At 35.7% G+C, this 51959-nt stretch overlaps 2 protein-coding genes across 3 annotated transcripts; one reads left to right on the forward strand and one right to left on the reverse strand.

The window, feature by feature from the left end:
* Window positions 1-7860: 7860 nt before the first annotated feature.
* On the reverse strand, window positions 7861-20356 carry LOC125666814 (esterase OVCA2-like). Its single transcript, XM_048900109.2, has 8 exons — window positions 20148-20356; window positions 18664-18686; window positions 17197-17267; window positions 15615-15686; window positions 14712-14830; window positions 10950-11031; window positions 9734-9874; window positions 7861-8780 (listed from the first exon to the last, which is right to left on the reverse strand). The coding sequence occupies exons 1-8, from the start codon at window positions 20154-20156 to the stop codon at window positions 8626-8628; spliced, it is 672 nt and encodes a 223-aa protein (XP_048756066.2). The 5' UTR covers window positions 20157-20356; the 3' UTR covers window positions 7861-8625.
* A 17-nt stretch (window positions 20357-20373) lies between these two features.
* On the forward strand, window positions 20374-46115 carry LOC125666813 (prostatic acid phosphatase-like). 2 transcript variants are annotated; one of them, XM_048900108.2, is made up of 12 exons: window positions 20396-20528; window positions 20629-20675; window positions 23725-23820; window positions 24243-24338; window positions 31813-31962; window positions 32291-32389; window positions 34253-34339; window positions 36148-36280; window positions 37022-37104; window positions 38880-39078; window positions 40663-40785; window positions 43011-46115. In XM_048900108.2, the coding sequence occupies exons 1-12, from the start codon at window positions 20510-20512 to the stop codon at window positions 43148-43150; spliced, it is 1272 nt and encodes a 423-aa protein (XP_048756065.2). In that variant the 5' UTR covers window positions 20396-20509; the 3' UTR covers window positions 43151-46115. The 2 variants fall into 2 exon arrangements, with proteins under 2 accessions (XP_048756064.2, XP_048756065.2); XM_048900107.2 differs by having other exon boundaries at window positions 20374-20675.
* Window positions 46116-51959: the final 5844 nt, after the last annotated feature.

Raw genomic sequence — 51959 nt, forward strand, 5'->3', positions numbered from 1 at the left:
ATGTTTGAGTGTTGCGAAAAAGAAAACAGAGAGTGCCATTTCTAGACTATTAATATTCAAAAAGGTGTGAATATTTCTTCCTGATGACTTTAGAATGCAACAGCAAATATCCATGATGCTTCGACATATATTTTGTTTCATTGATGAGAGCGAGGCTATATAATAAAACGTGCAACTGTTTTGGTGTTTCGATCCCTACGTCATCATGTAAAACTTATACAGTACCAATTTTGATGCACCAGATACACATTTCCACAAATAATGTCTCTTCTGTAATGCTCAAGCCAAAGTATTGGAAATCCGAAATAACAATAAAGTTGTAAGAACTAAAACAAATCAAAGTACTGAAAGTACTGAAAAGCGCTAAGCTGACTTCATGAATTCTGTATGTAATGTTAATGAGCAGGAACAACAATAAAAAAAGGTTTATGCATTATTCTTTATTTTTTCATAACTAAGTAGTACATTTTCTGTAAGAAAATAACAAATATGGATTGGAAGCAATGTCCTGAAACTTTTCAACACGTTGAAATATAAATTTTATATGATGTTGTTAAAACAATGGTCACTATGATAATTTTGATCCCACACTAAACTAAAACCCTGTCCTTGGATCATGAAATTTACAATTTTGGTAAAGGACACCTGTTCTTATTAAATATCTATAATCAGAATTTAGTATCAATAGCATTACCAGGGGTGCCGCTGTGGTGGTCCAGAGGTAAAGTGTTCGCTCTGTATGCGGGCGGTCGGGGTTCGAATCCCGGCCGCGACAGACCTAGTTCGTTAAACAGGTAGTGACAGTTCCATCACCAAACTCTCGGCATCAGGTGTGAATGTCACGGGTCCTCGGAGATGGCCTTTAAAACGGATGTCCCGTGTCACATTGGGTGTGGCACACTAAAGAACCCTCACTGCTCAATGGCCGTAAGCGCCGAGCATAGGCCTAAATTTGAAGTCCTTCACCGGTCTCCTTGGTGACGTCTCCATATGAATTAAAAATCATTGAGAAGAACGTTAAACAAGATACAATCAATCAATAGCATTTAAGGCTATGTTATTCAAATATTTGACAAATGAACACTTTATACCCTGTTTAGCTCCCACCCATCTTCCCAAGGCAAGGGTTTCTGATCCGCTCTGCTCCGGTCCCTGGATCATTAAATGCTCTACATGACTATGCATTTTTTTTCTTAAAGATGTGATGTTATAGAGAAGAACATTTTTGGTAGAAAATGTGAAAACAGTTGTAATGGTAGTTTTCGGTATAAAGTGTTCAATTGTTATTACGCAACTAACTTACTGTTGTGTTCCAATTAAATAGTGTATGAAATATTTTTAGAATACAACTGAAATGAAACAAATCAATAGTTTGATACATATATGTAAGTCACTTATAATAGAAAGGAACAAACAAACTGGACAAAAAAGAAAATTACACATAACCACATACACTAACAAATGCCACATGTCAAAACACACCAATAATGCAGGATTATGAAACGCTTTACATCCATTTCCATTACCTTACCAGAAATCATTTAAATACACACATAAACATGCATCTGTATGACTTGTACTACAAAATCCAGTGCATAATTATCTGTAAATAGCAATCAAACCATGAAAGTGGAATTATTTTTTGTAATCAATAATGAAGTTATTTTCAATTCAAAATCAGGTTGGGGAGAATTTGAATCCAAATAAGTCCGATAAATACATGTATAACTGAAAACAAAATTTAGGAAGTTATTTAGAAAAGATGTTCATCATACATGTGCAATATTACTTTGAAACTGAATACTGCGTCATCAACAAGAGTGGAGATAGCTCATTTTTAACATGAAAGTTAGTGCAAGAGGATATTTTAATTCAAATATGATGATGAATTAGACTAACATATAAGCATGGATTTACATTTAGCAATTGTAGTGATTGTTTGTTATACGTAAATCTAAAAAAAAAAAAAAAAAAAAAAAAAGCCAAGAGTTTGTACACAGATACATTAAACGCTGTATTCATCAACTTGTGTGTATTACACTTCTTGTGTAAAAGCTCATATTCATATTGCAAAGGATACTCATCCGTTTGTCTGAATGAGACATAATACACATTGCTATTGTTTTAATTTTATAAAACAGTTCTTTATATGAAAATGCTAATAACGTTAGCAAAAAACCATCAGATTCGAAGCTTGTGTAGGAGTTCTAATATGAAGGAAAAAAACCGTAAGAGAAGTGACTCGCAATAAATATGCAAAATTTACAACATGTAAATGTAGCTAAATGAGAACCCCAAACTAGGCACTGAAAAGTTACAAAAGTAATTTTCAAACGGTAATGTTCAAACCGCTGTTAGAAATAATGAAGAGGCATCTCATCAAAAAACTAAATGCATCTTTTTTATATGAAAAGATCGTTCAGCGAAAACAAAATGTGGGGACAGGGAACAACGACAGTACATCCATGCCCCTCCCCCTTCTTCATCATTTGTACGTTCGGAAATACATGTAGCATATGCATGTCATTGTCAATTGTTTGTTTGAAGTACAAAGAAATTCAAAACACGATTACTTTTCGTTGTATGAAGCGTGCTGTGGACCGCAAGCCATTTCACATTCATGCTGGACACAATGGCAATGTTTATCTAACACTTGTTCTAAACATATGTATGTCAGTATACAGCCCTCGTAAAATTCCACGCGGTGTTTTGAATACTTGAAACCGGGGTATTGTCTTCCATAATATAATATAATATAATATAATGTTGTACCTTTTATCTTTTCCTTGCCCCAAGACTATTATTTTTAGTCTCATTTTTGAAACTAAATCACGAAATCAAATTTGATTGTGTTGACGATGATTCTGAAGAATATCTTGGTCGTTTAGAAATAATAAAGTAAGCTTAAGTTACACCGTTGCATCCTCTAAATTTCTGCATGACCGACTTACATATATGATCGGGGAAGGTGTAAGCAGTTACGCAATATCATCCTTCTGAGACACCGATCTCTGTCCTTCGCTGTCAAAGCATAATCGTGCACAAATTCTTTCTCGTTCACAATGGACGCGGATCAGTTTGTTTTTTACTGTGTTACACACATTTTTGCTGCGTCGGACAAAAATTTTACTGAGTCGGAACAGCAGCCAAAACACACGTGGAAAACCCTCCTGATTCGTGTATAGCTTAATGACCTGGCTTCTAATTATAGATTGCACCATGCAAATTGATTTTCCTGGCCTCTAAGCGCCATGCAAATGTAACAATGCAAAGGCACCCTAGCTAAAACGGTTTCATATACATATTCTTATTCAATTTTAGATTTTGAATCACTTTAATTATTACAGACGAAGATTCAAATGGGAATTTTAACTGAAGAATGACCTGCATCTGTGTCTCACTTTCCCCAAGAATGAGAACAAAAATATCACCCTTTTTATACATATTTTATTCCCTGTTCAACGAACTGTATTTCCGTGGGGAAATGCAACTGCAGATATGAATGTTATCCCCGTGCTAGATCGGTTGCAAAATTACGACTACTTTAAACACGACTTGACTACAGCGATGCATAAATTCGCCTATAGGTGGCGATAAACCGGAAACATGATGACGAAAGCAAAATCCAACTGGCGGCAATAAGCACTTAAGCTACGCTTAGCGCTTAAAAACAGAGTGCCAAAGACTGGAGTCAAACTGCGCGCATGAATACCGTGTATATTGCATACGAATTTGGTGTGGGCCTCTTCACATTCTCATTTTTTTTTAAAATAACGCATGGCCCAGAAATGTCCCCCAATAATCCTACACATTCAAAAGTTAATTCTAAATTAAAGAAAACTAAATTCAAATAATGAACATTATATAAACAGATATGTTTGTTTTACAGAATGATAGAAAAATGTATAGTGGTATTCTAATGATTTTTTAAATACAGCATCGCTTGATTAGCAATATGGACGAGTTTATTGCTGATTAGAGGGGTTTAGGATTGAGATACTCCATCTCTGCGTAAGTAAATAAATGAAGAACTAATTTAAACAATATTTTATTCAAAATAAATGGGATTGGGCAGCAGGCACGGTATATATTTCAGCCCTCTCCCTAAAGATGAAGAACTATAGACTAGTGATCAGTCATCCAAAAATTACTTTGTTTAACGCCACTCTGATTCCACGCACATGTACTCTAAAATTGAAATAAATAATATGTGGAGTTCCTCATTGACAATATCTTCGTGGTCTTTGGTGTTCAGGTCTTCCTACAGTCTGCTGGAATCCCCATGGGCACGAATTGTGCTCCTTGTTAGCTGACCCGTTTTTTTGTATTCCTATGAAGCAGAATTTATTCGAAAACTTCTACGTGAGAAAAATATCTTGCTTTGGCCTTCAATTCAACATTTAGATATACCGACGACGTATTATCTATTAACAATACTCATTTTCATTCATATGTCGATTCGATATATCCCAGTGAACTCATTATAAAAGTCGTCCACTTCTGCTTCATACTTAGATATTTTAATGAAAGTAGATATTAACGGCAAACTAACAACTCAACTTTATGACAAACAGGATGATTTCAGCTTCTCCATCATCAACTTCCCATATTTATGTAGCAATATTCCATTATCACCTGCATGTGGTGTTTATATTTCTCAACTGATTCGATACGCACGCGCTTGTTCTGCCCGTATGGTCAGTTTTTAAATCGAAGCAGGCTAATGACAAACAAGTTGATGGTGCAGGGGTTTCACCAGTCTCGTTTAAAGTCAGCATTTCGCAAATTATATGGTCGTTATAACGATCTAGTTTGCCAATACAATCTATCATTGGGTCAAATACTGTTTGACGTTTCATACCGATTGTTAGGCCGTTTTTGGCACACTGATTTTCGCTAAGCATAACTCCGTTTACCTGATCAAGATATAGGGCCCACGGCGTGTGTGACCAGTCAATAGGGGATGCTTACTCCTCCTAGGTACCTGATCCCACCTCTGATATACATATCCAGGGGTCCGTGTTTGCACAACTCTTTATTTTGTATTGCTTATAGGAGTTTTGAGATTGATCACTGTTCGTTATCTTCATCTTACTATCTCTGCATAGTGTAAACAAATCAATAACCATTTCAAACTAAATTTACTGGAGAAATAAATCAGTATCCAAAAAAAAAAAAAAAAAAAAAAAACGCAAGCGGGATTACTTTGATATATATTTTTTTTCTTTTAGATGTTTGAAAAAAAGTTTCGCTCACAGGAGCACATTCTGTTCTTTGCAATATGATGGCGAAAATTCTGTTCCCCATGAACGTGACCCACACAATGTGGAAGGTTTATATACAGAATAGGGCGTGTCCTAAAATATTCTTTCTCAAAAACATTATTTTCACAATTCGGCCATAACCGCCGAACATAAGACTAATTTTGAAGCCCTTCATCGGTCTTGGTGACGTATCCATATGAGTGAAAGATTCTCGAGAGGGACGTTAAACAATATACAATCCAGTCCCTGTTTTCTCTGGTGTATCATTCATCCTTAACTTTGGTAAGTTGTGGCGAAATATCATCTGTTTTTGAAGAGTGTTTGTTTTACGTCCCGTTGAGAATTCTTCTCTCATATTGAGACGTCATCAGCTGTAGGTTAATTACCACAAAACTAGACCTAGCTATGTGTAGTGCTCAGGGCCATATGGATGAGAGTTCTTTAACGTGCCACCACCTGTCGTGACCTTCGTTTTTGAGGTCATATCCCACAGACTCGTGATTCTTACTTCTAAATGCCGAGCGTGTACGTCTTAGGTTTGACGCGGCCGTGATATTAGCGGGACTGGAACCCATGACCTCTCATTTACGAAGCGAATGCTCTACCATTGCGCTACCCCAACCGGTATATGAAGACCGCCGCGGTGGTCTAGAGGTAGAGCGTTCGCCCTGCATGCGGGAAGTCGGACTTCGAATCCCGGCTGCGACAGACCCAAGTCGTTAAAACAGGTAATGATAGTTCCGTCACCAAATGCTTGGCATCAGGTGTGAATATCACGGGTCCTCGGAGCAATCGGAACTCCTCGAATGTCCCGTGCACGCAACATAAATCTCGGATGTAATACGATGGCATCCATGAGCGAATTTGATGCATTGTCAATTGTGACGTCACAGCAATGCATCAAATTCGCTCATGGATGTCATCGTATTACATCCGAGATCTATGTCGAGTGCGCGAGACATTCGAGGAGTTCCGATTGGTCCTCGGAGATGACATAAAACATGGATGTCCCGTGTCACAGTAGGTGTGGCACGCTAAAGAACCCTCACTGATCAATAGCTGTAAGCGCCCAACCTTCACCGATATTGGTGACGTCTCCATACAAGTGAAAAATTCTCGAGAGGGACGTTAAACAATATAAAATCAATCAATCATATGAAGAGTGTGAGAACTACTGTACTGTTACACGTGTAGAATTATCTCCCCTGAACTTTTTACTGAGGAAGTTTCAATCATATACCGGTAGTGAAAATACAATACATAATTGTTTTAAATGAAGTGCTGTTTTACTCTTGGACATTTGAAGAAAATGAATCCAGAAAGCCAAGGACAATTTATTTTCAGTTTAATTGATTGATTGTTTTCCGCCACACTCAACAATTTTTCAGTTATATAGTTTCGCCCAATTTTATTGGTGGAAGCGAGAACCCAGATACCATGTACCTGGGAAGAGACCACCGACCTTCCGAAAGTAAACTGGGAATTTTTCTCACTTACCGGCGCGAGCGGGATTCGAACCCGCGCTGACAGAGGTGAGAGGCCGTGTGATTTTAGATTGATTGCTATTAAAAATGCATATTTTGACTAAATGAAGTAAATTTGAAAGTTTCAATTTCAAAATATTGTTGTAAATATCCTCCACTTTTCAATCCATATCAAATTTCTCTGCTTAAGAGGAGTTGCCTAGACAAGGTACATGCATAAAATAAATCCAAGTCCAAGGGCCCTAACTCCTTCAAAAATAGTGGTGCATCATTCCCCTTGTAATATGCACATCTCCACATTGTGATATCTCTTTGTACCAAGTTTCATCAAAATACCCCAAAGGATTTAAGAGGAGTTGCAAAGACAAAGTATTTTGAATAGAAAAAAACCAAGTCCAAAAGCCGTAACTTCTTTTAAAAACATCGGACAACATTCCCTTTGCAGTATGCACACCTCCACATTGTGATCTTTCTTTGTACCAATATTCATTAAAATCCCACAGAGGGCTTAGGACAAGTTGCGAAGACAAAGTATTTGAATAAAAAAATTAAGTCCAAGGGCCAAAACTCCTTTAAAAACATTGGACAGCATTCCCCTACAATATGCACAGCTCCACATTGTGATCTTTCTTTGTACCAAGTTTCATCAAAATCTGCCGAAAGGTTTAGGAGTTGAGAAGACAAGGTACTTGCATAAAATAAATCTAAGTCCAAGGGACCTAACTCCTTCAAAAATAGTGGTGCATCATTCCCCTTGTAATATGCACATCTCCACATTGTGATATCTCTTTGTACCAAGTTTCATCTAAATCCCCTAAAAGGTTTAGGAGGAGTTGCGAAGGCAAAGTATTTTGAATAGAAAAAAACCAAGTCCAAGAGCCATAACTCCTTTTAAAAACATCGGACAACATTCCCCTTGTAGTATGCACACTTTCACATTGTGATCTTTCATTCTACCCAAATTCATTATAACTAAGGTCCCCCAAAGGATTTAGTAGGAGTTGCAAAGACAAAGTGAAAGGGACAGACAGACAGACGACAGCGGTATAGCATAATACTCCTGCATTTTGTGCAAGCGTATAAAAAATATTTGCAATTTTGGAGAAAAAACATGATTTTCAAAAATTTATTTCGATAAATAATACAGAAGACACTGGCTAATATTAAATTTGAACTCGGGATCTGGAGGTTGGTAACCCAATACGTTATCCACCGAGCTTCGTAAATATACAAACAAATTGATGGAATCATATAAGTAATTTCACAAAACATTTGAATCACCATCATGTAATGTAGTGTCATAAGATGTATAAATCTTAATGTAATGTTCAAGCTACCTTAAATGTACATTCTCTTAAGGTGGTTCACTACACCCTGTAATAGTTTCTCAAATCAGTACAAATTGATTTAATCATAAAAGATATGATGATATATAATAAGTATATATGCCAAAAAGGCAGAAAATATGCAAATTTGGGTAAAAACATGATTTTCAAAAAAAAATTATTTCAACACATGAACAAAAGACTCTGGGGGATTTGAACTCGAAATCTACGGTTCAGCAGCCCAATGCTTTAACCACTGAGCTACGATGATAGACAAACAAATCAATCGATACAAATAATTCCACAAAACATTTAAATCGCCATCTTGTGACATAGTGTCATAAAAAGTATAAGCTGTAGTGTAGTGAGCTACCTTAAATTACATCCGTCAAATAATGGTAGCATCAGTAGGGGACATGTATTGTTAATGCAATACTCTCAGATTGCTTCATCATCTAGCATGTACAACTTTTTATTTTTAACTAGGATCACTCTGTTGTGGTTCTTTATTCATAGTCAATGAATACAAGTACAATATAAATTACATCTAAGTCATATTTTCTGTTGGTCTTTTTTCCTGTCTAAGTATGGTTGGAGAAATTCTAGATAGACTTTTTTCTGAGGCCCGGACACGGGTATAAAATGTCCGCCAGAATGCTGTAAGGTTTTGGGATCTACGAAATACTGCAGCAATTCTTCACTCATCTCTGTCAATAAGAATTGGAATAAAATTACTAAGTTTCCCCTACCTTTAATCAAAAATTTTGATCTGAAGTCTATGTCCAACTTATATGTGCATACCACTGCCAGAATTTTTTTCTTGCTACACAATCTGTGGTATTTAATAGAATTTTCAATGTAGTATTGTTGATTTGATCAGTAATAAAATCAACAAGAGTCACTGTAATTGTTTGAATAGCAAAATAACAATGGAGAAGACATGCAACTGTGATATTATTTATGTATTTTAAAATTAAACAAATGCAGACCACCAAACTTTGTCAAACAATTTAAAGGGGTGCATGCAGATTTATCAATACCCCTTAACTTTACATCCAATGATCTGATCAGGCTTTACCAGAATGATATACAGCTTGGACAGTAAGGAACCTCATAATCAAAGATAGTTTGTAGAGTGAGGATCTCATAATTACACTTTTTCCTTAAATATCCAAGTTTTATGGGGTAAATCAAAATTATAGTTCAAATCACCATGCCAAAATGACCACCAAAAAAAAAAAAAAAAAAAAAACTTCGAAAAAATTAATTTCTTGTTATATTCAGTTTATTTAACATGAGGTTAATGGTAACAATGTTGAAAGAAAATACTTAAATGAAAGAAAAACAACTCTTGCTAAGAAAAAGGTATTGAACTAACAGATGCACTATAAAAATTCAGTCAACTTGCAAGAAGGTCAGTATCAAATTCCTAAAAAGTTCTGAAAAACTGTCAATGACTTACACACAGGTCAATTTATACGCGAGTATACATGTGTGTGTGTGTATAGATATATATATATATATACATATATACACACACACACACGTTAGTTAAAGGGTGACAACTATTCAAATCTCGAGAGACAAACAGTGAACAGATGCCCTTTTCACCAGATAGTGTTGCATCCTTTCTCTTTAAATGTTAATAATCAGGTGTTACCTCTTGGTATGACTTTGTCTGTGTCTCCGAACACGTGTAAGGACGGTGTTGCTATGGGTTTCTCATATAAACTCTCGTGTGGCTTCTGCCTACTTTTAAATCCAGCAACAAGTATCACAAAATCGAACTGGAATGGACTCTCTACAAATAGCAAAATCAGTCCCTCTACTCAGTCCACATTTAGATCCTTAAGATGTGATGGCAAAATAGATTCAGGTAGGAAGACCAATATGAACAGCAACTAATGACAAAAACATTTTAAAAACACGACATTGCAATATAATTTTTTTTTTAGATGTATGTAAATTTTCATTTCTGGGACTGGAGCACAATTTTAAACAAGAGATATTTGTAAAACACATATCCCCCCCCCCCCCCCCCCCCCCCCCGGTGCAAAATTGAAAAGGGCTATACACACACATCATTTAATTGATAGTAGTATCATTAATTCAAAATATTGAACAGACAATATCTTCCTATGTCAAGAGTGAATTGACTATGTGACCTAAAATCAATAGGGGTCATCTACTCCTTATACTGTACCAGTGTACCAAGTTTGGTGTCAATCAAGTAAATAATTCTTAAAATATAGGAGACAAAATATTATTATGTCCAGTTCAACCATTGACCTTTGACCATGTGACCTCAAAATCAATAGGGGTCATCTTCTCTTGAAGATGTACCAGGGTACCAAATTTGATGTCTGTCAAGCAAAGGGTTCTCAAGATATTGAGCAGAGAGTATTTTCCAATGTCCAGTTTGACCCTTGACTTTTGACCATGTGACCTCAAAATCAATAGGGGTCATCTTCTCCTGAAGATGTACCAGTATACCAATTTTGATGTCTGTCAAGCAAAGGGTTCTCAAGATATTGAGCAGTTTGTCCCCATAAGTTTGCTATAAATGAGCTTTACTGATGCTGGTCCCCATCAGTTTGCTATAAATGAGCTTTACTGATGCTGGTCCCCATTAGTTTGCTATAAATGAGCTTTACTGATGCTGGTCCCCATCAGTTTGCTATAAATGAGCTTTACTGAAGATGCTGGTCCCCATTAGTTTGCTATAAATGAGCTTTACTGATGCTGGTCCCCATTAGTTTGCTATAAATGAGCTTTACTGATGCTGGTCCCCATTAGTTTGCTATAGTTTGCTATAAATGAACTTTACAGATGCTGGTCCCCATTAGTTTGCTGCAGTAGACTCATAATAATCACACCTGGATCTTGTTCCTTAAGTCCACATATTAAGGACATCATGGCAGCCCCTTGACTAAATGCCAATATACCATCAAATGGACCCTGCCAAAGATGATAAAAAAAATGAAGTTCAAAAGTGCAATCAGCTTTTTATCTCAGAATATATTTAAACTCACAAATGGTTTGTCAGTACAGTGCAATAAACCTTTACTGTTTAATACATGTGATGTGCAAATGATCTTTCAACATAATACAAAAGCCTAATAATATTGATTAAAACAAGAGGCCCATGGGCCACATTGCTCACCTGAGTCACCTTGGCACTGCCATTGTTCAGTTGTTGTAATCTTAAAAAGATTTTTTTTAATCAATCTTTATTCCCATGAAATATTTCGACCCCATATTGTGGCCCCAACCTAGCCCCAAAGGATCACAACATAACTGAAAATAAATTCACATAACACAGAGATGCCTCAACACCATTATGATTAACATGATCTTGCTGCTTTGGATAAGTTCATTGCTCATGGTATGACATAAAGGTCTCTACAGCCCAGTAGTAAAGTACTTTGTTACTTGCTTGAAAATACGAATGTATATTTAATTGCTGTGATAAAATATAGAAATTCATTTCAAAATTAAGGATTATCTCCCCTCATGCATAGCTCTTATCCTTCGACGTATTTGGCTCCAGTCCAATTTTTGGCACTCTGTTTTTCCCTAAAATAGCTCTAACAAGTATGTTGTTATTTCGGATTTCAAAAATTTCGGTTGAACATCACTGAAGAAACATTATTTGTCGAAATCCTCATCTGGTGCATCAAAATTGGTACCGTATAAGTTTTACATAAAGACATTGCCATAAGAAATCTATATACAGAATATGAAAGGTCTATCTTGAATAGTTCAGGAGATATCAAAAATGCAAGAATTTTATTAAAAGTAGGTCAAACTTCCAGGTCAATATCACAAGGTCAAGCTTTAAAAAAAAAAAACAAGAGATGTTTGTAAAACACATACATATGCCTCTCCCCCCATGGTGCAAAATTGAAAAGGGTTATACACACACATCATCACAAAGTTTGATATCTGTCAAGCAAAGGGTTCTCAAGATATTGAGCAGACAGTATATTCCAATGTCCAGTTTGACCCTTGACCTTTAAACATGTGACCTCAAAATCAATAGGAGTCATCTTCTCTTGAAGATATACCAGTGTACCAAGTTTGATGTTTGTGAAGTAAAGGGTTCTCAAGATATTGAATGGACAGTATATTCCTATGTCCAGTTTGACCTAGCTGCAATAATGTAGCCCTATCCAATTTTTTTTTATTCTGACGTTTTCGGGATAGGGCTACAATTCCATAGGATCTCCGTAATGGTGCAAAATAATTTTATGAATAACCGATAATAAACTCTGTGTATTAGTCCCAAATGTTGTTTACACCAAAAGGAGTACTAACTTTGTGCTCGGGCATGTCTAATAAAGGTGTTTTTCATTAAATATAATGTACAGCATGCAAAATTCTTCGTCTGCTCCGCCATGCTTGTTATCGCGAGATCTCGTAGGTGGATCTAATGAAAAACCTAAACATTGACAATCAGCGCGAAAATGTAGTTACTCGAGCCACTTCGACAAAGAAAGGAAAATCATATTGTTGCAGAAAGAATTTACACTCTGCTGTTCGGTTTTTAACTTGATATTAAATTCAAACCTTTTCAATACCGACGAAATAGCTTTCGCCTCCATACTTGTCCATTGATGTAAATACTACCTTATATGGCATATGCAAATGACTTGACAATCGGAAGTTGAAACTTCAGTACATCAAACATGGCGCACAAATATGAATCGAGAAATTGGAATTTATCGAAATTGTTGAAAACGGTATAATAGAGCCTCACAAATCTTAAGTTGCAAGTTGTAAATTTATATATTGACTAAGAAACATAGAATATCATTTTATTTACGTAAAGAAAGTCAGGAAATGTTTAGAATGAGCGCAAATGTTGCGGGAGTGAATCACTCCCGCACTTGCACCATTACGGAGATCCTAAGGAGTTGTAGCCCTCTCCCTAAAAAAAAAAAAAAAAAAAAATCAGAGAGGGCTACATTATTGCAGCTAAGTTTGACCATGTGACCTCAAAATCAATAGGGGTCATATTCTTCTAAAGATATACCAGTGTACCAAGTTTGATGTCTGTCAAGCTAAGGGTTCTCTAGACATAGAGTGGTCAGTATATATATTCCTATGTCCAGTTTGACCCTTGACCTTTGACTGTGACCTCAAAATCTATAGGGGTCATCTACTCCTTAGGATGTACCAGTGTATTAAGTTTGATGTCTGTCAAGCAAAGGGTTCTCAATATAATGAGTAGACAGTATATTCCTATGTCCAGAGTAGATTGACCCTTGACCTTTGGACCTGAAAAACGATAGGGGTCCTCTTCTACTCATAACCAACCCACACATGAAATATCATTATCATCAAGAGAATGGTCAAACTGATTAAAATAAGATCTTTGATCCGCTCCGTTATTGTTATGTCGCTACATCTTACTTTAATCAGATTGGAGAATGGTTCTCAAGATATTGAGCGGACAACATGTGGTCTACAGACCGACCGACCTAACGACACGTGCAAACCAATATGCCCCTCTTCTTTGAAGGGGGGGGGGGCATAATAATAAGGTATTGCTATAAAGAACCTATATACAAAATATGAGAGCCCTACCTTAAATAGTTCAGGAGATATTGAATAGGTCAGTAATTATTTTTAAAAGATCAAAAGATCAAACACCAATGTGTACAAGGTCTTGCCATAAAGAATCTTTATACAAAATATGAAAACCCCATCTAAAATAGTTCTGAATATACTTAATAGGTTATGTTTTCTTCAATTAGGTCAAATTCCAAGTTCAAGGTCACAAGGTCAAAGATCGTGATAGAAAATTAAAGGTCTTGCCATAAGAAATATATACACAAAATATAAAAGATCTACCTATAAAAATAGTTCAGGATATATTGTATAGATAAATTTTTTATTAAAAGTAGGTCAAACTTCCAGGTCAAGGTCACAAGATCACACACCATTGCATCACATAAAAGGTCTTTCGGTAAATAGTGTATATATAAAATATGAAAGCCCTAGCTTAAATAGATCAAGAGATTTTTAAAAAGATTTTTCTTATATATCGGCATATAACACTTCTGATCTCCCCATTATGGCCACATCCTACCCCTGAGGGCCATGATTTTTACAAACTTGAATTTGCACTATGTCAGGAAGCTTTCATGTAAATGTAAACTTCTTTGGCCCACTGGTTCTCGAGAAGATTTTCTCTATATATTTGTATGTAAAAATTTGATCCCCTATTGTGGTGCCATCCTACCCCCGGGGGGGTTATGATCTTAACAAACTTGAATCTCCATTATATAAGGAAGCTTTCATGTAAAATTCAGCTCTCCAAGCCCAGTGGTTCTTGCGAAGAAGGTTTTTAAATGAACCCATCCTATTTTTGTGATTATCTCCCCTTTGAGAAGCATGGTCCTTCATTTGAACAAACTTAAATCCCCTTCACCCAAGGATGCTTTGTGCCATGTTTGATTTAAATTGGCCATGTGGTTTTGGAGAACAAGATGAAAATGTGAAAAGTTTATGCTGACGCCGCCGACAGACAATGGCCAAATTTTTATCAGAGCCTTTGGTTCAGTTAAGCTAAAAAGTACGTTGTATTACTATACTAGTTAAAATACTAAGTAAAAATGAAGTAATTTACCCACCTGTTCTACAAGGGCCTGTTTAATGACTTGTACTGATTCGTGGTATCCTTTACAACAGTCGGTGAAATCCTGAGCTACGTACTTATCATCTGAAGACGAGAACCACCAACCTCTCTGGTCTACAATGGTAAAATCATGTCTACAAATGTTCATAATATATCATGTCTACAAATGTTCATAATACCATGACTACAAATGTTCACAATACCATGTCTACAAATGTTCATAATACCATGTCTACAAATGTTCATAATACCATGTCTACAAATGTTCACAATACCATGTCTACAAATGTTCATAATATCATGTCTACAAATGTTCATAATACCATGTCTACAAATGTTCACAATACCATGTCTACAAATGTTCATAATATCATGTCTACATCTGCAATATCATTACAATGCAACACTAGAAAATTTCTCACTTTCAGTTCAAGTTAACCTAATCAATTAAGGTGGATTGATCCTTGTGTGATGTCATAGGTTTTGCAAAAATCTTTTATATTGATATATTTAAATCAAACTCTGCGCACGATAAAATATATCTTTCAGAGGAAATTTATTCACTAGATAAAATTTTAAAAAATGGTAAACTAATGATAGTGGAAAAGTTTATATTTTCCATAGATAATCAATTAATTATATCAACAACAAAAACAACAACATGTTATCAAGGGCAATATCCTCTGCTATATATCTATTATACAAGTAACCATTAATGTTTTCCCTAAAATCCACAATTATTTTATACAAGCAGTTTTTCTAAACATAGAATTCTGAGTTCAAGTCATACTGCCAATAAACCAACGTATATGCCAAAAAAAAAATAAAATATGGTAGTCGTAATTTAAGTCAAAACTGAGTTTGTAGCATGAATCCTTCAGCATGCTGTGACACTTACCAGCATTATTGGTGGCTCCCTCTTCCTCACTGCTCTCCAGTGGGGGGACAAGATTTGGAGCTGAAATGAAGACTGAACAAAAAAAACAACATTAACATCTGAAAACTCATCTTCAGTATGAATACACAATATATCAAGCACATGCACACTACAAAATACTGATGTTCTAAATTTGTTCATGATTGTAGACAAGATTCAGATTTATAACAGCAATTCTGGGTACTTAAGGGCAAATAATGCATAAAATAATAAACATGAAAGAAAAAATCCAAATAAGAAGAATCAATACGACATGAAAAAAAAAGAAAAATAAACTTCAATACCCAAGTTTGTAGCTGTTGGGCATTATACACAGTAATTGTTTGTAGGTCACATGAAATGGAACATTTACAAGTATATAAGATAATACGGTAAAACCCATAATCACAGAATTTATCATGAAACCACCCATACACACAATAATGAATTATTGACCTGTGTATACTTGTAATGAACTTATTCAAATTATTATTGTTTTACTTTTATTTGGTTTTTTTCAATTTATGCTGATCATGAAATATTTCTCATTTTTTGAAAATATTGAGTAAAACTTGGCTGAGATCAGCTTGATTAATTGTAGATGATCTAAATCAATACGTAAATTTAATTTTGTTTGTAATGTAAAACTTATACGGTACCAATGTTGATGCACCAGATGCGCATTTCGACAAATTATGTCTCTTCAGTGATGCTAAACCGAAATGTTTGAAATCCGAAATAACAATGACGTTTTAGAGCTATTATAGGCAAAAACAGTGTGCCAAAAAAGTGGAGTCAAATTCGTTCAAGGATAAGAGCTATGCGTGAGGGAGATAATCCTTAATTTTGAAATGAATTTCTAAATTTTATAACAGCAATTAAATATACATCCGTATTTTCATTTAAGTTGATTATAGCTGAGCAACAAACTTCATTTTATAATACCATAACTTTCCTGTGGGGATCCAGGTTAGAATAGGTCTTCAGTAACCCTTGCTTGTCGTAAGAGGTGTCTAAATGGGGCGGTCCTTCGAATGAGACCGCAAAAACTGAGATCCTGTGTCACAGCAAATGTGGCAATCAATCAATACCATAACTTAATTTTTTTTTAAAAATTCATCCTAAAACTTGATTACAAGTAAACCCAGTATGATTGATTGAATATTGTTTAATGTCCGTCTCGAGAATTTTTCATTCATATGGAGACGTCAACATTGCCATTGAAGGTTAAATTTTTTTTAGGCCTATGCTTGGCACTTACAGCCTAAATTTAAGCATGGAGGGATCTCTATCATGCCACACCTGCTGTGACACAGGGCCTCAGTTTTTGTGGTCTCATCCGAAGGACCACCCTATTTAGTCACCTTTTACAACAAGCAAGGGGTACTAAAGGACCTATTCTAACCCGGATCCTTGCAGGATTAGATATGTATGAAGAATCAAATTATAATTAAAGACTCTAATGAATATAGCAACAGAGTTTCTTCTTGACCAATTACGATATAGTTTTTGGTGCAAATTAGTACGTTTAAAAAAAAACCCAAAAAACAATTTAAGTACTAACCCAAGTCTGCGATTTTCTTCACAACCTTCCTAAAGGCTCCTGTCCGCTCCCTGAAGCTCTGGTTATTCTGTCTAAATAATTACATCTATGTTAGAATGAATTCAGTATCGTTTAAATCAGTTAATGCACAATTGTAGAATAAATTGCCACTGAAACTTTGAGAGCTTGAAGAACATGGAGCATTCCGCAAGAACCTAAATACACTCTTGTTCAAGCGTGAATATGCCCTGTGAATGTAAAATTCAGTGTAATATCAAGGATTCCATGTGCAAGCTCTTGCAAACTGAATTTTGATCCAGCATACGAATACCTGTATGCCAATTGTATCTTGTCAACTCAAAGTCAACCACTTCGTCATTTTACTACCATGTTTTATTTTAATTCTTTCTATTCTTTTATCATTTTCTTTATACATGTAGGTCTTGCAGGTCTTTTATTAGTACATTATCAATGATTGTTAGCAAAAACATTGTACAGCGCATAGAACCTATAGGTAATTTTGTGCTTTATAAATGAATATAATAATAATAATAATGCTATCACAGATAAAATAAGTTTCTAAATCAAAAATATCGAAAGCTCACTGATAGAGATTCAGTGGTTCAATCACGTTTGTTTTTATTTGTGACCTTAGTAAAACTATAAGCAAGTCAAAGTGAGACAAACTCAACGACAAGGAAGTTACTTTGTTCTATAATATTATGTAATTTATTGCCGATTCGGAACTCATTTAGAAATTGAAAGAACACATCAATTAATTGATAAACAGGAAAACTAATATTTGCATGGTTAGATTGTGCTTGAATTTCAAACCAGGTTTTTTTGAAAGGTTTTGATTTCAAGGGCCAGGGCCTTTCCAATTGGAAAAAATAGTGACATTTGCTTGAAATTGGAAAAAAAATTTCATACAAAGAAATAGGGAAAACCCCAATTCAGAGTGCTTTAAGGTATAATTGGGCTCCTTCTGACTTACAATTTGGTCAAAGCTTATCTCATTCAAATAAGTAGAGGCCAAAAAATTAGGTTTACTCAAGACTTTTGAAGCAAAAATTGTAATCTGTGGGCCTGTGAAGAAGATTTTTGAATGATTTGGCAACCCTGCTTGCTGTTTTCATTGTTTGGGAATTTCAAAACAAAAATTGGGAAAAATACCTGCTGTATAGCATTGGGAACGGGGCCTTATTTCGGCCCCCTACAGGCCCTAAAAAAAATCCCTGCAAACTGATGTATGATATAATAATGAAAAATGTGAAAATACTCAGACAGGAAACATTCTACTTTATGAAAATATTCTGTGACAAAAAATTTTTGTTTAATTTCAAACTGATGTTATATGATTATAATGAAAAATTACGTATTCAATCTGTAATATGAAAGCAGTCCACCCCATCCCCTCTTTGTGTATGTTCAAATATATGTATTAATCTGATATCTAACAATATCTGATATCTAATAATGAATATCTACCTGTATCCATGAATGCACAATATCTGTCAAATAAACAAAAGATAATGAATTACACAAAATCAGCTAATTCTGAAAACATTTAACACTATAATTAAAATGTTAACAAATGTATAACCTTAATGTATAATTTGTAATGTGGTCATGCATTCAGTACAGATCAGGTTCAACATTCACACAGAAAAATTTACTAATTTAACTTTATGGTTGATTGGATGTATATTGTTTAACGTCCTGCGCGTGTTGTTTGTGAATTTCCCAACAGCGAATTATGAAGGACTGCTCCGAGATTCGGTGAAGGAATCGGTCCAAATATCCAGTCGAACCGAATCTCAGCCGAGATTATGTCCCCCTGTGCTTGCCTCTCATCCTGTTCCCTCCTCACAGGAGCATCCCTTTAACATTCCCTCTTAGTCTGACGTAAAGTGTCCAGATTAACCGAAACTCCCAGGGCTTGCATGCGGGTCCCGTTAAAGGTCCTAGTTCCAATTGAAAATTAACTGTTTTTTCCCAAAATTCTCATTGAAAACCCAAATTATCAGCTCCCAAGCATAGTAAATATCTGCATGTGTTGTTATGTAAATTCTGCAGCATCTTGAGAATGGGTTATCTAATACGATGTATAAAGTTCACTTATCTATTTAATGAAATGACATATCTGTAAAGCCCCCACCCACCCCCATTTTATTTACAGAATACTGTTAACTTGTTTTCATAACCAACATAAATATTGGGGATTATGTACTACCTTTAATTACAATATATATATGACTGCATTTTCGATCGGACCTGTTGCCCTCAGCCTACAGCTTAGCTTCGGGCAAAAGATCCCCTCAAGGGTCAAACAAAACAGCTGTTGTCCTCGAACCCCGTCAATAACTGTATAATGTTGATCAGGTAAACAGAGTTATCCATAGTCAAAATCAGTGTTCTAAGAGTGGCCTAACAATCGGTATGAAATTACAGTACATGTTAGACAGCATGTGACCCAATGATAGGTTGTATAGGCAAACCAGATCATTATAACAACCATAAAATTTGCAAAATGCTGAATTTAAACGAGACTGTTGAAACCTTGTACCATCAACTTATTTGTCAGTAGCCTCCCTTGATTTAAAAACTGATCATACGCAGAACAAGCTCTTGCACATCGAATCAGTTGAGAGATATAAACAGTATATGTTCAGGTAATAATGGAACATTGCTACATAAATATGAGTGTTTATTACCACAGCAAATTCTACTGGAAAACATTGACCAAGTTGACGCGCGGGCGTGCCGAATACAATTATATTTAATAGCCCCATAAGGCACTGCATGCCACTTGACAGGAAGAACTTCACCTCTTCATCAACTTGTCATTCCTCACAGAACCTCTAAAAATTACCCTTCCCCCAGGCCTTTCCTTCTGTGCATGCTCTCACATCACCCCTAGGCGTCCTATCCCTAAAAAGATACCCCACGCCTTCTATCAATTTTGAACTCACCTTTAACATGTTCTTGTTTTCAAAATCGAAAGTAAAACATGAAATTCGGAATGAAAACGTATGAATATCCGTATTATTTATTATTCTTATGAAAAACCTTATATTTCATATTTCAACCCTTGTATTACGGTTTGTTTATCTGATGACAAACACTTCATTTTTATCTATTAAGAAAAATATCGTTTCCCTCTCTGATGAACGACACAAATTTTCCTGTTTCCGGTTAAAATTTAATGGGAAATTGTAATTTCCGGTGTCACAATTTGTTAGATAGATAGATGGATCGGGAGTAACAGGTGGTTGGTGCGCGGCTGTGAGGATGACAAGTCAATAGAAGCAGATTTATATGCTCAGTGGATCGAATGAAAAAGCTTTATCCTGGTTGATAAGTTTAGATCTCTCTGAAAAATGAAATGGAAAATTTTCCTTCTTTTATGTCCGTGGAAGTTGTCGGTTTTAATTAGTTGTTTACTTCAAATAGAACATCCAACGAATGCCGAAAGATCTACTCTCCGTTTAGTTCAAATTGTAAGTATGAAGGATTTAGAATTCATATTCAACTTAAAGAATCCAATAGTTTATTTGTTCCTTATAAACTGAAGAGCTAAAATTAGCACTTGACGTGTAATCAGTAATGAGAAACATTATCATGATTATCATTATGGGAAAGAGGACAGACCGCGAAAGTTTTTTTTTTTCTTTCACAGGACAATTGGTCATTTTATCAGACCACACCAAGTATAATAATGATAATAATGATTGGCGCTTATCCAGCGTATACTGCTCAAAGCGCTTTACAATAATCAATGTACATTATTACCCCGGCAGACCTTATATCAATCTAGAACTTTCTCAGCCTCCTAGGAAGCATACAGTGCAAGCTGCCATTACAAACGCTAGAGCACTAACATTCTAACAATATCTTTCACTGTCTATAGCCAGGTACCCCTTTTACACTTGGGTGGAGTGAGGAAATTCATGTAAAGTGCCTTTCCCAAGGATACAACGTCAGCCCTGCCGCGGCCAGGACTCGAACCCACGACCTTTCGGTCGAGAGTCTGACAGTCTAACCACTAGGCCACTGACGCTATCATCAGTATCACCAAAGTAGTATTTCACTAATAACCCCCCTCCCCCAACCCAAATGATATATATCAGGTTGGAAACACTTACCCTGTAGCGAGATCTTCTATACATGAGGGGGATAATCGCGTTTTTGCGAGAATATCTTGCTATAAGGAAGCGTTCCTAACCTGTTTAATAAATTTTACTTTATATCAACATCAGGTTACTTAGGGAGTTGTATACCAGTGATTTTTTAAGGCCTATTTTGGGTCCGAATTTCGGCCCTTTCCCCTCCTAAAAATTGCCAATTTTTTCCCAATTTAGCTTGCATTTTCCCCAATAATAGAATTATGAAAGGAAAACGTATTTGAAAAAAATAAACATTCGACGTGAATTATATACATAAGACTTACGAAGAGTTATGGGAATGATGATTTGGATAGAATAATTAAAATTTTTAGAAAGTTGAAGAAAATTAGATTAAAATAAAGATATTATAATGTTTGATATGATTTTATGACTTATTTACAATAAAATTTATTTTCCCAATTTGACTGAAATGTCGACAATTTTTCCCAATTCGAAAGCCACAGGACCCTTGTTGAAAATGTAGAAAAATCACTGTATACAAAACATTAACATGTTATTCCTAGTACATTGTACATGTATAATCATCTTCGCTTATTTTTACATTGTTTTCACCCTTCAAAGTTGAATGCCTTGTTATTACACTAAAATATAAACCTATACCAGACATGGCACATATATAGTGTAACAGGAAGGGAGAAAATGTAACGAACCAAACCGGGATTTGAACCCGGGCCCCTTGAATATCTAGTCAGGTGCTTTACCAACTTAGCTATCTGGCCACCGGCGATCGAACCTGACTGACCGCTAATCTCCTCCCTCCTTAGATACACATTTGAAGACATCAAACCCAGGATCTTTATTTCCTGGCAGGCATTTTCACCTATCAGGTTCAGAGGCTGGTCTATGCCCAGGTGTGTAGCTACGTTTACGTCAAAATGCCCGGGCGTACACATAAAAAAAAAAAAAAAAAAACCCTATTAAATGCTACAAACATAGGTGAAAAATAAGTATCTGCGGTACATTAGTCTCCCCCGGACCCCCTACCAGGGCCCTGCCCTGGACCCGCTGGGGACCTTGAGCGGCCCCCAGACCCCTCGCCGTACAATAGGCTTACACATTAATTAACTCAGGCTACGCCACTGATGCCAGGCACCAAATGTATGCAGAAAATGCAACCAACCAGACTGGGATTCGAACCCAGGCTCCTTGACTCTTGGCTGTCTGGCCACCGATGATCGAACCTGGCTGACCGCTACACTAGTTTATTGTGATCCAGTTGATCAAACTTTGATAAATAGACTTACCAGTTAGACTCAGGCCCTGGAATTAGATCAGTCTGAATTTTTATCTTAAGGTTCTTTATGGATTTTATTTTTATAAATTAGGTCTGGTTTTAAATACATTGAGTCCAACCTGTGTTTAATTATTTTTACATGAAATAGTGACCGAAAACATGCAGGCAGCTGGCTGTTGTCAGGGGTGAATTTGACACAAACAATAATACAGTTTAGTCTACAAAGCCCACCTGCATCTTAATAATGATTCAGAATTTTCCAAAAATAATTCATGATTGTAGGTATGCTCTAGCAATGGGTCCGTGTTTTCCCAACTATCTATTTTGTATTGCTTATAGGAGTTATGAGATTGATCACTGTTCGTTATCTTCACCCTTCATATACATGCATAATATGACCTCTGTATCAGCTTCAATTCACTAGAATCCTTGAAAAGATTTGATTTAATGTCTTTCTACTTAACTAGCGGAATGTGCAATTCAGGCTTAAATGCCACTATTTAGGAGGTTATGTTTTTGGTTGTGTGCATTTGTGTTTAATTTGTATTTGATCTGCGGACAAGGTGACATGACAACTACATAGTGAGCTTGTATTAATTTGAATTTTTACAGAAAGATAATCAACTCAGATTTGATGACTGACATTAGATTTTTAAGGAGATGAGACAGAATTCAATGTAAATTTTTACTTGAGATTTTGAGGAGATAAGCCAAAATTAATGTTAAATTTTGACATGAAATTTTAAGGAGATAAGCCGACATCAAATGTAAAATTTTGACATAAGATTTTAAGGAGGTAAGCCAAAATTAAATGTAAAACTTTGACATGAGATTTTAAGGAGATAAGCCAAAATTGAATGTAAAAATTTTGACTTGAGATTTTGAGGAGTTAAGCCCAAATTAAATGTAAAATTTTGACATGCGATTTTAAGGAGATAAGCCCAAATTGAATGTAAAATTTTGACATGCGATTTTAAGGAGATAAGCCCATTTTGACATGAGATTTTAAGGAGATAAGCCCAAATTAAATGTAAAATTTTGAATTGAGATTTTAACACGTTTAAGGAGGTGAGGTTGGAGTGAGGGTATAGTCTTAATGTTTATGTACTAAGTGTATACTGTTATTAGTTGTTTAGACATGGAGATCGAAGCGCGACACATAGATACCCACTGGACCCCATCAAGGAGACTGACTGGCCCCAGGGATATGGACAACTAACAAAGGTAATTAAGTCAAGGTTGTATGATGTAAATGTCAAGTGTCTATGAAACCATCTGTAGTACAAACATACAATGTGGATTTCTGCCTTCTATTCTATACAATTTTGGTGTCAGAACCCTGATTTTAGAAATGTGTGTATTATGAAAGCATATATTAAGTTTTTGTCACAAACATAAATCTGCAGTCAAGCATTAGACAATAGTTTTTCTTTTATTTGATTCTCTATAAGGTTTGAACATGTGTATTATACATATATCCCAAATTGTGAAGTAATATTTTGCTTGTAATTGCTTGTAGGAGTTATGAGATTGATCACTGTTCGTTATCTTCACCTTGCATGTAACTGTAATTTTGCTTTCATCATTTCATACATGTATTAGCTAAAGTCAAATTTGTTTTGGTTAATATTAACCTTCATTCACAGCTTGGGATGGCCCAGGAGTACAAACTGGGGCAGTCCATGCGAAACCTGTACGTAGGAAAGTTAAACTTCCTGTCGCCGAACTACAACAGAAGCAAGGTAAGCTGTGTAATTTTCATCAGGACAAGATCAAAAGATCAATGTCAGATAAATATCTAAATTCAAATAGTTAGTGAATTGGGGGATACAATCTCCTGTAAGTTTCTGTCATCTGACATCAATAACACTTCAGTGGAAAAAGAAAACAAGAGGCCCATGGGCCACATCGCTCACCTGAGTCACCTTGGCCCATATCTGAAGACTTTCCATATATATTTGCATGTAAAACCTTAGTCCCTATTATGGCCCAAACTACCCTTTGCAAACTTGAATCTACACTATGTCAGAAAGCTTTCATGTAAATGTCAACTTCTTTGGCCCAATGGTTCTTGAGAAGAAGATTTTTAAAGCTTTTTCCTATATTTGTATGTAAAACTTTGACCCTCCCCCACTTGTGGCCCCATCCTACCCCACGGGGGCCACGATTTGAACAAACTTGAATCTGCACTATGTCAGAAAGTTTTCTTGTAAATATCAGCTTTTCTGACTCTGTGGTTATTGAGAAAAAGATTTTAACTATATATTTGTATGTAAAACTTTGATCCCCCCTTGGGGCCCCATCCTACCCCCGGGGGCCATGATTTGAACAAACTTGAATCTGCACTATGTCAGAAAGTTTTCATGTAAAAATCAGCTTTTCTGGCTCAGTGGTTCTTGAGAAGAAGATTTTTAAAATTTTTCCCTATATATTTGTGTGTAAAACTTTGATCCCCTCCTTGGGGCCCCATCTTATCCCTGGGGGCCATGATTTGAACAAACTTAAATCTGCACTATGTCAGAAAGTGTTCATGTAAAAATCAGCTTTTCTGGCTCAGTGGTTCTTGAGAAGATTTTTAAAGATTTTTCTTACATATTTGTATGTAAAACCCTGATCCCCTATTGTGGCCCCATCCAACCCCCGGGGCCCATGATTTGAACAAACTTGAATCTGCATTATGTCAGGAAGCTTTCATGTAAATCTCAGCTTTTCTGGCTCAGTGGTTCTTGAGAAGAAGATTTTTAAAGTTTTTCCCTATATATTTGTATGTAAAACTTTGATCCCCCCTTGTGGCCCCATCCTACCACCGGGGGCCATGATTTGAACAAACTTGAATCTGCACTATGTCAGAAAGTTTTCATGTAAAAATCAGCTTTTCTGGCTCAGTGGTTCTTGAGAAGAAGATTTTTAAAAATTTTCCCTATATATTTGTGTGTAAAACTTTGATCCCCTCCTTGGGGCCCCATCTTATCCCTGGGGGCCATGATTTGAACAAACTTGAATCTGCACTATGTCAGAAAGTTTTCATGTAAAAATCAGCTTTTCTGGCTCAGTGGTTCTTGAGAAGATTTTTAAAGATTTTTCTTACATATTTGTATGTAAAACCCTGATCCCCTATTGTGGCCCCCATCCAACCCCCGGGGCCCATGATTTGAACAAACTTGAATCTGCATTATGTCAGGAAGCTTTCATGTAAATCTCAGCTTTTCTGGCTCAGTGGTTCTTGAGAAGAAGATTTTTAAAGTTTTTCCCTATATATTTGTATGTAAAACTTTGATCACCCCCTTGTGGCCCCATCCTACCCCCGTGGGCCATGATTTGAACAAACTTGAACCTGCAATATGTCAGGAAGCTTTCAGGTAAATTTCAGCTCTTCTGGCCCAGTGGTTCTTGAGAAGAAGATTTTTAAATGACCCCACCCTATTTTTGCATTTTTGTGATTATCTCCCCTTTGAAAGGGACATGGCCCTTCATTTGAACAAACTTGAAAGCCCTTCACCCAAGGATGCTTTTGGCCATGTTTGGTTGAAATTGGCCCAGTGGTTCTGGAGAAGAAGTCGAAAATGTGAAAAGTTTAACAGACAGATGGACAGACAGACAGACAACGGACAAAAAGCGATCAGAAAAGCTCACTTGAGCTTTCAGCTCAGATGAGCTAAAAAGACAAGCGACTGTTAGAAACTAAAAATAATATTACATTTTAATGAACATTTAATGATTTTAATGTACACTTTCAGTAGAAAACAATAAAAAAAGGTACAGTGTTATTTATAATTGTATGTTTTTACTTGTTAATTGATTAGTTTCAACATTCATCATATTTAGTTTTGTGGGGGGGAGGATCTTGGTGAAAACTATGTAAATTTAGTTTTTTGTCAGTCATTGAACTTTTGATCCCACCCCTTACATTTGTAAAATTAATGTGAAGTGTGTTGAATTATTGGTACATTCAAATTAAATTTTTGTGATAAAGATTTATAAAATTTTTGTCTCAATCGCATAATCATTGGGTCATTGTAAGATAGTCTAATGTAAATTTTAAAAATAATGAAATAGGTGTCATGTGATTTCAATTAATGGACCTCGAAACTCTGCCCACCATTCATACACCATCTGTTTAAATATCCCCCAGTACTACAATATCTGTATAAATGTCCCCAGTAATACAATATCTCTGTCAATGTCCCCAGTAATACAATATCTGTGTCAATGTCCCCCAGTAATACAATATCTGTATAAATGTCCCCAGTAATACAATATCTGTCAATGTCCCCCAGTAATACAATATCTGTATAAATGTCCCCAGTAATACAATATCTCTGTCAATGTCCCCAGTAATACAATATCTGTGTCAATGTCCCCCAGTAATACAATATCTGTGTCAATGTCCCCCAGTAATACAATATCTGTATAAATGTCCCCCAGTAATACAATATCTGTATAAATGTCCCCCAGTAATACAATATCTGTATAAATGTCCCCAGTAATACAATATCTGTGTCAATGTCCCCAGTAATACAATATCTGTGTCAATGTACCCAGTAATACAATATCTGTGTCAATGTCGCCCAGTAATACAATATCTGTCAATGTCCCCAGTAATACAATATCTGTGTCAATGTCCCCCAGTAATACAATATCTGTCAATGTCTCCAGTAATACAATATCTGTATAAATGTCGCCCAGTAATACAATATCTGTGTCAATGTCCCCCAGTAATACAATATCTGTGTCAATGTCCCCCAGTAATACAATATCTGTATAAATGTCCCCAGTAATACAATATCTGTGTCAATGTCCCCAGTAATACAATATCTGTATAAATGTCCCCCAGTAATACAATATCTGTATCAATGTCCCCCAGTAATACAATATCCGTGTCAATGTCCCCCAGTAATACAATATCTGTATAAATGTCCCCAGTAATAAAATATCTGTATCAATGTCCCCAGTAATACAATATCTGTGTAAATGTCCCCAGTAATACAATATCTGTATAAATGTCCCCCAGTAATACAATATCTGTGTCAATGTCCTCAGTAATACAATATCTGTATAAATGTCCCCAGTAATACAATATCTGTCAATGTCCCCAGTAATACAATATCTGTCAATGTCCCCCAGTAATACAATATCTGTATCAATGTCCCCAGTAATACAATATCTGTGTCAATGTCGCCCAGTAATACAATATCTGTATCAATGTCCCCAGTAATACAATATCTGTATCAATGTCCCCCAGTAATACAATATCTGTATAAATGTCCCCAGTAATACAATATCTGTATAAATGTCCCCAGTAATACAATATCTGTGTCAATGTCCCCCAGTAATACAATATCTGTCAATGTCTCCAGTAATACAATATCTGTATAAATGTCCCCAGTAATACAATATCTGTGTCAATGTCCCCCAGTAATACAATATCTGTATCAATGTCCCCAGTAATACAATATCTGTATCAATGTCCCCCAGTAATACAATATCTGTATAAATGTCCCCAGTAATACAATATCTGTATAAATGTCCCCAGTAATACAATGTCTGTGTCAATGTCCCCCAGTAATACAATATCTGTCAATGTCTCCAGTAATACAATATCTGTATAAATGTCCCCAGTAATACAATATCTGTGTCAATGTCCCCCAGTAATACAATATCTGTGTCAATGTCGCCCAGTAATACAATATCTGTGTCAATGTCCCCAGTAATACAATATCTGTCAATGTCCCCCAGTAATACAATATCTGTGTCAATGTCCCCAGTAATACAATATCTGTCAATGTCCCCCAGTAATACAATATCTGTCAATGTCCCCAGTAATACAATATCTGTGTCAATGTCCCCAGTAATACAATATCTGTGTCAATGTCCCCAGTAATACAATATCTGTATAAATGTCCCCCAGTAATACAATATCTGTGTCAATGTCCCCCAGTAATACAATATCTGTATAAATGTCCCCAGTAATACAATATCTGTATAAATGTCCCCAGTAATACAATATCTGTCAATGTCCCCAGTAATACAATATCTGTGTCGATGTCACCCAGTAATACAATATCTGTATCAATGTCGCCCAGTAATACAATATCTGTGTCGATGTCGCCCAGTAATACAATATCTGTATCAATGTCCCCAGTAATACAATATCTGTATAAATGTCCCCCAGTAATACAATATCTGTATCAATGTCCCCAGTAATAAAATATCTGTATAAATGTCCCCAGTAATACAATATCTGTGTCAATGTCCCCCAGTAATACAATATCTGTGTCAATGTCCCCCAGTAATACAATATCTGTGTCAATGTCGCCCAGTAATACAATATCTGTATCAATGTCTCCAGTAATACAATATCTGTATAAATGTCCCCCATTAATACAATATCTGTATCAATGTCTCCAGTAATACAATATCTGTCAATGTCCCCAGTAATACAATATCTGTGTCGATGTCGCCCAGTAATACAATATCTGTGTCAATGTCCCCAGTAATACAATATCTGTCAATGTCCCCCAGTAATACAATATCTGTGTCAATGTCCCCAGTAATACAATATCTGTCAATGTCCCCCAGTAATACAATATCTGTCAATGTCCCCAGTAATACAATATCTGTGTCAATGTCCCCAGTAATACAATATCTGTATAAATGTCCCCAGTAATACAATATCTGTGTCAATGTCGCCCAGTAATACAATATCTGTGTCGATGTCGCCCAGTAATACAATATCTGTATCAATGTCCCCCAGTAATACAATATCTGTGTCAATGTCCCCAGTAATACAATATCTGTATAAATGTCCCCAGTAATATAATATATGTTATTCATCAAAGACTTGTGGTAATAGTTACTGTAGATAACAGTTTACATTACAGTATACAGTTTGGATTACTGTAAACAGTGTAGGTTACCTTGCACAGTGTAGAACATTTTTTACTGTGTAGATTACATTGTTAAGAGTGTATATTATAGTGTTCAACGTAGATTATAGTGTTCAACATAGATTTAAGTGTACAGTGTAGATTATAGTGTACAGTGTAGATTATAGTGTATAGTGTAGATTATAGTGTACAGTGTAGATTATACTGTATAGTGTAGATTATACTGTATAGTGTAGATTATACTGTATAGTGTAGATATAGTGCACAGTGTAGATTATAGTGTACAGTGTAGATATAGTGTACAGTGTAGATTATAGTGTACAGTGTAGATTATAGTGTATAGTGTAGATATAGTATACAGTGTAGATTATAGTGTAGATTATAGTGTACAGTGTAGATTGTAGTGTACAGTGTAGATTATAGTGTACAGTGTAGATTATAGATTATAGTGTACAGTGTAGATTATAGAGTATAGTGTAGATTATAGTGTACAGTGTAGATTATAGTGTACAGTGTAGATTATAGTGTACAGTGTAGATTATAGTGCACAGTGTAGATTATAGTGTACATTGTAGATTATAGTGTATGGTGTAGATTATAGTGTACAGTGTAGATTATAGTGTAGATTATAGTGTACAGTGTAGATTATAGTGTACAGTGTAGATTATAGTGTATGGTGTAGATTATAGTGTACAGTGTAGATTATAGTGTACAATGTAGATTATAGTGTATGGTGTAGATTATAGTGTACAGTGTAGATTATAGTGTAGATTATAGTGTACAGTGTAGATTATAGTGTACAATGTAGATTATAGTGTATGGTGTAGATTATAGTGTACAGTGTAGATTATAGTGTAGATTATAGAGTATAGTGTAGATTATAGTGTACACTGTAGATTATAGTGTAGATTATAGTGTATAGTGTAGATTATAGTGTACAGTGTAAATTATAGTGTACAGTGTAGATTATAGTGTACAGTGTAGATTATAGTGTATAGTGTAGATTATAGTGTACAGTGTAGATTATAGTGTAGATTTAAGTGTACAGTGTAGATTATAGTGTATAGTGTAGATTATAGTGTACAGTGTAGATATAGTGTACAGTGTAGATTATAGTGTACGGTGTAGATTATAGTGTACAGTGTAGATTATAGTGTACAGTGTAGATTATAGTGTATAGTGTAGATTATAGTGTACAATGTAGATATAGTATACAGTGTAGATTATAGTGTATAGTGTAGATTATGGATTATAGTGTATAATGTAGATTATAGTGTATAGTGTAGATTATAGTGTATAGTGTAGATTATAGTGTATAGTGTAGATTATAGTGTATAGTGTAGATTATAGATTATAGTGTAGATTATAGTGTACAGTGTAGATTATAGTGTATAGTGTAGATTATAGAGTACAGTGTAGATTATAGTGTATAGTGTAGATTATAGTGTAGATTATAGTGTACAGTGTAGATTATAGTGTATAGTGTAGATTATAGATTATAGTGTAGATTATAGTGTACAGTGTAGATTATAGTGTATAGTGTAGATTATAGATTATAGTGTAGATTATAGTGTACAGTGTAGATTATAGTGTATAGTGTAGATTATAGAGTACAGTGTAGATTATAGTGTATAGTGTAGATTATAGTGTATAGTGTAGATTATAGTGTATAGTGTAGATTATAGTGTACAGTGTAGATTATAGAGTACAGTATAGATTATAGTGTACAGTGTAGATTATAGAGTACAGTATAGATTATAGTGTACAGTGTAGATTATAGTGTACAGTGTAGATTATAGTGTATAGTGTAGATTATAGTGTACAGTATAGATTATAGTGTACAGGGAAGATTATAGTGTACAGTGTAGATTTAAGTGTACAGTTTAGATTATAGTGTACAGTGTAGATTATAGTGTACACTGTAGATTATAGTGTATAGTGTAGATTATAGTGTACAGTGTAGATTAAAGTGTACAGTGTAGATATAGTGTATAGTGTAGATTATAGAGTACAGTGTAGATTATTGTGTATAGTGTAGATTATAGATTATAGTGTACAGTGTAGATTATAGTGTACAGTGTAGATATAGTGTACAGTGTAGATTATAGTGTACAGTGTAGATTATAGTGTACAGTGTAGATTATAGTGTACAGTGTAGATTATAGATTATAGTGTAGATTATAGTGTACAGTGTAGATTATAGTGTACAATGTAGATTATAGTGTATAGTGTAGATTATAGTGTATAGTGTAGATTATAGTGTAGATTATAGTGTATAGTGTAGATTGTAGTGTACAGTGTAGATTTCATTGTGACCTATATTTTACAGGTCTTTATGAGAAGCACAGACATGGACAGAACTCTGATGAGTGCGTACTGTGTGTTAGCAGGACTCTACCCTGCAGAGAACATGTCACTGGAATGGAACAATACATGGCAGCCTATTCCTGTTCATACTGTACCACTGACAGAGGACTATGTATGAATTCTGTTATATTGTTTCTATTATTAAATGAGAGAATCTAATGCGATGAATTCTGTTAAATTCAATTAAGAAATGATAGAATCTAATGCGATGAATTCTGTTAAATTCGATTAAGAAATGATAGAATCTAATGCGATGTATGTAACCTCACTTTCAGTTCTGTTACCATAACCTTGAACATGATGTACACTCATTTTATGCACTAACTGTATAATTTTGAGATTTGTTGATGTTTTATGTAGAATGTTATTATTGTATCCATGGGCGTGTTAACTTTACAACAACATCCAGATTGATCAATTTTGACACATTTTCTAAACAGCTGCTGAGCTCCCACGCCATTTGTCCATTGCTGGGCACACTGCACCAGGAATTTATTTCAAACAATCAGCAAATCAAGGATCTTTTCAGAGAAAATCAGGTACAAATTTATCACATGTCTGTAGAGAAAATCAGGTATGGATTTATCACATGTCTGTAGAGAAACTCCGGTACGGATTTATCACATGTCTGTAGAGAAAATCAGGTAAGGATTTATCACATGTCTGTAGAGAAAATCATGTAAGGATTTATCACATGTCTGTAGAGAAACTCGGGTACGGATTTATCACATGTCTGTAGAGAAAATGAGGTACGGATTTATCACATGTCTGTAGAGAAAATGAGGTACGGATTTATCACATGTCTGTAGAGAAAATCAGGTACAGATTTATCACATGTCTGTAGAGAAATTCAGGTACAGATTTATCACATGTCTGTAAAGAAACTCAGGTACGGATTTATCACATGTCTGTAGAGAAACTCAGGTACAGATTTATCACATGTCTGTAGAGAAAATCAGATACAGATTTATCGCATGTCTGTAGAGAAACTGAGATACGTATTTATCACATGTCTGTAGAGAAAATCAGATACAGATTTATCACATGTCTGTAGAGAAAATCAGGTATGAATTTATCGCATGTCTGTAGAGAAAATCAGATACAGATTTGTCGCATGTCTGTAGAGAAACTCAGGTATGAATTTATCGCATGTCTGTAGAGAAAATGAGGTACGGATTTATCACATGTCTGTAGAGAAACTCAGGTACAGATTTATCACATGTCTGTAGAGAAAATGAGGTACGGATTTATCACATGTCTGTAGAGAAAATCAGATACAGATTTATCACATGTCTGTAGAGAAACTCAGGTACGGATTTATCACATGTCTGTAGAGAAAATCAGATACGGATTTATCACATGTCTGTAGAGAAAATCAGGTACAGATTTATCACATGTCTGTAGAGAAAATCAGGTACGGATTTATCACATGTCTGTAGAGAAACTCAGGTACAGATTTATCACATGTCTGTAGAGAAACTCAGGTACAGATTTATCACATGTCTGTTGAGAAACTTGGGTACGGATTTATCACATGTCTGTGTAGACCACTGAGAGAAACCAAAGTTGACAATATGAGAGCTGATTACTGTAAAACAATGACCACTACATTCCTCCCACCTTAAATGTCTTCACACTTCAAGACATCAACGCAGGATTTTAATCCCCTGGCAGGCATTTTCACCTGTCAGTTCCAGGGGCTGGTCATTGCACCAAATGTAACAGGAAGGGAGAAAATGCAACGGACCAGACCGGGTTCAAATCCTGGTCTGGTCTGTTGCATTTCTCCCTTCCTGTTACAGTTATAGCGAACCTCCAGGACCAGTGAAAAACAGTTTGTCATAACTAAACTTCATTATACAGTAAAACACCATTTACACGGTTATAGTGAACCTCCAGGACCAGTGAAAAATAGTTCGTTATAACCAAACTTCATTATACAGTAAAACACAGTTATAGCAAACCTCCATGAAATAACAATACTGTAGATTTCTAAATGTACATGAGGAACTTATTATTGCATAATAAATTACTCGCTCTTATTTCTGTATTGCTGCAATACACGACTCTTGATCAACACACTACTTGTGAATTCATTGTTCTCGCGATTTGATGTCTATGAGTCATTTTGCAATAATCAAGTACTCGCATAAAATAATGAATATACAGAATACATATATACATGACATTCTCATGCAGAATGGAATTCTGAAAAAACCAGATCTGTAAAGATATATTGGGGGAAATCCTGACTGTTCCTGCTTAAAGATTCTTTGACTTTTGAGCATTAACAAATCCCGAGATTTCCGGACTCCAAGATCAGTACATGGTCAAGATTTGACAAGACTTGAATTAAACGTAATATTTTATGTATAGTTATTGGTATCTGTTTTGTTTTGTAGTGGTTGATACATCACGTAGCTAAAAATGCGGGACTTCCACCCACTCTAAACAATCTCTTTGACGTACAGGACCCACTCTTCTGTGAGGTAATGAGATGAACCTCTGTATTTAGTCGAAGTTCCTTATAAGTCTCAAGTTCATATCACACACTTTAATATTGAATGTGATGTTAATAGATCTGTGAGACTGTTTAAGTACTATCAGAGTGTTAGATTCTATTGAGAAGGTAGTTCTCTTTCAAACGTTTACCCGAGAAGTAAAAGTGGGTGAATCGGAACTGGTGTTGAATAACTACTGTAACCTGGAGTGTGGAGGGACTGGAGAGAATTAACACAATGACATGAATTCATGAATTAACACAATTCATATACACAATAATTGTGAATGTGTTTAATGATTTCTGTTAGCTGCTGAAATAGATAGGGGCCTCTCATTAGACAACAGTGGATTGTGTGTTGAATTAGACTGAGTCTAATTATAATCTGATTTATATTAAATTACGCTATGAAATTTATACATCATGCTGTTTATTTCATTCAGAACCATACTTTGAAATAGAAGAACTTGCTTTGCATAAATATGGTGCAATGTGTCAACACATAAATATTTAAAAATGTCCTTTTAAAAAGCAATTAGACTAATTTTAAGATTTCTTCCTTTTCAAACACATCATTTAATAAATTTTATTCCATTTTGTAAAGAGATTACAGACATATAACAATATTTAAAGAATCATATTTATATATACAGAACATCACAACTTTGTCAAGATGCCAAATTTTTCATATATCATTTTTCATGAATATAATTCTAGTAAAATGAATTATCATGAAACTTCTTTATATTGATTAGGACAGGATTTAGATCACAGAAATTAAAACACGGTGAAGGAGAGAATTTTTCACCAATAAAATTTGTCATAGATGAATGAAAATTTGTTAGTTTATTAATGTGATTTTTATTGTGTACTACATGCATCATTAATAATTAATGTAGTCAAACATTCTACAAACTTGTAGTAATTAAAAATCTCTGGGGTTCTCTATGTAGAAGGACCCTCTCAAGTAACACTGAAGACGCCATTGTTGATTTCCCTCCATTGAAACGTACAATATAAATACCATTGAACCCCGATATATGTTAAAAAGGTATTCGACAGTCAGTATGATAACTATAATTATGATGATACATAAACTTACATTTTGTGTGCAGTGTGTCAATATACATCGTCGCAAGCCACGCCTATTGTCTCCATTAACACTACGTCAAATGGTAGGTTAGTACCGGACTCAGAAACCGTGGCTAGCGATGATAGTCAAAATAGTATATAGTCCCGAGTTTTGACACATAATGAGCCTGTGCAATATGTGTCAAAACACTGCCTACAATTTTGGCATAGTGCACGTAAAATGTAGCATTGATAGGTTTAAATGAATATAATTCAAGCTTGCATGTCTCATGTATGAGGCCAAAATAAAATATGCACATGTTTCCTTTTATAAAAATTTTATTATACCGGTAGAAGGCCAATCTTTAAAGCTTACAAAAAGCGTGAAACGATTACATGAATCGAAAGAGGGATGAGATAGACTGGGAATTCATACATTTCAGAGAAATTATTGCCACCAAAAAAAAAATCATGAAAAAAAGGGGGGGGGTAGTAATATCCATACTTCAGGTGCCTGTGGTTTAAATCGGAGAAACTCTTTAACATGGAAAAAAAAATTATTGTTTTGAAAATTTTGGATTTTTATTAACATGTATATATATTATCAATAAAATATTTAGTGTCGGCAGCAAAAATGTAGGTAGGGTTGGGAAACCAGAAACACACAAATATATTTTATTTTGGCCTGATCATAATCATGACACTATGAATTTGCTGCATTTGTAGAATACGCATAACATGATCAACACGACATCTGGATGGTTGGCAGCCAATGGGACGTTCCAGCACATAATGGCACTGAGGGACATTCCTGTGGGTCTCACTTTTCCCACCCCCAAGATAGCTAGACTCCGATCCGGTAAATACTGACTCACCTCGGGTTTTACAGAACGTTTTAAGCATTAATGGGGAAAAACTGCTTTGACATTGTATTTTTAACTAGTGAGCAAAATCAGCAATGAAAATCAGCATTACTAGCGGTGATAGGCAACCGGTGTGTAGTTATCTGCCGTACTGTATTTAAATAATTGAACATTTTCGACTTATCCAAATTAATACTTATGTCTACTTGGGCAATTTTTATTAAAATTGTCATGTAGCATTACTGGGGTAAAAGGAACAAAAATTGTGAAATTTATTATATCGGGTTACCCTTAGGGGCTAACAGTTAGGGTCAAAATCTTTTTTTAAAATGCAAATTTTATAGAATTTCTTCTTTACTCATGGACAAAGTCTTGCATAGCTGTCCTCTCATTCCACTTTGCATCTAGGTACAATGTAACAGCATTGCAAAAAAAGATAGGAGTTATAATGATTTATTTTGATGTTATGACATGATATGACTTATTAATTATTTAAGGAGGTATTATAGTGATGCAAATTGATGTCATGACATGTTACGAGTTATTATTTAAGGAGGTACATGTATAGTGATGTATTTTGATGTTAAATGACATGATATGAGTTATCAATTATTTAAGGAGGTATAGTGATGTATTTTGATGTTAAATGACATGATATGAGTTATCAATTATTTAAGGAGGTATAGTGATGTATTTTGATGTTATAATAAACGTGATATGACTTATTTTTGTTGCAGGTGTTCTCCTCACAGAAATTGTGTCCAATATGAAAGCGAAATTAAATAATAAACTGGAAAAAGAAATGCTCCTTTATTCCGCAGTGAGTACTACTAAATCATTATCTAAGTACAGAAGAATTTCTGTTTTCCAAACACATGCACTGATATGTTGAATGTGATATTCAACATATCAGTGCATGTGTTCAGAAAGTGAGGCTGTATTCTCACCCATTCTCACTGTATTTATAAATAATGTAAATAATTATAATAGCCCTAGTATGTCAAACACATTCGTAATTTCCCATGCCCCGGCTATTTCATCATAACAGTCTTGAATACTAAATTTACTTGGTTGATGCCCTGCCTATTTCCATTCTGCTATAAAACACGGCTGTTCCTTCCTTTGACAGACACCCATATTATGCAGGGGGAATTTGTTGTCAGAAATTCACACCTTGCAAACTGCAGCCAATCTTGATAATTTTGTGTTACATACACTTTAGCTATCTTTTTGATTTAATATTAACAACACCTATAATTTAATAATAATAATGATAAATCTATGCTTTGATTAAGCATTTTAAACATTAAAAATGGAAAAGTAAAATCTGAAAATTTTCAGCCCAAATTGTGTCCATGCCCCTTTAAAGTAAAATAACATTTTATGTACCTTATATTTTAATTTACCGGTATAGTGAATGCATGAATATTTCCTGTTTCTATATATCCATTTTCTGTTGGGGGGGGGGGGGGGGGGGGGGGGGGGGGGGAGGTTGATACTCTAGCAATTTTTAAACCATATACCAAATTAAGAGAAATTATAATAAACAATTAAATTCTCTGAAAATCCTTTTTATTGGTATAATGTTTATTTTGAACATCACCGGAAATATTTTAATATTTGATTGATTCATCAATTTTTTTTTAAAGCAACATTTTCAATAAAGATAATATACTAGATGATCATTTGATTAGACAACTTCTGATTTTTTTCTCCGAGTCTGTTTTTATCCATTACATAGTGTGCCCCGCAGGATTGTTAGTCTTGTTTTTATCCATTAGTGTGCCCCACCTTTCTTTTGGTACTAAGGCTTTTGACCTAATGACCTTGACCTTGGACTGTGACTTACTATTCAAACTTTAACCTGGGCTCTATCTTTTGAACTGCAGAAGGTCAGGCTTTGATATTTCACATATACTGTAGATGCCTCATGACTAGGCCTTTCATTTGGTACCAAGACTATTGACCTCTTGACTTTTACTTTAAATCTTTACCTACTTTTCAAAAACTTTTGATCCATTAGACTTTAATATTTCAACAATAATTTATTACGAAGCATTATCAACACTAAATTCTGAGTTAACACTTAAAAAAACTTTTCAGAAATTGTTGGGAATTATATTGTCATTTCAAAGAGTGTTTCACTAATCACCTGAATAATTTGTATAAATCAATGTTTAGTAGAGCCATGCTTCCTGGCGAGCTATGTTGTGTTCTTACAACTCATATTGTTAACTTTGCAGTTTGAATACCACCGCATCCCGTGGGGATCCAGGTTAGAATAGGTCCTCAGTATCTCCTTGCTTGTCGTAAGAGGCGACTAAATAGGGTGGTCCTTCGGATGAGACCTCGAAAACCGAAGTCCCTTGTCACAGCAGGTGTGGCACAATAAAGATCCCTCCCTGCTCAATGGCCATAAACGCCGAGCATAGGCCTAAATTTTGCAGCCCTTCACCGGCAATGGTGATGTCTCCATAAGAACAAAATATTCTCTCGAGAGACAAAACAATATTCAATAATCATAAATATCATCGCCATGCTTACCGACTGGGACCGTGTATTCATGTTGCAGTATGTAATTTTATTGTTATATAGCACGATGACACTGTAGCTGGGTTGCTGTCAGCGCTGAAGTACTTCAGGTACCCAGAATTCCCTGCAGTACAACCACAATATTCGACCTCTGTTGCCATAGAACTCCACGAAGACAGTCCATCAAATTTTGTGGTGCAAGTTTACCTCAGAAATGAAACCAACTCTTCCAATCTTCACCAATACCCAATTTCTATTCAAGGTAAGTTGGAACGAATGACAAAGGACCAAGTTAGTGTTGAAAGGCCCAGTCTTTCTTCAAGTTGAAGGATATATTTGTCTTTCCTTAAGGAGGTACTCTACATTGTCATAATGGCTGACTTCCTTTTAGAAGATGGATGAAAATATAAATATAAGCAATATTTGTATATTCATTTAAAAAAATTCTCGCCTAGCTGAGTAGCACAGTCGGTTAGCATGTCGACTGCTGAACTGTAGATCGTGTGTTCAAGTCCAGCAGGGGTTTTAAATTTTTCTCAGATTGCTTTCAACTAAAACTGCGTTTTTTGACTAAATAAAGTAAATTTGAAAGTTTTCATTTTCAAAATATTGTTGTACATATCCTCCACTTTTCATCCATATCAAATTTCTCTGGTGTAGCATATACCTCCTTAAATGATTCAATCTAATTATTGTAATTGACAACATGTAGATGGATGCCTGGCAAGATTCAGAAAATGATGTTTCTCACACACTATCAGATGCTGTTTTCATTCCTGTTTTCAGCTCACCTGAGCCAAAGGCTCAAATGAAACCACAAATTTGATCAAAATATGTCTGTTGTCTCTTGCAGCGCCAGCATCGCGGGTTTGTAAACTTTTCACAATTTTGTCTTATTCTCCAAAACAGTTTGGCCAATTTCAACCAAACATACAAATGTAGCATAGAGTATTCTTAAGGATAGGGAATTTAGGTTTATTTAACTCAAGGGTCATCTCCCATTTTAAGGGGAGATAATCAAGAAAAGGCAAGAAATAGGGTGGGGTCATTTAAAGATCTTCTCCAGAACCACTGGGCCAGAAAAGATGACACTTTTGTGGACGTTTCCTGACATATCCCCCTCCCCCACCCCACCCCCCAGGGTAGGATTTTAAGTTTTGCATGGAGGTACACCCATATATAGGATAAATAAAAATTTTGCTGAAGAACAGGAGACTCATTGTGGTTAGCGAGATCATTATGCAAGCATCTTCAGGTAGTACAAATTTTAAGTTTGTTCAAATCATTGGCTACCAGGGATAGAGTGGGGCCATAATAGAGGAACAAAGTTTTTTTTAAAAATGAAAATGGGGGCAGAAACTTTAAAAATCTTATTTTCTCAAGAGCAAGAGGGCCAGGGTTAGTCATATTGATATGCAAACATCGCCAGGAAGTGCTCATAGGGCAACAATAAGGGATCAAAGCTTTACATGGGGATATATAGTGAAAACTCTTCTCATAAACCACTGGCTATGATTAGTCTTCTTGATAGGCCAGCATGCACAAGCAGTGCAGATTCCAGTTTATTCAAATCATGGCCCTGGAGGGTAGGGGATCTAATTTTTACGTGGCGATATATGGGAATTTTTTTTTAATCTTCTCAAGAACACCAGGGTAGGTTGGGATTTGTTGGTTGGATGGAGCTCCAATAAGGGATCTAAGTTTTACATAACTATTAGTTTACAGCATTAGACATGCCACATCTTGAGGGGCTTAGTGTGTCTCGGTGATGATTTAAGGGTGTTTTGTTACATAACCATTCTCTCTGCACTTGTGATGAGTTTCAGTGGTCTGTGTGTGTTTTTAGGATGCAGTGCAAGCTGTCCTTTCCCAAAGTTTACCAAGCTACTGTCTGATATGATGGTGACAGACATCAAAAAAGAATGTATGGTCAAAACCACATCCAATGGTAGCTCAGGAAAAGGCTCCGGTAGGTCCACGTTAGCATTAGTGAACATTAGATCAGAGTTAGGTGTAGGATTACAGTGAACATTAGATCAGAGTCACATGTAGGATTACAGTGAACATTAGATCAGAGTTAGGTGTAGGATTATAGTGAACATTAGATCAGAGTTAGGTGTAGGATTATAGTGAACATTAGATCAGAGTTAGGTGTAGGATTACAGTGAACATTAGATCAGAGTTAGGTGTAGGATTACAGTGAACATTAGATCAGAGTTAGGTGTAGGATTACAGTGAACATTAGATCAGAGTTAGGAGTAGGATTACAGTGAACAATAGATCAGAGTTAGGTGTAGGATTACTGTGAACAGTAGATCAGAGTTAGGTGTAGGATTACAGTGAACACTAGCTCCAGATCTGTAGCTCTTTGGGAAAATATGTTTGTCCCAATATTTCCCAGAGAGCTTCAGAACTAAAGCTGATTCAACACTAGATGTGAGTTAGGATTACAGTGAACACTAGATGTGAGTTAGGATTACACTAGATGTGAGTTAGGATTACAGTGAACACTTGATGTGAGTTAGGATTACAGTGAACACTAGATGTGAGTTAGGATTACAGTGAACACTAGATGTGAGTTAGGATTACTGTGAACACTAGATGTGAGTTAGGATTACAGTGAACACTAGATGTGAGTTAGGATTACATTGTACACTAGATGTGAGTTAGGATTACTGTGAACACTAGATGTGAGTTAGGCTTACAGTGAACACTAGATGTCAGTTAGGATTACAGTAAACACTAGATGTGAGTTAGGATTACAGTGAACACTAGATGTGAGTTAGGATTACAGTGAACACTAGATGTGAGTTAGGCTTACAGTGAACACTAGATGTGAGTTAGGATTACAGTAAACACTAGATGTGAGTTAGGATTACAGTGAACACTAGATGTGAGTTAGGATTACAGTGAACACTAGATGTGAGTTAGGATTAGTGAACACTAGATGTGAGTTAGGATTACAGTGAACACTAGATGTGAGTTAGGATTACACTAGATGTGAGTTAGGATTACAGTGAACACTAGATGTGAGTTAGGATTACAGTGAACACTAGATGTGAGTTAGGATTACAGTGAACACTAGATGTGAGTTAGGATTACACTGAACACTAGATGTGAGTTAGGATTACTGTGAACACTAGATGTGAGTTAGGATTACTGTGAACACTAGATGTGAGTTAGGATTACAGTGAACACTAGATGTGAGTTAGGATTACACTAGATGTGAGTTAGGATTACAGTGAACACTTGATGTGAGTTAGGATTACAGTGAACACTAGATGTGAGTTAGGATTACAGTGAACACTAGATGTGAGTTAGGATTACAGTGAACACTAGATGTGAGTTAGGATTACAGTGAACACTAGATGTGAGTTAGGATTACATTGTACACTAGATGTGAGTTAGGATTACAGTGAACACTAGATGTGAGTTAGGATTACTGTGAACACTAGATGTGAGTTAGGCTTACAGTGAACACTAGATGTGAGTTAGGATTACAGTAAACACTAGATGTGAGTTAGGATTACAGTGAACACTAGATGTGAGTTAGGATTACAGTGAACACTAGATGTGAGTTAGGATTACTGTGAACACTAGATGTGAGTTAGGATTACTGTGAACACTAGATGAGAGTTAGGATTACTGTGAACACTAGATGTGAGTTAGGATTACAGTGAACACTAGATGTGAGTTAGGATTACAGTGAACACTAGATGTCAGTTAGGATTACAGTGGACACTAGATGTGAGTTAGGATTACAGTGAACACTAGATGTGAGTTAGGATTACAGTGAACACTAGATGTGAGTTAGGATTACAGTGAACACTAGATGTGAGTTAGGATTACAGTGAGCACTAGATGTGAGTTAGGATTAGTGAACACTAGATGTGAGTTAAGATTACAGTGAACACTAGATGTGAGTTAGGATTACAGTGAACACTAGATGTGAGTTAGGATTACAGTGAACACTAGATGTGAGTTAGGATTACAGTGAACACTAGATCTGAGTTAGGATTACAGAGTCAATAAGTTTGTATTGCATCTTATATGTTCACATAATTAAGGCAACTAAGCAAAATTTGAACAAGTATACCCATTTATGTAAATTATTGCTATTGAAAGATTTTGTCACTTTAAAAGAAAATGATAAGAACCATTGCATGCAATGCATTTCTTCTTTTTTATTTGTAGCCAATTCGTATGTGGGTGTGGCAATCCTAGGAGCATTAAGTGGACTCTTCCTGGTTATTCTGGCCGGAACTTGCTGGATTCACTGTAAACAGAAGAACACTACTGCCTACAGACCCATACCCCTAATGGATGAATCCTAAGAGAGAGAGAGGGGGGGTAGGGAGAGAGAGAGTAAATACAGGCTTTATTAACATTTATTTATGAACAAGGTTTTGTTAATTAAAGCAGTCATCAGCCAGCCTGTAGATAGGTGAAGTATGTTAAATCTAAATCATGTGACATGGTGCATTTGTTCAGCGTGTGTTGACATCTGGAACAGCACAACTACAGAATAATATATATATACTGTATTGTGTGTTTATGTAATGATACATATACAAAAGTGCACTGGTACATGTTCTGTGAATTCTCAATTAATTGTAGCACTTATGGTAGTGAATTTCCCAATCACAAATTCATCAACATGTTCGTGTAATGTAGTGCAAATTCACATTTTAACGGTCTTTTACACACTGCTAGTTGAAGAGTTTTCTAGTGAGCTCAAGTGAGCTTTCCTGATCACCTGTTGTCTGTCTGTAAACTTTTCACATTTTCAACTTCTTCTCCAGAACCACTGGGCCAATTTTAACCTATCTTGGCAAAAAGCATCCTTGGTTGAAGGGCTTTCAAGTTTTTTCTGATGAATGGCCATGCCCGCTTCAAAGGGGAGATAATCACAAAAAAATGCAGAAATAGGGTGGGGTCATTTAAAAATCTTCTTCTCAAGAACCACTGGGCCAGAAGAGCTAAAATTTACATGAAAGCTTCCTGACATAGTGCAGATTCAAGTTTGTCAAAATCATGGTCCCCAGGGATAGGGTGGGCCCACTATAGGGGATCAAAGTTTTACCTACACATACATATACGTAAAATCTTAAAAATCTTCTTCTCAGAAACCATTGAGCTAAAGAAGTTTACATTTATATGAAAGCTTCCTGACATTGGCAGATTTAAGTTTGTTAACATCACTGCCCCAAGGGATAGGATGGGGCCACAATAGGGGATCAAAGTTTTACATAGAAATATATAGGAAAAATCTTCTTCTGAAGAATCACTGGGCCAGAAAAGTTTACATTTACATGAAAGCTTCCTGACATAATGCAGATTCAGATTTGTAAAGATCATGACCCCAAGGGTAGGTTTGGACCACAATGGGTTTCAAAGATTTACATGTGAATATATAGGGAAAATCTTTATATGTGGGCCAAGGTGACTCAGGTGAGCGATGTGGCCCATGGGCCTCTTGTTTTGGTGTATGTTTTTCCAATTAGAGAGATGGCCTGCCTATAGATACTATTCTGTTTGTCAAAATCCAAAGATTTAGAGTTCTGAGAAATCATAAGAGTTGTTTCCCTTGAAAACTTCCAATTTTAAATGTATGGATTATTTTTAATGCTACCTACCTAGTGGACATCATACTTGGTTGGTTGACCTTGAAGATTTGTTGATACAGGGGAGGAGGGATATGTTTTACAAACCTATCGTGTATATAATTGAACTTGACTATTTGGTTTTTTTTTAAGGCTTTTTATGTTGAGTTGAAAGTATAGTGCTATTATCGTAAAATAAAACATTGAAACATCACAGCTTCATTACTTACAAAACATTGGGGAATGCAAATATACACAGTTATTGTACATCAGGGTGAAAGTATGACTTCCATTAAAAAAAAACAGATCCTTACATCCTATGCCTGCCCTGGACTCCACAAATGACTGAATTTACTTGAGGGTGCTGTATTGGGACATTGTTTTTTATACTTTTTGTGTGACCATGACTTCATATTCAATCATGGTTGTGTATTCATGCTGTATGGTTATATTTTTTGAGATGTTGTGTTATTTTAACTAACTCACGTTCTTTCAGCAAGTTGAAATGGTATCTATATTTTTAGGCAGCTATAGGCACCATTTTAACAAGTTATATAATAATTGATGTTTTTACTGAATTGTTTAAATTTGTTGAGACGCACTTTATATGGATATGCATGACATTGTTTTTATACATGTAAGAAGATGGGTGAACAAGGCTAGGGAAATGATTATTTATCGAAATGCATACTATAAACATATTTTCTATCATTTTTTCTTGTGATAAACTGATATTTGAAAATTTTGTTGTTTGACAATGTATTTTTTTTAAAAATTGTTAATAAAATAGAGTATATATTATAATTAGCCATAAGAAATATGAAAATAAAAGATTTTAGAAGTGTGGAATCCATTACCCAAAATGATGGACTTACTATTCACCTTTGTGTCCAGCGGTTTAGACCACTCAACCAGCCATGCTTTTATGCATTGAATGTATTACTAAGAGACTTGGGATATCTTTACAAAACGCTGTTATTTTGTATAAGATTGTTACATCTTTCTTCTATATTGTGGGTCATTGCTTCATCTTTTGCAAGACTGGAAAATGTACGTTAAATTACAAAAAATGGAGAGTTGACCGACACACATTGAAATTTAATCAAACTTGACTATAAAATGGTAAGATTTGACAATTTTGACTGTGTTCTCATTTCCACATTTCCAAAATTTCAAAAATATTTTTCCTTTATAACATAATGGGAAATATACATGATACTTTAAAACTAATCGACAAATTCTAACTGTGTTTTAGAGAATGATATTATTTTCGTCTTTACTATTCCACCCACTTGTAAGCACTTTTCCTGCCTTGTTCACCCATCTTTGCAAGTGATTCTTGTATTTAAAGAGACATTGTCGCATATTTCCCACATCTTAATCATGTGTTTATTTTAACACTTATTGATATAATGATAGAAATCATATCAAAGCTGAAAGTTTGAACAAGGTCTGTTGTTAAAGACCTGTTGGTTTGGTTCTTTTATGTGTTAGATATCTAAGTGCAGATGTACTCAAGAAATATAATGACACAATGTTTTGTGCAATTGGATCAGATTTAATGTTTTTAGGATTTGGAATGTTTTCAAAGCAATTCGGATTCCTTGAGTCTAGTCTTCCATGTTTGAAAAACATGCTTGTTTGCTATTTTTAGTGTTGAATTATATTTTTATCTAATAAAATACAGATTATTGACCATTTTATATTTTTTCTACAAATTGAAATCTTAGTCAGGTTCTACCTCTATTGGGCAAAGGGCATTTTTGGGTGTGGCTATATAGAGGGAGGGACTTTAAAGTCTTGAATATAGTATGGATCTATGTGTTGCACTATATATGTCAAACGTATGAAGGGCCTGATATCAAGGGTTGTGCGCCTTTCCAAAATAGCAACATTTGCTTGAAATTGGGAAGGATGTGTCATACAAAGAAGTAGAGAAAAACCCAAACCACTGCTCTAAGGTATAATTGGACTAATGGTTAGTTTACATTGTTTAAATAAGCAGAGGCCAAAGAAATTAGGTTTATTTACCAATTTTGGGGCAAAAACCGTAATCTGTGAAGGAGATTTATGAACAATATGGCTAACTTCTTTGATGTTTTTTCATTATTTGGGAATTTTAAAGCAAAAATTTGGAAAAATACCTGCACTTTAGCATTTGGAATGGGCCTTATTTTGGCCCCTACTGACCCTAATAACCCATGAAAACTCAGCTGTTTTAGTAGCTCACCTGAGCTGAAGGCTCAAGGGAGCTTCTCTAATCAAACTTCCTGTTGTCAGTCGTTGTAAACTTCTCACATTTTCATCTTCTTCTCCAGAACCAGTAGGCCAATTTCAACCTAACTTGGCACAAAGCATCCTTGGGTAAAGGGTATTCAAGTTTGTTCAAAGGGCCATGCACCCTTCAAAGAGGAGATAATCACAAAAATGCAGAATAGAATGGGGTCATTCAAAAATCTTCTCGAGAACCCCTAGGCCACAGAAGCTTAAATTTACATGAATACTCCTGTCATAGCAGAGATTCTTCAAGTTTTCTGAAATCATTACCCCACGCGGTGGGTGGGTGGGTGGGGGGGGGAGAAGTTGGGGCCACAATAGGGGATCAAAGTTATACACTGTACATGTAAATATATAAAGAAAATCTTCTCAAGAACCACTGGGCCAGAGGAGTGGAGATTTACCTTGGAACAAATCATTCTTGGGGTAAGGGGATTCAGGTTTGTTCAAATGAAGGACCATGCTTCCTTCAAAGGGGAGATAATCACACAAATAGGGTGGGTCATTTAAAAATCTCAAGACCCACTGGGCCAGCAAAACTTAAATTTAAATGAAAGTTTCCTGACATAGCAGAGATAGAAGTTTGTTACAATCATGAACCTTGGTGGTTAGGGTGGGGCCACATTAGGGGATCAAAGTTTTACATACGAATATATAGGGAAGATCTTTAAAAATCTTCTCAAGAACCACCAGGCCATAAGAGTGGAGACTCACGTGAAAGCTTCGTGATATAAAGTGGATTCAAATTTGTTCAGATCATGGCCCCCGAGGGTGAGGTGCATACATGTCCAAGATCTAATACCATTTCGATATCGACAATATCAAATTGATATCGAGTCGAAATCATCAAACCTGCTTACAATGTCCGGGTAGTGCTGAGGTAGCGCTCTCGCTTCTCACCGCTGCGACCCAAGTTCGATCCCCGTGATCGGCAGTGGTTGTATGTGAGAGGGTATTGCGGTCGCCCGCTTGGACACGTGGGTTTCCTTCGGGTACTCCGGTTTCCTTCCACATAAATGACCCCCTAGCGCAAACATCCATGCATCAAAGGACCCCATTGGAAATAAGCTTTCGAGTCGAGCTTTCATGGGTTATCCTTGGTATTTATATACGTATGTATGTTTGTATGTATATATATATATATACCGAATAAACATTTATTTATTTATTTATCGACATTCACACAACGATAGCGTATTAATATCGACAATTTTTATTTTAAAGAATTACTTTGAATTAAGTCTTAGTATACACGGCATAATATCTGCCTACGATGTCGATATCGAATTGATAGTCTAAGTCTACACAGCATAATGTAAACACTACATTAAGCAAAACTATCGTGACTCAATATCGACAGGAAGAGAAATCAAACTTATTTCAGTCCTCATACAACCGTTACAAAAACAATCATGATTCAATATCAACAGAGAGGGAAATCATTTCTATTTCAGATATCTCAAAAGCATTCGACTCAAACAGTGAAATGACCTTTACATCCCTTCAAAGTACGGTTTTCTCCGCGGTTTGAAATACATAATTTCAATCTCTGAATCCATTTCTAAAATGTATCACGGTACGCTGATTTAGGTAGACCTCTGAGGCACTGACTGATGGCTGAGCCAAGGGCTTGTCAGGACTTGTAACGACGATCAGATAAGAACTTTTAAAGTTTTGGAAAAGGAAAAAGTCAAATGGGGCTAGATCTGGAGAGTGTGGTGGGTGTGGTAAGATGGTAACCTTCTCCGACTTTAAAAATTGCTTTACACGCTCAGATGTATGTGATGGAGCATTATCATGAAGTAGACGAACATGCCTAAACCCTGACACAGGGCATCGTTTATGATCATATTTCTCGATACCGAGCGTTTGGCGATGGTACTGTCACTACCTGTTTTAACGACTTAGGTCTGTCACGGCGGAGATTTGACCCCGACCTTCCTTCAGAGAAACAAATGTCCCGTATTGAGTTTGAGGTCACAAGGTTGAGGATTTGTTCATTATCTAAAACCCCTTTATCGACAGATATCAAACTTGGTACATTGGTTCTACCTAAAGAATAGATGGTTCCTATAGAGTATCAGTGCTCTCAAATGATATAAGCAGAAACTAACAGAAAACATTATCACTAACTTGGGGATATACATGTATGAAATAACATGTATGACTATATGTAAAACAAGAAATTTTTGTATTTAACATACATGTATGACGACCCTTGACCATGTGAATTCAGTAGGGGTCATCTCCTTAGGATGTACCATGTTTGATGTCTGCCAATCAAAAGGGATCTCAAGAGATTGAGTGCACAGTTTGACCCATGACCATGTGACCTCAAAATCAATAGAGGTCAGACTGCCCCATTTAGACACCTCTTGCGACAGGCAAGGACTGAGTACTGTACCAGTGTACCAAGTTTGATGTTTGTTAAGGAAAGAGTTGTCAAGATATTTACAGACCCTGAAGCGTGCTACTACACCTACAAATCGTTTCGTTCCATGGAAACCGTTCACCGTTCTTTGCAAGAATCGTTTTTTACCTTTCCGTGCAAGTGGTGTAGCAGTACACTTCAGGGTCTGTATCTTAAATTCCGTGCAAAACGTTTCGTGCAAGAATCGTTAAGTACCTGATCAAGCCCACGGGTGCTTCTAATCGATTTTCTCCATCGTGAGGGAGCGTGTGTGGACTCAAAACCGTGGTTTGCGACAATGGATCAAGTCACGCCCATAGAAACGTGCAGACCGTTCAAACCACGCCCTTAGGAACTTACAGACCATGCAAAACGTGCAAGTCATTTCGGTTTGGGAGCTAAGACATGTGGACGTTGTTGGGAATTCGAGCAATTTTTTCAAAATTTCTCTAAGAGGGACTTTCAACAGTGAGAATTTGCAAGTGCATGTAATCGAGAAAAAGTTATTTTAAAACCACTAGGTATAACAAAATCCGATACATTTGTAGCCCTCGAAGTAATTTGAACACCCTCGGTAGTCTCCAGCAAGTACAGAGACATGATATACATGTATCTCTGCCTTCGATATAATTTTTTTTTTTTTGGTATGTAGGAATAATTTGTTTTGTTACACTTGTTTGATCAAGTTTCGTCTTTTAAAATAAAGAAATATTTATCAAAATAAAATTGTTTATCGGAACTGTCTGCATAATGCAATGACCGACCTGTGTATAACTTGTATATTCTACGCCATCTTCGCTGCTCCAAGGTGTTTCTTCAGAGGAACACCGCGGAGCGATACCCTTGATTAGCGAAGATGAGGAATATAAAACAGGTCAGCTAAAAAGGAGCACAATTCGTACCCAAAGGGATTCCAACAGACCGTTGTCAATGAGGAACTCCAGCATATTTTTTATTTCAACTCCAGAGTACTTATGCGAGGAATCAGAGTGGTGTTTAACAAAGTAATTTTTTGGATGACTGATCACTAGATATGAATATTTCCGTTTTACAATTTTGTTGAAGAAGCAACTATCTATGATCTAGTCTTTATTTTATCGTATGTAATGGTCATGTAAAGTGTTGAAAAGTCGTAAATTTACTAAAAGTTCTTTAGATATTTTGGAATCCACATTTGATTTACACCACTTTTGGCATATGTTGTGGCACAGTATGTTTGAAGTTTCTCATTCACGGCTGAATATTTTTGTAAGGAGCAAAGATAGGGGCTTGTTAGAACATTTACTTGATCCAGCAACGTATCATTCTTTGTAAGTTTTTTTTTGTAAAGTGTAGGAATCCAGTATAGGTACGGTAACTCATATTCATCCATCCTTTTGACTGTACAGGATATCGAACATGTCGAATGTGTCATAGTATTTTAAAGTTACGAGCCGGACACGAAACGGCATAGATGGACGGACACGATCGCCATACCATAATACGTCCCGTCTAAAGACGAGCTACATGTATAAAAACCCAAAATTCATTTGTAATTGATTAACTTTAATTAACTAATTGCTCTTAATTTCAACCCTTTTTAATTAGGGGGTAGAAAATATGTTCCTTGAAACTGGATTTAAAACGTCATATATAAAAATAAACGTTATTGATATAAATAACCATTTAGTTTGTCAAATAACATTGAGTTAAAAAATGGTCTTCATTTTTTACACTTTAACCTTTTTTGATCTGTAAACATCTACATGTATCTGTCGATCCCACTCTCCGTGAAATAACAAAAGTGTTGGAATTAATTTGCTAAATGACAATTTATAATACCTGTAAAACGGAATTTGTGTTTCGGGGGGGGGGGGGGGGGGGGGGGGGGTAATGGGTATTTTCTGTTTTCCATCGATTCCTAAAGTGAAATACATTATTTTAACTCAAATTATAATTATCTCTCTTTGTTTTGTTAAAGAAATAAGCTTTTATGAATCTTTATTCACATAAAAATCATTTTAAAATGATTAACTTTTCAAAATTGACCACCAGAGTGTACATGTTACAAGTGGTGAAACAATACTATCGTTCGCAGTTCTTTAGACCTATGCTTAGCGATACTATCGTTCGCAGTTCTTTAGACCGATGCTTAGCGATACTATCGTTCGCAGTTCTTTAGACCTATGCTTAGCGATACTATCGTTCGCAGTTCTTTAGACCGATGCTTAGCGATACTATCGTTCGCAGTTCTTTAGACCGATGCTTAGCGATACTATCGTTCGCAGTTCTTTAGACCGATGCTTAGCGATACTATCGTTCGCAGTTCTTTAGACCGATGCTTAGCGATACTATCGTTCGCAGTTCTTTAGACCGATGCTTAGCGATACTATCGTTCGCAGTTCTTTAGACCGATGCTTAGCGATACTATCGTTCGCAGTTCTTTAGACCGATGCTTAGCGATACTATCGTTCGCAGTTCTTTAGACCGATGCGTAGCGATACTATCGTTCGCAGTTCTTTAGACCGATGCGTAGCGATACTATCGTTCGCAGTTCTTTAGACCGATGCTTAGCGATACTATCGTTCGCAGTTCTTTAGACCGATGCGTAGCGATACTATCGTTCGCAGTTCTTTAGACCTATGCTTAGCGATTAGGGCCGTATAACAGTAAGGCTTCATTATCGTCCCAACGCCTGCCTCCGTTTTTAAGGTCATATCCGAAACGTCCGCGATTCTCACTTCTAAATGCAAAGCGTTTGGCGAAGGAGCAATCACCACCTGTTAACATCTTAGATTTGACGCGTTAAAAAAAAAATATTTATTCGGTATAATACATACATACAAACATAAATACCAAGGATAACCCATGAAA

This window comes from Ostrea edulis, chromosome 10 (genome assembly GCF_947568905.1).
Source record: "Ostrea edulis chromosome 10, xbOstEdul1.1, whole genome shotgun sequence".
Classification (NCBI taxonomy): Eukaryota; Metazoa; Mollusca; class Bivalvia; order Ostreida; family Ostreidae; genus Ostrea; species Ostrea edulis.

Bases quoted from the DNA above. Each gene is read 5' to 3' on its own strand.
- LOC125666813 (XM_048900107.2), top strand. From the start codon at position 20,556: ATGAAATGGAAAATTTTCCTTCTTTTATGTCCGTGGAAGTTGTCGGTT. The intron at 23,821-24,242 runs GTAATTAAGTCA...CTTCATTCACAG, and splicing joins GATATGGACAACTAACAAAG to CTTGGGATGGCCCAGGAGTA. The intron at 36,281-37,021 runs GTAAATACTGAC...TTTTTGTTGCAG, and splicing joins GATAGCTAGACTCCGATCCG to GTGTTCTCCTCACAGAAATT.
- LOC125666814 (XM_048900109.2), bottom strand. The intron at 15,687-17,196 runs GTTAGTACTTAA...TTTTTTGTTCAG, and splicing joins GAAGAAAATCGCAGACTTGG to TCTTCATTTCAGCTCCAAAT. The intron at 14,831-15,614 runs GTAAGTGTCACA...TTACCATTGTAG, and splicing joins GGGAGCCACCAATAATGCTG to ACCAGAGAGGTTGGTGGTTC.